This window comes from Chenopodium quinoa, unplaced genomic scaffold, assembly GCF_001683475.1.
Source record: "Chenopodium quinoa cultivar QQ74 unplaced genomic scaffold, ASM168347v1, whole genome shotgun sequence".
Lineage (NCBI taxonomy): Eukaryota > Viridiplantae > Streptophyta > Magnoliopsida > Caryophyllales > Amaranthaceae > Chenopodium > Chenopodium quinoa.
The window spans coordinates 8,346,330-8,418,418 of record NW_018745448.1 but is presented as its reverse complement, the minus strand read 5'-3'; the positions used below and the strand labels follow the sequence as shown (position 1 = coordinate 8,418,418).

Here is a 72,089-nt window from a genome sequence, read left to right as displayed (position 1 = left end):
ATCTCCAAGAGAAGTATTCGAAGCATTTAAAATATCAACACAATCTGAATACTTTCAAGGCCGTTTATGACATCGGAATTGAAATCAAAGATGACCTCGCAAATAAAAAAGCTACTAACAATAGTAACCACGGTGGCTGGAAAGGAAAGAAGAATGACAATCCTTCTTCTTCCGAAAACGCCCACTCTAGTAACAATGTTAGTACCTTCGATCTTAGTGAAGTTTTTAGCCATGGATAACCAAGGATTTAAGAAGCAACTAAGGAAAGACTTCACCCCCATTGGGATGAGTTACGATACAGCCTTCGATCGACTCCATGCCAAAGGACTCATTACTCCCATTGGACCTATTCAAGACCCCGCACCTGAAAAGAGATTGCCTAGTTGGAATCCAGACGAACACTGCAAGTACCATCAAGGTAGGGGTCATGCTACTGAGAGCTATTGGAAGCTAAAGGAGGCTATCCAACATTTGATTGATAATAACAAGCTTCTCATGCCTCCAGTTAACAAGAAGAGCGAGTGATGATAAAGGAAACAACACAAGACAAGAGACGAGCTTCAACGACAAGATTTCGTGACCTCTTTCTTCTAATTCTTTTTTATTTACCCTTTCCCCAATAAGTCTAGCATAGGCACCTTTTATTTTCCCTTAGATTAATTTTGTAGATTCTTTCTTTTCCCTTTTTAATAAAATGAGCATTTATTTCCTTATATATGATCATTTCATTATATTGCATTAAAAAAAAAAATCCGTGTCGAATTAAGCACAAGGTATACCAATGATTTGAGGCACCCCTGGTAGCCACATCATATCTCCTTTCACCTTTCAAATTTACAATCCTTTCTTCATAAACCACTTTGAGCCTCGTCTAACGATAGACCTTTCTTTTTTCAACCTACATCTACCTAACCTTGGGATGGGATGGTGTGTAACTTATGCAATCTGAAAAGCTTGAGTGATTTCAAAAAATCAAAATAAATAAAATAAAAGCAAAAAATAAATAAAAGTGTACAAAAGGGTAAGTGTTCCAATGTCTTTTATATGAACATGTCTTTGATATGAACACGTCTCAGATTGCGTCTCTGTCGAGTGCTCGGTACCGTGCCAAAGAAACATGAATGCCAAGTGAGTGATAGACCGCATGATCGGGATTTCCCACACTTGCAAAAATAAAATAAATGCTAAAGCAAAAAAGAAAAAGCTAAAAAAGAGTAGAAACTCAAGCATAAAAATACAAAGATTCAAAAGCAAGGTTGCACACCTTAGCGGCTTATCGAGGGTCTTGAGCTTTTATCCCCTTCTTCTATAAACTTTAGCCTAACCACGTTACAACCCTTAAAAAGACCTTTTTGAGGTATACATACTTGTGCGAGGTTCGGCTAGAGCTACGTTCGGCCTGATTCCTAACGGATACGTAGGCAACCTCACATTGAGGTGCGATCGTAATAAACATGCATTCATACTCACATTCACACACTCACACCATGATCATATCAAGGGATCCCCTATGCTCATCCTTATCTACTTAGAGCTAGACTTGGGGGCTTGATCCTTACATCATTAGCTTACCTAGCCTAAGAGTCACCACCATTTGACTCTTTTAACAAATAATATCTTTCCACACACTTAGCCCTTGAGGCCTAACTTTAGTGTCACTTTCATACACCGCACAGATACATGACCAAATATATTTCCCTTAGAAACCCTTTGTCATGGAATCTTAACACAACGCTGAAGCATGCCTTGTCATATAAAAATGGCTCATCACTCATAATTGTCATTGCACATTGAAGTATGAAGTGCTTAGCCTCCGTGCCTAAGTTACCCAAATGCTTTCATCATTGAGTCAACAGTTGAGATAGCCTAGGATGGGTTAATCCTTGCACTTTGAGAGATAGTATCAAATGACATTTGGCTAAACTCATTCAACATGCGCCTTCAAAACTTCGATTCTTTTTCGCGTCTTTCGTTTTCGGGAGAAAGTCGGTACCCTCCACAGAAATGACGAAATTTTTTGCTTTTTTGCATTTTCAAGTCGCACGATCATATTACGATGCACACACAAGTCATGTACACATTGAGTCATGTCGCGTCATATCACCTTGATTTGAGTCTAATACATGTGTCAAACAGTTTGAGTCGAGTCAGCCTCGAGTCAATCACATCGAGTCAAGTTTATGCCTTGAGTCGTGTCGAGTCAATAAGTCAAGCGACCTTAAATCTTAGGTCAACCTTAAGATAATTAAAAAGAGATTGGAAAAGTTCTATGGTAAAAAATAAATACAGGTGTTGCAGAATAGGGAAGACCCTACCCCAGCACCAGACGAAAACATCTAGCGTCTGGCAATAGCTTTTAGCGCCTGGCGCTAGATCCCAGCGTCTGGCAACAGAGCCAATTTCTGGCGCCAGAGATATTCCAGCAGCGACAGAACAACAATTTCGGGTTCCTTGGTACGCCAGTTAGCCCTTATAAGCAATTTGACATGATTGAGTAGTCGATTTGATTACAACCGCAAATAAGTGATCGACCTGACGAAAGATCGTCTCACTTAGCTTAAAGCGCCTAAGAATTGGCTCATCACGGACATAATGGTTCAGCGGAAGCAAAGTTCAAGCGAGCTTTAGAGATCGACAAGCGTTGGTCTATGGAAATTTTTCTTCGGAATATTATCGCAACAACTGAGGATGACTTAAAGTAAAGTTATTTTCGACGGCATTCGCTAAGATTGTGGAGGTTGTCACTAAGATTTAAGAAAAGATTTGAGAAGATAGCACGAGATGGGCGGTCTTTGACGGCACTTGCCAACATTGTGGAGGTTGTCACTAAAATTCGAGAAAAGATTTGAGAAGATAGCACGAGATGGGCGGTCTTCGACGGCATTCGCTAAGATTGTGGAGGTTATCACCCAAGATTTGAGAAGATAGCACGAGATGGGCGGTCTTCGACGGAGTTCGCTAAGATTGTGGAGGTTGTCACCAAGATATGAGAAGAGCGGTTCATGATAAGGCGGTCTTCGACAACTTTTGTTATGATTGGAAAGCTTATCACTATGATTCAAGAAAAGGCTCGAGATGTAGCAACATTGATCGATAGCGTTCCCTAGATTGCGGAAGATCGTCAAAACAAGCAGCAAGATGGCGTTCCATAGATTGTGGAAAGTTGTCAAAAAGCAACTGAAGGTGATTTCAGGTGAAGTTATCATCGATAGTATTCCCTTGGACGTGGAGTATTATCATACGGAAGAGGATTGTTTCAAGTGAAGCAATCTTCGATAGTGTTCCCCTGGACGTGGAATATTATCAAAGCGGAGGAGGATCGTTTCAAGCGAATCAGTCTTCTATATTGGAAGCAGTTACAAGCTTCCAATATAGCAGTGATAGTTACAAAGCGCCGACGTACTGACATGGCAGCATTAAGGATTAAAAAGCAGTGATCTTTTCGAAGACTATCACAGCGGAAATTGAACATATCAAAAAGAAGCTCTTTGTTCAGAGATAGTGAACATCGAAACAGCAAGGTAGCGTTCCCTAGATTGTGGAGAGTTGTCACAAACAACTGAGGATTGTTTCAAGAGAAGCAATTTTCGATAGTGTTCCCTTGGACGTGGAATATTATCAATGCGGAGGAGGATCGTTTCAGGTGAAGCAATCTTCCAAATTTGGAAGCAGTTACAGGCGTAGCGGTTTTCAAGCGGGATGGCATTCTCTAGCTTGCAGGAGATCATCAAAACAGTAAAGTGGCAGACAATCGGTTACTTTCAGAGACGTGTGCTCGACGGTGCAAGATACACGTTTCTTAACTCTTTTATCTGTTTAACTAATGCTAGTTTTGCAGGTATCGGCGTTATAAGAGTGATTTAGGATCACAGAACATTCTGAATCATTCTCCGTCCCTATCGATACTTTGACTTTTGTTTTCAAAACCTGCGTTTCTCCAAACTCAATCAAAGTGGGGGCTTCTGTAGACACCCATTTGTGTCTCCCCAAAACCAAACCCAATGATGAGTACCTTTCACGTCGAATCATAATCGAATGAAGTGAAAGTGTGGAAAATCTAGTGTTACGAATAGTTTTAATTTCTTTTCTCTTCTCTCTGTTTTTGAAAACTTATTTTAAGAAAATAGCCAATCCAGTTTGGTTGGTCCATGATATGGGTCCAATAGTAGTGTAGTTGACAAGACCTTTCCAACGATATATTATAAGCCCAATTCCGATGAATATTGAGGAAGTTATGGCCAATTTACCAAACTGGGCCCGGTTTGAGCTTTATATACGGCCCAATGATCTAGGGGAGGGCCTAATATGATTTATCATTCCTAATGCAATTAGGAATGGTTTTAGTCTTCTAGAATCTTCTAGAAGGTTCTTTTCATTCCTAATTCAATTAGCATTGATAAATTGACTTTTGTTGACTTTTCAGAGTTTTAATCAAAATCAAATAGCATTTTCAAGGAAATTATATGATTTTATCTTCCAGTACGGCAAACTTATCAGGTTTTCGAAAACGCGTTGAAAATAGGCTTGGCGCCTGACCCCAAGCTTTGGCGCCTGGAACCAGGCCTGGCGCCTGGCGCTAGTGTTGATGCCTGGCGCCAGCTAGCCAGGGTTTGCGCCAACTTTGTTTTTTGTGCGTCATACTCTGTTTTGTTTATTTTGTATTTTTGGCTGATTTTCTCTATAAATATCGTATTTAAAACTCCGTTTTCAATCATCAATCATCTACATTCACCTACAATCAGTTTTAATTAGCATTCTTAAATCTTTCAATTCTTTCTTTCTTTCTCTAAACTTTGTTTTCACATACAAAATTCCGCATTCACAAGATTTAGAAACACCTAGCCATATTCGAAGTTGCCTTCGCCCTAGACGTGAAAGGTTTAGTTTCTGAGGGTTTGGTCCCAAATCTTTTTTAATTATTTAATTTAATTGTTTTGATTATTATTTTTCTTGAAGTTACTAACGTGTGTATTTTGTTATTAGAAAGAAGTACGAGGCATCAAAGTAAGTGCTTTAATGGCTTAAATTATATTATGATCATGTTTATATTGTTATTATGATATTCCTAGTATCATGTCTAGGGTAATTTTAATATAAAATATGATTGTTACGGTGCTTCCTATGTTCTTCTTAGTATTTATGATTGTTAGTATCATGTTAGGGTTAAAGCTTTGATCTTTATTGCTTAGTGACATGCTAGGGTTTGTTATTAATCTTGTTAGTATCATGCCTAGGATCTCACTATTTTTATTATGCTTTAATATTAACATGATTATGATTATGATTATAATTGTTATAATTCATGATGATTATGAATATTTTATTATTATTATTATTATTATTATTATTATTATTATTGTTATTATTTTGATGATGATTATTTCATTTATGATGATTATTATTATTATTATTATGATTATGATTATTAATTATTATTCAAGATATTGATTATTTATGTTGCTTGATTACTCATTGTTATTGCTTGATCACCTTTTTATGCATGTTTAAAGGGAATTTGTACTTGTACTCACGCTTAATAAGATATTTAATAATCTTGTTTAGGGTTAATTGTGATTATAATTCAAGTGATCGCCAATAATAGATTTATTTGTGCATTAATATTCAACTAACATAGATAAACAGGTTTAGGGTTAAACCTATTGATTGCATGTTAATTAAAAAGCGCACATGAATACGATCAGAATAAAGTAGAGGCCTATTATTAGGGCAGGTTCAAACTCTTTTAGGTTGGATTTGTACCTTCATCCCCGAACCCTTATTTGGTTCTAGACCTTATGGAGTTGACGATCTCTTGGATCGTTAAGGGGTGTAACCTTCATCCTATGACGGTGTACAAGTTCTTAAAACTTGTTGGCGACTCTTTTGCTCTATCTTCTTCCCTTTTGGACGCCACTGTACTTTAGTGTATGATCACAGTGGGGTTCAAGCTAGTGGGATTTAAGGCTTGAAATCTATTCCCCACAGTTTTTGGCGACTCCACTGGGGATGATTTCTATTTTAATTCCTGAATTTGTTTCGGCAATGATTTAGAATGAGTGGATTAGACTCGAAACGTTCTAAGTATTTCATGTGTGTACTTTTGATTAACATTATTGTCATATGCATAAAAAAGATCTCATTGGAAAGACCATCCGTAATGAGCTAAAAACATAGGATTTTACACGTAGGAAATTTGAGAAATATCTTTCACAACTAGGACTGAAATAACACCCGGGCGCGAAACTGGAAAATTTTATCGAGCACAGAAAGCTGCTGAGGCATGTGGGAAGTAGCGTCGGGGACCAGAGCTTGGCGCCAGCATTTTAGTCGTAGCGCCAGACGCCAATATTGGCGCCAGGCGCTACAGTTAAAAGCTGGCGCCAGTCTCTATTTGCTGGCGCCAATTTCCCCCAATACCAAGCCAGAAATATGCGTTCTAATTTCGACCGGTTTTTCGTATTGTTTGCTCGATCCTACTTCCTGATTGAATTTTTTCTCACTTTTCTGAAACCCATATGTGTTCTATATATGGACATAACCCTCTGGGAATTCATGCTCCATCTACCTGATTGAACGCTCCGTGCAACAAAGGGTACATCCGAGATGTTGAATTCACCAAACCATGGAAGCGAGTTTTTTCTAAACTCGCGGTGTCCCATCCACTCGCGCCAACCCTTCACGGTTAGGCTTCCGCGTGGTGCATCCGGACAATTAACCATGGACCCTCTATTGACTAAACCATATCACGAACTTTAGAGAACTAGAGCCATGGTTAGGTTGCAAAGTCATTGCATCATATTGTGCCTACTTGACTAATTGTGCATTATTTGTTGTGCATATACTCTATGTGATTTTTTTCTAACCGTTTGTTTGACTTGTGTTAAGACTAAATAAACCAATTAATGACTAAAGGACTATGTTTAATTAATTAATTAATTAAATTGAGATAATAAATAAACATAAAATCGAGTCATAGTTCCTTTAAATCAACCCAGATTTTTATTTCCGTATACTGCACAAACGTCAATTTGTTTTGGTCATAACCGGAGTTCTAGGAAGAACTACGAGTCTTACAACCTTTGGATCTGTAGCCCCAAGTTTTATCTTTAATTTGGCGTTGGTTTTATCCAAATCAGAGTCACAGATAAAAAGTTATGACTAAAATACCACAGTCTGTCCAGTTTAATGCATATACGTGAAGTCTCAACTTAGTCTTTGCTAGAGTTTAGTCACATAGTCTATCCACATGGTCATGAAACGAGTCTTAACATGTCACCTAAACTCACTAGTCTTAGCACACACTTTGAGTATACATCACCATGGCCATGTCTTAGGTTCATGCATGAGTCGGTCTTTTCCGTCGTTTAAGTTGGGGGTACATTTTATTCCTAATTCTTCATATCCCTCCATCTAGATCACTTTTCTTCACATTCTATTCCGATCTTTCTTCACTTCTTCCATCCATTGCATGTTAAATAAAGTTTGAGTCAAATAATTAACAATAAATATCCCCAAATTCCTTTTCCACAGTACTTGGTCGAGGAGAGAAGGGCGATTAATCAAGGACAACACCTTTGTTCAAGTCTCACTTTTTGATAAACCGATTCGTCAAAAGAGGAAGGCTAAGAAGATAATGGCAAATCAAGAGGAAGTTAATGAACTTAGGAGTCAATTGACTAACGTGACTGAGACACTGAAGCTACTCACACTCAAGATCGATGATCCCGTGAAGCAACAACAAATGAACCTCATGCAAGAAAGCTTGAGCAAGCTATCTAGTGACTATAAATTTTAGGGCATGAGTTCACAAGGGGTCTCGCTAGACAAGGAACTTCTTCCGCACAAGTTCAACGCCACTGACATCCCTAAATTCAAGGCAACGGATAACCCTTATTTCCATCTAAGAGCTTTTGAAACTATAATGAGCATTAAGGGTATCGATAAGAAGGTTTTCCCCTCTTTGTTCCCACTATCTCTCGACACCGTTTGCCAACAATGGTTCTTCTCCCTTGACAAAGAGAAAACCTCTACCTGGGAATCGATAGTAAACGCTTTCGTTGATAGGTACAAGTGCAATATCCAAGTTGAAGTCGACCATAGACAACTTGAGATGCTAAGACAAAAAGAGAATGAAGGCTTTACTTCTTTCTTTAATAAATGGAGGGAAACTTCCGCCAAGATGATTGAGGTCCCCACCGAAAAGGAGTCTGTGAGGATGTTTATCAAGAATCTCCAAGAAAATTATTCATAGCACTTAAAATATCAACACAACTTGAATACTTTCAGAGCCGTCTATGACATAGGTATCGAGATCGAAGACGACCTCGCAAAGCAAAAAGCTACTAACAATAGTAACCACGGTGGCTGGAAAGGAAAGAAGAACGACAATCCTTCTTCTTCTGAAAACGCTTACTCTAGTAATAATGTTAGTACCTTTGACCATAATGGTGTCTTAGCCATGGACAATCGAGGATCTAAAAGGAAACCCAGGTGAGAGTTCACACCCATTGGAATGACCTACGATGCTGCTTTTGATCGTCTCTATGATCGAGGATTAATCAAACCTATTGGCCCTACCGAGGATCCAACACCAGAAAATCGATCTTCGAGATGGAATCCAAACTCCTATTGCAAGTACCATCGAGGGCGCGGTCATACTACTGATGAATGCTACAGGTTTCAAAACCTCATTCAAGATCTCATAGAGGCAAATAAAGTCCCATCGCCTCTAGCTAGCGAGAAGACTGGATGATGTCGGATCAAACAACACAAGACAAGAGGCGAGCTTCAACGACAAGATTTCGCGACCTCTCTTTTCTACTTCTTTTTTATTTACCCTTTTCCCTAATAAGTCTAGCATAGGCACCTTTTCTTTTCCTTTAGATTAATTTTGTAGATTCTTTTCCCTTTTTTAATAAAATGAGAATTTATTTCCTTATATATGATCATCATATTGCATTGCATTAAAAAAAAAAATCCATGTCAAATTAAGCACAAGGTAGACCAATGATTTGAGGCACCCCTTGTAGCCACGTCATATCTCCTTTCACCTTTCAAATATGCAATTCTTTCTTCATAAACCACTTTGAGCCTTGTCTAACGATAGACCCTTCTTTTTTCAACCTACATCTACCTAACCTTGGGATGGGATTGTGTGTAACTTATGCAACCTCAAAAGCTTGAGTGATTTCAAAAAAATAAAATAAAGCAATAATAATAACAATAAAAGTGTACAAAAGGGCAAGTGTTCCAATGACTTTGATATGAACACGTCTCAGATTACGTCTCTTATCGAGTGCTCGGCACCGTGCCTGAGAAACATGAATGCCAAGTGAGTGATAGACCGCATGATCGGGATTGCCTACGCTTATAAAAATAAAATAGATGCTAAAGCAAAAGATAAAAGAGAGATAAAAAAGAGTAGAAACTCAAGCATAAAAATATAAAGATTCAAAAACGAGGTTTCACACCTTGAGGGCTTATTTAGGGTCTTGAGCCTTTATCCCCTTCTTCTTCAAACCTTTAGCCTAACCATGTTACAACCCTTAAAAGACCTTTTTGAGGTACACACACTTGTGCGAGGTTCGGCTAGAGCTACGTTTGGCCTGATTCCTAACGGATACGTAGGCAACCTCACATTGAGGTGCGGCCGTAATAAAAATGCATTCATATTCACATTCACACACTTACACCATGATCATATCAAGGGATTTCCTATGCTCATCCCTTTTCATTTAGAGCTAGACTTGGGGACTTGATCCCTATATCATTAGCTTACCTAGCCTAGGAGTCACCATCATTTGACTCTTCTTGAAATAATATTCTTTCCACACACTTAGCTCTTGCGGCCTAACTTTAGTGTCACTTTCACACACTGGACAAATACATGAACAAATATATTTCCCTTAGGAACCCTTTGTCATAAAATCACAACGTTGAAACATGCCTTGTCATATCAACATCGCTCATCAGTCATAATTGTCATTGCATCACGAAGTATGAAGTGCTTAGCCTCCGTGCCTAAGTTACCCAAATACTTTCATCACTGAGTCAACCATTGAGATAGCCTAGGATGGATTAATCCTTGCACCTTGAGAGATAGTATCAAATGACATTTGACTAAGCTCATTCAACATGCATCTTCAAATCTTCGATTCTTTCTTTTTCGCGTCTTTCTTTTTCGGGAGAAAGTCGGTACCCTCCACAAAAAATGACGGAATTTTTGCATTTTTGCTTTTTTGCATTTTCGAGTCGCACAGTCAATACAATGCACACACGGGTCACGAGTCACACGTGTCATTTCACTTTGAGTCGAGTCAACCTCGAGTCAATCACAACGATTCAAGTTTATACCTTAAGTCGTGTCAAGTCAATGAGTCAAGCAATGCTAAACCTTAGGTCAACCCTAAGATGATTAAAGAAATTGGCAAAGTTCTATAGTCAAAAATAAATACAGGTGCAGCAGAATAGGGAAGACCCTATCACAGCGTTCGGCGACAGAGTCAATTCTTGGCGCCAGAGATATTTCAGCAGCGACAGAGCTGGAAGCCTCTCAGAAAGGTGATTTCGACCTCATGCAGCAATTTCGGGTTCCTTGGTACGCTAATTAGCCCCTATAAGCAATTTGACATGATTAAGTAGTCAGTTTGATTACAATTGCAATAAGTGATCGACCTGACGAAAGATCGTCTCACTTAGCTTAAGCGCCTAAAACACTGGCTTATTACAATCGGTTCAAAAGCAAGCACTTAAACGACAATTTTTCCAAAAATTGGATTGTCATCCCCAACTGACAATATTTCCAAAAATGGATTGTCGTGCATCTTCTTCAACGACAATTTTTCCAAGATTGGATTGTCATCTCTGGCAAAGTTTTCAAGCGTGGATTGTCGTGCTCCTTCTTTATTGGCAAGTTTTTCCAAGTTTGGATTGTCATACATTCATCTGCTCGTTGGCAAGTTTTCTGAGATTGGATTGTCATGCACCCAGTTCCCTATAGCAAAATTTCCTAAAGGATTGTTGTAGGACTCTATTTTGGGCATGGTTCCCCAATGTGGATTGTCAATCATTTCAGTAAGTGGCAAATTTTCCCGAAGTGGATTGTCAGTCAACTCTTTTTTGCAAATGTTCCAAGACGCGGATTGTCAATAGTGGCAATATTTTCCCAAAAGGATTGTCGCATAGCGTTGGCAAATTTCCAAGGTGGATTGCTTTTAAGAGTTATATTCCAAGATGTGGATTGTCAATCGTAGCAAAGTTCTTATGAAAGATTGTTACGAAGCATTGAAAACTTTTCCAAAAATTGGATTTTGGCAAATTTTCCGAGATACGGATTGTCGCTTCATCGTGGCAACATTTCCAAATATGGATTGTTACGTGGCATTGACAAATTTCCCTAAATCGGATTGTCATACATCACACAAGAGTTGTGTTGGCAACTATTCCCAAATAAAAGAGGATTGTCGACATACTGGTTCACAAGCAACAAAGCGCCGACGTACTGACATGGCAGCATTAAGGATTAAAAAGCAGTGATCTTTTCGAAGACTATCACAGCGGAAATTGAACATATCAAAAAGAAGCTCTTTGTTCAGAGATAGTGAACATCGAAACAGCAAGGTAGCGTTCCCTAGATTGTGGAGAGTTGTCACAAACAACTGAGGATTGTTTCAAGAGAAGCAATCTTCGATAGTGTTCCCTTGGACGTGGAATATTATCAATGCGGAGGAGGATCGTTTCAGGTGAAGCAATCTTCCAAATTTGGAAGCAGTTACAGGCGTAGCGGTTTTCAAGCGGGATGGCATTCTCTAGCTTGCAGGAGATCATCAAAACAGTAAAGTGGCAGACAATCGGTTACTTTCAGAGACGTGTGCTCGACGGTGCAAGATACACGTTTCTTAACTCTTTTATCTGTTTAACTAATGCTAGTTTTGCAGGTATCGGCGTTATAAGAGTGATTTAGGATCACAGAACATTCTGAATCATTCTCCGTCCCTATCGATACTTTGACTTTTGTTTTCAAAACCTGCGTTTCTCCAAACTCAATCAAAGTGGGGGCTTCTGTAGACACCCATTTGTGTCTCCCCAAAACCAAACCCAATGATGAGTACCTTTCACGTCGAATCATAATCGAATGAAGTGAAAGTGTGGAAAATCTAGTGTTACGGATAGTTTTAATTTCTTTTCTCTTCTCTCTGTTTTTGAAAACTTATTTTAAGAAAATAGCCAATCCAGTTTGGTTGGTCCATGATATGGGTCCAATAGTAGTGTAGTTGACAAGACCTTTCCAACGATATATTATAAGCCCAATTCCGATGAATATTGAGGAAGTTATGGCCAATTTACCAAACTGGGCCCGGTTTGAGCTTTATATACGGCCCAATGATCTAGGGGAGGGCCTAATATGATTTATCATTCCTAATGCAATTAGGAATGGTTTTAGTCTTCTAGAATCTTCTAGAAGGTTCTTTTCATTCCTAATTCAATTAGCATTGATAAATTGACTTTTGTTGACTTTTCAGAGTTTTAATCAAAATCAAATAGCATTTTCAAGGAAATTATATGATTTTATCTTCCAGTACGGCAAACTTATCTGGTTTTCGAAAACGCGTTGAAAATAGGCTTGGCGCCTGACCCCAAGCTTTGGCGCCTGGAACCAGGCCTGGCGCCTGGCGCTAGTGTTGATGCCTGGCGCCAGCTAGCCAGGGTTTGCGCCAACTTTGTTTTTTGTGCGTCAGACTCTGTTTTGTTTATTTTATATTTTTGGCTGATTTTCTCTATAAATATCGTATTTAAAACTCCGTTTTCAATCATCAATCATCTACATTCACCTACAATCAGTTTTAATTAGCATTCTTAAATCTTTCAATTCTTTCTTTCTTTCTCTAAACTTTGTTTTCACATACAAAATTCCGCATTCACAAGATTTAGAAACACCTAGCCATATTCGAAGTTGCCTTCGCCCTAGACGTGAAAGGTTTAGTTTCTGAGGGTTTGGTCCCAAATCTTTTTTAATTATTTAATTTAATTGTTTTGATTATTATTTTTCTTGAAGTTACTAACGTGTGTATTTTGTTATTAGAAAGAAGTACGAGGCATCAAAGTAAGTGCTTTAATGGCTTAATTGATATTATGATCATGTTTATATTGTTATTATGATATTCCTAGTATCATGTCTAGGGTAATTTTAATATAAAATATGATTGTTACGGTGCTTCCTATGTTCTTCTTAGTATTTATGATTGTTAGTATCATGTTAGGGTTAAAGCTTTGATCTTTATTGCTTAGTGACATGCTAGGGTTTGTTATTAATCTTGTTAGTATCATGCCTAGGATCTCACTATTTTTATTATGCTTTAATATTAACATGATTATGATTATGATTATAATTGTTATAATTCATGATGATTATGAATATTTTATTATTATTATTATTATTATTATTATTATTATTATTATTATTATTATTTTGATGATGATTATTTCATTTATGATGATTATTATTATTATGATGATGATTATGATTATTAATTATTATTCAAGATATTGATTATTTATGTTGCTTGATTATTCATTGTTATTGCTTGATCACCTTTTTATGCATGTTTAAAGGGAATTTGTACTTGTACTCACGCTTAATAAGATATTTAATAATCTTGTTTAGGGTTAATTGTGATTATAATTCAAGTGATCGCCAATAAAAGATTTATTTGTGCATTAATATTCAACCAGCATAGATAAACAGGTTTAGGGTTAAACCTATTGATTTCATGTTAATTAAAAAGCGCACATGAATATGATCAGAATAAAGTAGAGGCCTATTATTAGGGCAGGTTCAATCTCTTTTAGGTTGGATTTGTATCTTCATCCCCGAACCCTTATTTGGTTCTAGACCTTATGGAGTTGACGATCTCTTGGATCGTTAAGGGGTGTAACCTTCATCCTATGAACGGTTTACAAGTTCCTAAAACTTGTTGGCAACTCTTTTGCTCTATCTTCTTCCCTTTTGGATGCCACTGTACTTTAGTGTATGATCACAGTGAGGTTCAAGCTAGTGGGATTTAAGGCTTGAAATCTATTCCCCACACAAGCGTAGCGGTTTTCAAGCAGGATGGCATTCTCTTGGCAGGAGGTCATCAAAACAATCAGTTACTTTCAGAGACGTGTGCTCGATGGTGCAAGATACGCGTTTCTTAAATCTTTTATCTGTTTAACTAACGCTAGTTTTGCAGGTAACGGCGTTACAAGAGTGATTTAGAATCGCAGAACGTTCTGAATCATTCTCCGTCCCTATCGCTACTTTGACTTTTGTTTTCGAAACTTGCGTTTCTCCAAACTCAGTCAAAGTGGGGGCTTCTGTAGACACCCATTTGTGTCTCCCCAAAACCAAACCCAGTGATGAGTACCTTTCGCGTCGAATTATAATCGAATGAAGTGAAAGTGTGGAAAGTTTAGTGTTGCGGATAGTTTTAATTTCTTTTCTTTTCTCTCTGTTTTTGAAAACTTATTTTAAGAAAACAGCCAATCCAGTTTTGTTGGTCCATGATATGGGTCCAATAGTAATGTATTTGGATGGGACTTGACAAGAGCTTTCCAACGATATATTATAAGCTCAATTCCGATGAATATTGAGGAAGTTATGACCAATTTACTAAACTGGGCCCGGTTTGAGCCTTATATGCGGCCCAATGAACTAGGGGAGGGCCTAATATGATTTATCATTCTTAATGCAATTAGGAATGGTTTTAGTCTTCTAAATTCTTCTAGAAGGTTCTTTTCATTCCTAATTCAATTAGCATTGATATATTGACTTTTGTTGACTTTTCAGAGTTTTAATTAAAATCAAAGAACATTTTTGAGGAAAATACGATTTTATCCTCCTGTACGGTAATTTTTATGTGATTTTAAGAAAACGCGTGATTTTCTAAATCAGCGCCAAACGCCAGCTGTAGCGCCTGGCGCTACGCTTGGCGCCTGGCGCTGATGTTGGCGCCTGGCGCCAATTGCCAGCGTTGGCACTGGTTCAGTTTTTTGTGCGCCAGACTCTGTTTTGATATTTTATCTTTTTGGCTGATTTTCTCTATAAATAACATGCTATAAACTCCGTTTTCGATAACCAGTTTTCACCAATTCTCACCAACTCACGTCAAGATTTTCTTGATTACTCTCTCTCTCTCTCTCTCTCTCTCTCTCTTCTAAACTAGCTTTTACATACAAAATTCTGCATTCATTAAATATAGATACAGCTAGCCATATTCGAAGTTGCCTTCGCCCTAGACGTGAAAGGTTTAATTTCTGAGGGTTTGGTCCCAAATCTCTATTTCAATTATTTGATTTAATTGTTTGTTTTTTATTTTCCTTGAAGTTACTAACGTGTGTATTTTGTTATTAGAAAGAGGTACGAGGCATCAAAGTAAGTACTTTAATGGTTTTTATTGATATTATGATATAGATTTCATGCTTAGGTTGTTATTTTGATTCCTAGTATCATGTCTAGGGTTATTTTAATATCAAGTATGATTAAAAGTACGATGCCTTTTATGTTCTTCCTAATATTTATGATTGTTAGTATCATGTTAGGGTTAAAGCTTTGATCTTTATTGCTTAGTGACATGCTAGGGTTTGTTATTAATCTTGTTAGTATCATGCCTAGAATCTTGCTATTATTATGCTTTAACATGATTTATGATTATTTTTATGATTATAATTTTATTATGATTATTATTATGTTGCTTGTTATTTATTTTTATTGCTTGATCACGCCTTCTATGCATGTTTAAAGGGAATTTTGGTACTTGTAATCACGCTTAATAAGATAATTAATAATCTTGTTAGGGTTAATATGATTATAATTCAAGTGATTGCCAATAATAGCTTTATTTGTGCATTTAAATTCAACCAACATAGATAAACAGGTTTAGGGTTAATCCTATTGATTACATGTTAGTCAGAAGCGCACATGAATACGATCAGAATAAAGTAGAGGCCTATTATTAGGACAGGTTCAATCTCTTTTAGGTTGGATTTGTACCGTCATCCCCGAACCCTTATTTGGTTCAAGACCTTATGGAGTTGACGATCTCTTGGATCGTTAAGGGGTGTAACCTTCACCCTGTGAACGGTTTACAAGTTCCTAAAACTTGTTGGTGACTCTTTTGCTCTATCTTCTTCCCTTTTGGACGCCACCGTACTTTAGTGTATGATCACAGTGGGGTTCAAGCTGGGGGATTAACGCTTGAAATTATTCCCTACAAAGAGTTTTTTCAATTGTTGGTAACAAAGTTAATAAATCGGGATTCTACTTTGAATCGGAAAGGGTTCTTAGAATTGAATCGTAAATCAAATCGTAAGATTTTACCGACAAGCATAATCAAGACATCATATCTAAATTTAATTAAATATATTTAAATTGTGTGTTTGAAACTTAATTATTAATAAGAAATAATAATTGTTTACCTATTAATCAACCAATAATTGACAATATATATATATATATATATATATATATATATATATATAGGCATGTTTTAAACATGTAAGAATTTCATTAATTAAGAGATTTGTGTAAATTGGGTAGGTTCGTAACTCGAATTGTACTGTGTGAATTACAATGAATCGTAAAATCGTATGATTCTAAGATTTAAATCGGGATTTTAATGGTTGGTAACATAGTAAAGGAAAATATGTAAGCAAATACTTTTGGGGGTATAAATGTCTACATAATATTCTTTAGATTTTGAAAAAAGAAAAAAGAAAAAAGACAATAAACGTTAATGAGGGCAAATGAGTAAATAGATATTTTAGAGGATATAATTGTCCAAATATTATTCATAAGATTTAAATCATTGAATTACACAAAGAAAAGTTCAGAGGCAATTAACATCATTTTAGTAGGGGCGTGTAGGTAAACAAACTTTTTAAGGATATAATAATTGCCCTCACTATATTCATAAGTGTTTTCTCATACTTTTCAAAGGTCTTATACTCTTCGATTATTCCTTTTCCAACTTTCTTCATTCCATTACATACATATATTTTTTCAAAAATTAATTATGCACTAATATATCTTAATTTATACATCTAAAATATTAATTAATACATAATTGCCGTGTAAATTTAATTTGTACGATACATTACATATAACATGTGCATAAATTTATTTTAAAATACAATTACTATTGTTTCCGCAAAAGAAATCCGAGATTTGTGACTGGGGTAGCCTACTCATCTCATCAAACCGTGTCTTGCAAAATAAAGAAAGTCAGCTACCCCAGGGGTTGTTCTCAAGAAAGCTCCTCCGACGGTCAAGTTGGTCAATTGGTTAGAAAGAGAAAACTTGTCGAGAGAGGGTGGAGAAAATTAAGTATCTGACTTATAGTTTCTAGCCGTATGTGGTCGTATTAGACACTGTTGGGATGGATTAGGCTTTCTTAAGATGCGGGTTGTGCATGATTTTAGAATATTCTTGTCCTACGGCTTATTCCAAGGGAATTTTGGTAACTTCAGTACTTTTACCGAGTTAGACCCACGGAAAGGGCCTAAACAAATACCAAATTGCATGATTTTTTCAGTCACCCAATTCTATGAGCTATTTATACTAACAAAATGTTGGCTTATTTTGGTGGGTTTTTTTACCTCATATTCTAGAAGTTTGGGGTATGAATCTTATCAAGTGAAAGTGCTTTGGGGGTAGGAATTATCTTATTCATCCCTCTACTCTCAGGTGCTTGACCTGCAAATACTAACTGGTTTAAAAACTTAAGATCTAATTAAGGTTTTCTTTACCAAAGAAAAAAAAATAAAATTGTATTGAGTTATACCTTATGGTGTTGTCAGCCTTGTTACATAAAATGGTTGTAATTTGATGTCACATTTGTTGTACATTGGGTTGCACGTATTCCCCACTATTACCATAAGCAACAACTTTGTTGTGCAACAAACTTTGTCCGTACAATTTTGACGTGCATACTTGTGGTGCTTTTTTTTTTCTTTTTTTTTTTTTTTTTGGTCTTATCATACCCTTATTCACTCTAATAACCAATGATAATTTTATTTTTATGGCTAGATATAAAATAATAGAGTTACATGTAGTTTTTGGAATTATAATAATGGCGGCTCGAGTTGATCAACATATATTCTGTGTGCTTTTGAGTATCCTTTTAAAAATATTATTTTTTTAGGATTCTTTAGGAACATTCCTAAGCATTGCAATCCATTTACTTGTTCAAATGGAAAAGATGTGTCGTTTGGCTTTAAGATGTTCCACTAAGTAGATGATAATGCCAAATAATTTAGTAATAGGTACTTCTTGTTCTTATATTGTTTGCCACGCTTCTCATTTTCCATGGTTCGTTTTAGAATTATACTGAGCGAAATGGTATTTTTCATCAGGGGTATGTATCAGTGTTAAAGGACCATCTTAGCAAAAAAATTAAGCCCATTAGGATTGAAGTATAGATATAGTATGAGCCCCATCATACCTAGCGTTATTTCACTTTGAAATGAGGGGTAGATGAGATTTGAACCCATGACCTTTGTGCCACGCTGACTCTTGATACCATGTTGAAGGACCATCTCAACTATAAACTTAAGTTAATGATTGAAGCCTAAAATCGATTTATATACTCTATCATATAGATGAAGCGAAAATTACATTGAGATTACTTGTACAAAAATGAAACACAAATTGTTTTTTAAGCGAGTTTTCTAGTCCATTCTCAAAGTATTTTTATACGAGTTAATAGTACAACAATGGATTTTATTTGTATATGATATAAATATTTTATGCTTAGAAAGGCCGAAAGAGTCTCTTATCTGATGGATTACTATTTCTCGAGGTGCTTCTTCGATCTCTCACTTGTTCTTTGCAGATGATTCCTTATTATTTCTACAGGTTTCTCCTGAAATATGTGAAAATTTAACAGCACTTTTATCGGAATTTTGCAAACTGTCAAGTCAGGTTATAAACTTATAAAAGTCATTTGTTAAGTTCAGCCCGAATACTCCGGATGACTATTGAGATTACCTTTCTTATAGTCTGAAGCTGCAGTGTAAGCCGTCTCTTGGCTTGTACTTAGGTTTACCAGTGGAATTAAGTCGTAGTAAAGTTTCTGACTTTCGGTTTCTTATTGATAAGGTAGTTAAGCGTCTTTCGGATTTTGCTTCCATGGGCGGCAAAGTTAGATATTATAAACTCGGTTTTAGTTGCGTTGTTCAATTATATTCTCTCTGTGTTTAAGGTTCCATCCTCATTTTGTTCGAAGATTGATGATACGTTGGCTCAATTTTGGTGGAAATATGAATCTCAGTCTCGAGGAATAGCTTTACGCTCGAAATCCCTCTTGCATTTGCCTAAAGGTTTTGGGGTTTAGGTATTCGTAAGCTAAATAGCTTCAATTTTGCTCTTTTAGCTCGTTTGTGGTGGCGTATTCACCATAACCCTCAGTTTTGGTCTCTAAATTACTTACGGCCAATTATCCTTCCCTGCGCTCTTCTAAGACTCGAACAATTCCGCGTTCGGGTTATCATGGTTTGCTGACAGGATTGTCGACTCTAGCAATGGGATTGCTTGGAAGGTCGATTCAGTTTCTCAGGTTTAGATTCTTGAGGATAATTAGGTTCTATGGGAAGTGGGAACCATGGTTTTTCGATCAACTTCTAGTGAGACGGTTTTTCTGACTCATGTTTCTTCTATCATCAATTCGCGTTCTTAAGCGTGGGATTTGACTTTGGTTCATTGGTTGTTTGATACCCCTACGACGCTTCGTATTCTTGCTTTAGAGCGTCCGACACAGCTGATGGATGATTTTGTATACTGGAAGTTTTCTAGGGACGACTCTTTTTCTACTAAGTTAGCTTATGCTATGTTGCTCAATCAGTCGGTTAGCTCTAAAGTTGCTTCTACAATCCCAGTCACCTAGTGGAAGTACTTTTGGGGATTGCCCCTTCTGCCGAATTTACAGTGTTTTTGTTGGAAGCTTATCAATTATGCTTTACCTCTTACTGGAATCTTGCAACTACGGGGTATTCCGGTGGACTCGACTTGTGTGTTTTTCCACAGGGATCAAGAAACACTTGATCACCTATTCCGGAATTGCTCATTTACTTCTTATTTCTGGGATTTTGCTCCGACTGCCTATTTGGTTCAACTTTTGCATGACAAGCCATTTATTGATTGGTTTATCGACATGGTCTCAGACTTTCGTTGCGCCAAAAATTGGGATGGTTTGGTCTCTTTTTTTCCTTCTGTTGGGTTGGCACATACCGTAATCATAAAATCTTTCGCCAAGTTGTGTTGTCTCCAGTTGTGAACTTTCACATGATGCAGGATCGGATTGGATTTTTAGGAGTTCTTTGACTCGGGAATTTAATTCGCTTGTTCACTCTTTTGAGAGACCTCCTAATGGAGCCTTGGTAAACTCTATGACTTTTTGTCTACAAGGTTCTCCTGCGCCTACTTTCGACGCCTGCTTAATTTTTTATGGGGCCTGGAATGTTCAAGACGGCAGTGATGGGGTAGGTTGCATTTTTCGAGATGTTTGTTCGGACTTTATGATAGGCAGTGGTTCGCGGGCTTTAATTTGCTCTTCAGCTCTCCATTCTGAGTTACAAGCTTGTTTATGGGCCCTTCGAGCTGCAAATCGTCAGGTTTTCAGGCATTTGCTAATTTACACTGACTGCTCAATTTTATTTAATCTTCTTCGGGATAGAAGTGATTGAGGTATTTTTTGCATGTGGCTCCTTCAAGATATTAGGACTACGCTTTCGCGATTTTCTGCTTGTGAGCTTCGCAAGGTCCCTCATCAATGGATTACTTTGGCCCACTGGTTGGCGGTTCATGCTCATCATCGTCGTGTGCTTTTATGGTCTTTTTAGTCTTTAGTTCTTGTTTGTTTGTTCTTGCTTTGTTAGAACTTCTTGTAAAAAAGAAGATATAAATATTTTAACTTTTTATCACATATTTTGGATAACAAAAAGGAAAAAAAATAAATAAAATTTTTTTAAAAAAAAACCGCTGAGCTCAATAATTGTCAGGATTTTGTTAGACCCGCCTTAATCTCTCACACGTATAAAGTAAATATTGTCTCAATTTTCTTTTTAGTTACTCTCTTTGAATTTGTATTGTATCACAGAGTAAATTTTGGCAACTTTTCTCCAAGATTTACCACAATTTTACAAAGAAATGGACGGAGTATACATGTGGGTGTTTCACGCCTATCAATCAAAACAAAAGTGTCAATATCATCATCATCCATAATATAATCTTATAAAGCTAACACTGTAATAATTTCGTAATGGGAAGAGCAAAATGCGAAATACAAGTATATATGTGTCGATATATCTAATAATTGAGACAAACAATAATCATACCAAAATAATCATGTGATTCACGACACCAATCATAGCAAAATGAGAACAATTATTTGCAGAAGGATCAGTTTTGAAAATGACCAAAAATGATAAAAGGGCCAAGTTCCTAGCTTAGGGGTAATAATGTAATATCATTAAGATGTACGGAGTAGATAAGAAACACATCTTATCTTTTTTCCTATCTTTTATTCATTAGTGAGCATCTTTTTTACGGCAAACGGTTGATATAGCCATGCATGAAATGATGCATTGATGCATTATAATTAAGTTAGAAAATTCCAAGAATTGATAAAAACTACTTGCAGAGTTTGCAGGTAATTGCAGCATGTCTTCTACATACGGTAGCTCATTTAGTTGGGGGTTACATAATACATTTGGTGTTCGTAGCCTCGAGATTGAATCCTCAAATAAATTATTTAGTGTAAAATTTATGTTGGATTGAAAAAGGCTATTAAAAAACTACAATAAGTAATTGTTACTTATTGTGCTTTTTAAATTTGATAAACACGATCTATCATTGGTAGGTAGATATAAATGATGTATGATAATAGGAATTAAATCCTTAAAATTTGTACTGTATGTAAATTTATAAGAAAAATCAAAGTTCATTCATATGGTAGCTCATCCCAAACAATGGACTACCATTAAAAGTTTTCGTTCCCATCTAATACCTACTCTCGAATGGTATAAAGAAAACACATGCATGATGATAAAATTGCATTACCATGGAGATTATAATGTTAATTATTTCCTTTCTAATTTATACGTTAAATTAATTTTCGTTACACCAAACCAATTTTTTATTGGCTACCAAACAGGTTGTAGGGAGTATTACGATAATATACCATTGGAAGATCCTTTATGCAAGTTGTTTCTCCGTAATTACTTGGATCTGTTCAATTAGCGGTGTTTGTGGTCCAAATTAATGTAGTCAAAATTTAGGGACAGGTTTGAATAATTTTTCTCTTAGGGCGTGTTCGACATTAGCTTTTGAGTAGCTTTTAGTAGTTTGATCATGTCAAACCACTACTTCACAAAAATATGAGTGTTTGATAATGTAGTGGTTGGGGTAGATTTATTTCAGTGGTGGAGATAGCTTTTATAATAATAATAATAATAATAATAATAATAATAATAATAATAATAAAATTAGATTTAAAATATTGATTTTTATATGTAAATAACTAGTCAACCACTACTTTATCGAATACTCATACTTAAATCATCTATATTCACAACTAAGAGCTTGTTAACAACCACCTACACAACTAACATCTACTACTACAGTTCACAACTATATTTTGTCGAACATGCCCTTAGTCACACCATTATACCAAAATTAATTTTACAATTTTTTTTAAAGTACGAAGTAGTGGTAAAATGATCAAAATTTACCATGAAATAAATAAAAGTTTCCCTAATATAAATAAAAGTTACGCCAATATATATATATATATATATATATCAAAGTAATTTATGCTTTATTGATAATATTACCCTCTTTAAATGAGTAAATTCAAATCTTAGTCTGTAAAAGTAACTATATTGTTACCTTTAAAATCATCCCATTGTCTAGCTATATACATTTAAAAAAAAAAAAAGCATATCAAAGTTACCTCAATTAAGATTAACCAAATTGGTATCCTTAAATTGTTCCATATAGCTTTCATTTCATTTCTTAAAATGAGTAAAACTCTGCGCATTAGAGAAATGAAGGAAGTAAAAAAAAACACGGAGGGAGTAGTAAATTTATGTACTTTTTTTTTCCGCGAATATTATTGTAAATTGGGTGCACACAAATGTAACACCCTCAAATCTCCCTCTACGGAAATACTAGTATAATACGTATAATTATAACATAGAGATAGATTTAGGCTCCGTTCTTTAGAGCTGCTCTGCTTTGCTCTGCTCAAATCATAGCCACTCTGCTCAAAAGAAATTTTCTCTGCTCTATTTTTAAATAATAATTAATAATAATAGTTAATATTTAATAATAATAATTAATATTGTATTGCTGATAATAATTTATTATTTTGAATAATTATAATAATTATTAATTTAAAATAATCATAATGATTATTAATATTAATAGTAATTAATATTTATTAATAATTATCAATAATAATATTTAATAATTCAAACTATTAAGAATTAATATTTAATAATATTATTAATTAATAAATTATAATAATTATAAAAATTCTTTCAAAAAAAAAGTAAATAATAATAATTTTTCAGTTCAGCTTCAATAAGTTTAGTTCAATTCAGTTCTTAATTTTTTTCTCTTATAAAACTATTCAGTTCAGCTCAACTCAGTTTAGTAAATCTAAACATGCTCTTAGACTTTTAGTGATGAATCGCCGATTCACCATATGTACTAATGGTTAATTTGTTCACTAATTGTGTAAAAAAAAAATTGTTCAAATTAATGTATGTTTCGTTTCCTTTGCCTCCAAAAAAAAGAGTCCTTGTTACCGATCCAACAAAGATGAATCTAAACCTAATCCGCAATCCCAAAAAATGTTTTCTAATTTAAAAAGTTGTACTCATCTTTAAATGATGAAATCCTATTACATGATACTTCTACGTACTTTCACTTTTTAAAGGTCAAAAACTTACATTCTAGAGACTTTTATATGATAAGAAATTTGTGCTTCTAACAAGTGTTAATTACAACTAAGCTAAAGAATTCTAGAGCATTTTTAAGCCTTCTTACATAAACTATAGCCGACATATACTGAAGTATAAAGTAGTATATATATATAATCGAGTTAGAAACATAAGAGAAGTCCCCAAGCCATCATCTGGAAAGTAGGGGTGAAAGTTCGGTTTTTGGTTTGGTTTTTTGCCCAAATCGAAATTGAACTACTCTAATTCGGTTTTTGGATTTTAGAAACCACACCGCATCACTTTACTTTCAAAACCGAACCAAATCAAACCATTATTATTTCGGTTTCATAAAAAAAAAAACCGAACCTAACCGAATTTTCATATCAAGTACCATAAACATCAAATTTTGCAAAAAAAAAAAACCAAATCAAACCAATCCAATCAAAACCGAACCAAACAAAACCAACTCATACAAACATAATTAAACAAGTTTTCTAACATGATAAGAAAAAATTGAATAAAAAGTGCCGAAATATCAGAAAAAAATTTGGACATAAATTAGAAGTTTAGCATAAATTAGTAGAAAAAAAAACTCAAACCAAATTAAAAGAAAGAAAAAAAGGGCATACCTCACATTCCATCGAAAAAACATCGAATTTGGCTTTTAAAGGTCAAATTCGACCATGAAAACTCTAGATCTAGAGTTTTCATGGTCGAATTTGACATGAAAAACCTTTAGTTGATGGTGTTAAATCAAAACAGTTGATGGTTTTCGTAGATAGTGAAGCGGGCGAATTTGAAAGCAAATTCGTGATGTGTTCGTTAATGGTGGCGAGGAGAAAGACAAGAAAAAGGTTGATGGTGTTCGTAGATAGTGAAGGCGAGAAGCGAAGAAGAGGAGAGGAGAGAGAATGGACGGAATCCTCAAGAGGATAAGAGGAAAGGAGAGAGAAAGGGTGGGGGAGAGAAGGAGAGGCTGAGAGTGTTAGGGTTTTTTTTTTGCATTAAATACCTAGGGTAATTTAGAGTTGGGCTAGGGTTTAATTGGATTGGGCCTATATTTCGGTGTGGTTCGGTTTTGTTCGGTTTTTCATTTTCGCAAACCGAAACCGAACCACACACCGAAATTTATTTTTTTAAAAACCGAAACCGAACCACTTCCGAAAAAAACCGAACCAAATTTCTTATTCGGTTCGGTTTTTGGTTTGGTTCGGTTTTAAACCGAGTTTGTTTCACCCCTACTGGAAAGTAAATCAATTGGATCATACTAGGCTAGCTTAGTACAACTTGTCTACTACTTAAGGCTTTTAAGTTGGTTGATTGTTTGAAATATGGCCTTACAAGGGAATCAGCAAGGCGGCCCAAGCCAAGAGCCCAAAGAAGTCGACGAGGAAGCGAAAAAGCCCATTAGTTTAGAAGATGGAGCGTCAGCAGAAAACTCTACTACAACGGTAAGTGAAAAAGGAGGAAAAGGAACAAGGTGATAGCAAAGAGGGTGTTAAGGGTGGAAATAATACTAGTTTTGTGACTGTTGTCAACCAAGAAGTTGAAGCTGAGGTGTTTCCTTATTCTACTAGTACCTTTTAAAACAAGTAAAGGGAGCTATGCATGGGATGCGCACTTGTGTAAACTCCGATGTTAAGATAATTATTGTTATTTTATTTTACTTGTAATTATTATTGTAATATCATGTATTAAGTGTATGAAAAAAAAAAAAAAAACAAACAAAAAAAAGTGTATGTGAGATTATAAAAAAACAAAAGGTGCATGTAAGAGGTACAACTGTAAAATCCATATGTTTTTTTTTTTTTTTTTTACTTTATAGTTTGCTTACATTACACCGAATGAAGTTTGAATCGGGTAGGGCTGTTGGAGTCAAATCCTTTGTCATATTTAAAAAGAAAACATTAATTCCATACACATTATCTTGGCCTAAATACTAACCTTAGACTTGTACTCTGCACATTACTTGTAAATTGAAAGGAATATTAGTAGTTACGGGGCGTTTGGTTGCAGGGATGAGAATAAGAGAGATAAGAAGGGAGGATAAAGATAGGGGATTAATAGGTGGGACAAGTATAAATAATTTTTATCCCATGTTTGGTAAGTATAGGGAACAAATTAGGGATAAGTATTGAATTTATAAAAATACCCTTAGTAACTTCTACCCTTTCTCCTTACCCTTTCAATTTCATTAAGGGTAATTTGGTCTTTTAAAACTCATTTCTTATCCCTTCCCTTTATACTAGAATACCACCCCCCTTAGTTATAGAAATGGAGGGATAAGTGGGTGTTTTAATCCCTAACCCTCTTCTAATCCCTATCCCTCCAAACAAATACGAGATTTCTTTCTATTCCTATTTTTTATTCTTGTCCCACCCTTTCTATTCCCCTAAACAGATAGTATTTTTTTTTTTTGAAACCAACACCCTCTTGGAACTTCGTAAGTTCGTAGTAGTATTTTCGTTGGCAGAACCTGAAAAAACAGAACACTAGCAATTTACTCCGTAGCAAGCGTAGCAACTTCAACAAATTATAACAATGGAAGCGGGAACTCTCCACCTCCATATCCATTCTATTTATTGCACACCTAAACGACCTTTCCGATACCACCGTTCATCTTCCCCGACTTTCCCGCGCTTCTCCATTTCCTGCTCTTTTCAGGTACTACTCCCTTTCTCTCTCCTCTCTTTCTCTCTCTTCCGCCATTTTTGGACCTCAAGCTTTTCTTCAAGCTAACATCAATGGAGCTTATTGTATAGTCCGAAGGCTTCAAAGGTCCGAAACCTAGCAGAAATTTGGTCGCTGATTGGGTCTCAAACAACGACAATGTCGCTCGTAGCTTGCCTATTTATGTCGGTGGTTTCTCTCTCCTCGCTGTTCTCTTTAATCGTACTGTTTCCGGCATTGCTCCTGTTGCCGACGCTAGTAGGTCAGTTTTCAGAATTGGCGGATTTTTTTAATTTCTTGTTTAATTCAATTGTTTTGCCTGATAGTTTCGACGTTTTTTTGGTTGATTGTGGCTTTAATTTTCGAATTGAGATGATCAATTTTTAACTGGATGTTGAATTTTGTTGTTTTTGCTACTACAAATTCCAGCTGAGATGAATTAGGGTAAATGTGGCCTGGAATTTGCTGTAGATGATGTCGAATTTTCGTTGTTGTTTGATTACTTCATCTGATAGTTGCATGAATGAATTGATAGGATTACTAGATGTTGGTATTAAAGTTGATAATTGAAAGTATTTTAATGGAAAGCAGTAAAGGTTATGAAATGGTGGTAGCTAGGGTTAGAAATGCGGTCGAAAATCGTTTCCAGGCGTCCTAATTGGAACTGAAAGCGAGAGTTTTGAATTTTTGGTGGTTTGATATATGAAGAGTCGTGAGTTAGAAAGAATATATGCTGTGACAGTATACTGGTAGAGTTGGGAAAATTTTGTAAATATATATGTGAATTAGGTCATTGATTAAGTAAGTAGTTATTTGGAAGGATTCCCATATGATGGATGGCACATTGGCATAAGGAATTGACAACCCAGTGCTCTTAAGAATAAGAAACTTCCATCAACCGTGTTTGCTAACTGTCAATTTATTCTTCCTGATACGGTAAAATTGATGCGTAGTTTGCGTGTATTTTGTTTTGAATGCGTATCAGATTAGACATTTGAATCCAAATTGATCAAAGTTTAGAAGAAGCCTTATTTTTACCCGCTGCCATGACTTTATATCTGAATTTCTTTTTTCCTTTTGTACAACTCATAAAATTTTGTCACGAAACAGCCTTCCTTCTTCCTTGACCATTTCATAATACATCACTTCCTTTAATGAGAGAGGTATGTAGAGTCAGGAAGGGGGCATCATTCTGAGTGCAGCAAGCTTGTTATCTATGATGTCTCATGTAAAGCAAGAACCATGAATTTTGCATTGTAACTTAAATGGTTTGATTTATTTTCTTGAGCTTGTTGTATACTTAATTGTGTTTTGCAGCTCACAGTCAAGGGCAGATCTGTTGGCTCTTGGATTGGCTGTTACGAATATCTTAACTGGTCTTGTTTGGCTATCAATTAGGCCCAAGGCTATCTCTAAGGTTAGGGATTCCATTTCATGTATAAATTCTTAATCATTCCTAGCATACCCTGTTCATGGACCAAAAGATTCATATCTACTACCTGGATTTTGTATGGCGATGTGTTCATCGATCTCCTTCCATTTCAGGTGGATCCTGAAGGTGTGGAGTGTCGCTGGATATCTTCCAGCCTCCCTGATTCTGCTATTTCTGAATTGGAATGGTGCTTTATCTAATGCATGATTTGTGCTCATTTCCGTGTTTGCTTCTCTTTGTGATTGCTTTTGGTTTTCTTGTGTAATCAAATAAATGGTTCCAAACCTTCCAATGTACTCACCAAAAAAAAAAAAAAACAAAAAAAAAAAACCTTCTCACAGTATCTAGTTATCTACTATCCCAGAGAGATGTTATTATAAAGAATTTTCACACATTTCTCTCTGCTAACACATTGAGTAAGACTAAGATGATGTGTATAAACTACATTACTCTATTAATCTATTATGGCGGATGAAAGTTCTGATGATGTAGGTGGCCTTGGGATTGGTGTCCAGTCATGATTCTCTTCCTTTTTGCAGGTTTTGGCAATCTCTTTCAGCTGCCACATGCTGCAGATCCTTGGTCGTTATCTATGAGGAGAGTTGTATCTGTCAAATTGGTGTGGCAGCTGAATCATTGATTAGTGGTGAAGCAGAGAATGTAGACGCAAAAAAATTGATTCAGGGCACACTTTACAGAGGCATCATGAAATCTGGAGCTCGTATGATGTTTAATTTGATTATTAATGTTGTTGCTTCTTTTAGTTTTGAATATTTATCAAGGAAAAAACCATTATTTTATGCTTGCCTTGACGAAAAATGTTCTTGCTTGTGTCTGCAGAGAGCTACTTGGCAAATCTCTCTCTGTATCCCGGCAGGTCTGAACTTCCATTTTTGCCATCAAATACACAGGTATGTTCCATATTATTGTCTAATGATAATGTACCTTAGGGCGATTATGTGGATGCAATCAATAGGTGTATGTCAGTAGTTATCATGGTCAGGGAGGAGCCCTTTCTTGTATAGGTTTGCTGGAACGTTTAATTTACGTGTAGCAAAAATTTTCCATGTAATTTTTGTATCTACAATTATTAATACTCCCTCCGTCCCTAAACATAGTTCCCGTTTGACTAATTTCGAAAGGGAAGAGGAAGTACTAAAAAGACATGGGAAGCCCAAATACTCCCCAATCATTTGTAAAAAAGAAGAGAGAGAAAAGGTATTTTTTTTTTACTATTTTCAATGACAAAAAAGAATAAAGTACAAAAAAAGAGTAATGATGCACAAAGAATAAGAAAAATTAGATTGTACTTTTGGTAATTCACATAATAAAGGCACAAAAATAAAAATAAAAATAAAAAAGAGGATTCATTGGTTATTTCCAAGGAACCATAAATGTTAAAAAAGCAAATGGGAACAATATTTAGGATCACCAAATATGGCAAATGAGAACTATATTTAGTGACAGAGGGAGTAGTGTCTAGTTGTCTACCAAATTAACTAACAAGCAAGTATAAGTTTAAAACTCCAATTTATTAACTGTTAGGAAACAAAAGACAAATGGAGAATAAATGTGATATAGTCTATGTTACATTGACACGGGTATGGGTATCCGATATTGGTACGGATCCGAATGTCCAATACGTCATTTTTTAAAATTTAGGACATGGGGACACCGTCTTAACTTTGGACTCGGGTATGGATACGACAATAAACTATTTAAGAAAAAAAAACCTTAATAAGAAAAACGTTTTTATTTATTTTTTATTTGGAACAGATAAAAAATATTTGTGGCTTTTGAGTCAATATTTATTCAATATAAATTTTGATACACACAAAGTGCTATCTTTTAAATAAGTAAGAAAGATTTGTTATTAAAAAAATGAGTACCACAGCTTTTCTGTACCAATTTCTTTTCTGTACCAATTTCTTGGGAAACCCAAAGCCTTTTTTTTTAAATAAATGTACAGTACATCTCTTTCTTGGGAAATCAGATGCCTTTTTGTTAAATTGTATAAACCTCAAAACTTGATTCTCATTGATGGCTCTAATGGCTAATTTATAATACATGATTACCCACATAGGATAGAATTAGGAAACTAATCAAATATACCCCAAAAGATATTCTAGCCAAAAATATAGTCACCAAATATATCTTAATATTTCCTAAATATATCCTCAATACCCCCCCTCAAGTTGGAGCATGGGGATAAAAAATGCCCAACTTGGAAAGAAGAGTATCAAATTGTGTCTTCCCAAGCGCCTTAGTAAAAATATCTGCCAATTGCTCCTTAGTGGAAACATAGGATGGAGCAATTAAGCCCTCTATAATAGCATCACGAACAATGTGACAATCAATCTCAATGTGCTTCGTACGTTCATGAAAAACTGGATTTCTAGCAATATGTGGAGCAGATTGACTATCACAAAACAACTTAATCGCCTTAGGGTGTTGAATCCCCATACTCAAAAGTAAGGCTTTCAACCATTTCAACTCATGGGTGGTTGAAGCCATGCACCGATACCAGCCTCAGAAGAGAAAGATATCGTGGGTTGCTTCTTGGTTTTCCACGAAATAGGAGATTTACCAAGAAAAACAAGCCAACCCAACCACTGAACGAACAACGAGTTAGAGGACACGTCACTCAATCTGAATCACACCAACCCTGTAAAGTCAGGTCACTATCTGCACTCAACAAAATACCTTGTCCTGGAGTACCCTTTAAATAACGAACCACCCTGAGAGCTGCTTCCCAATGCTCAATCCGAGGTTTGTGCATAAACTAAAAAAGAATATGAACCGAATATGCCAAATTTGGTCTAGTCACCGAGAGATAAATCAACCGCCCTACTAGTCTACGATAAGACTCAGGATCCTCAAGTAACTCACCACTAGCAAGACTAAGCTTGTGGTTTTGCTCAATTGGAAAACCACTTGGTTTCGCACCCAATAGCCCTGCTTCAGAAACAATATCCAAGGTGTACTTTCGTTGACACAAAAACAAACCTGATTTACTACGAGCAACTTCAATGCCCAAAAAATATTTCAAAGGACCAAGATCCTTCATCTTGAAATAATCACCAAGATAAGCTTTGAACACAGTTAATGCAGCGGAATCATTCCCAGAAATAATAAGATCATCAACATAAACTAAGACATTAATCTGAACATTGCCTTTAGTATGTGAAAAGAGAATAATCAGAGTAAGATTGAATAAAACCGTACCCTTTCAAAGCTGTAGTGAGTTTTGCAAACCAACATCTCGGAGCTTGTTTCAACCCATACAAAGACTTTCTCAAACGAGACACCAAACTCGAATCCGAGCTCTCAAAACCTGGAGGTAATTTCATGTACACCTCTTCTTCAAGATCACCATGTAAGAAAGCATTATGAACATCCATTTGTTGAATCTCCCAGTTTTTTGAAACTGCTATAGCAAGAAAAGCGCGAACAGTAGTCATTTTTGCAACCGGAGCAAAGGTCTCACCATAATCAATACCTTCTCTTTGATGATTACCAAAAACAACCAAACGAGACTTGAGACGTTCAATATCACCATTAGACAAAAATTTCGTTTTATACACCCATTGACAACCTAGAGCTTTCTTGCCGGGAGGAAGATGCTCCAATGTCCAAGTTCCATTATCTTCCAATGCCCTTATTTCTTCTTGCATAGATCGTCTCCAACCTTCATGTTTCATAGCCTCTTTAAAGGACTTTGGGTCCTTTCCCTGAACAACTGTTGTGCGATAATTCACAGAAAACATGTCACAATTTATATAGTGTGCTAAAGGATAAGGCGTACATGAAGGAGAATTGGAAGACGGAGTGGAGGGAGACGGATTTTTAGCAAATATTGAATGAGTCACATAATCCCGTAGCTTAACGGATGGAAACCTGTCACGATAGCCACGACCCATGGGAGAGTGGACCGTGGGTTGCTGCTGAACCGAGCTGCTGCCTTCGGAAGTTGCTGTTTGCTGCTGCTTTGCTTCGGCAGCTGCTGTGGCACCAGCACCAGCTAGTTTCCCAGCGTGCTGAGCAGAAACTTCGTGAGGCTGATGGGTGCCTCGACTAGCGCCCGTAGGGTGATCTGTGGTGTGGTGGGATCGACCCTGGGGCCTGCTGCTGTTCTTCTTCGCCAGCAGATGCAAGAATATCAAGGGATTGGGCACCCTCTACTTCACCATTTTCTCCCATATTGTTAAATTTTGAAACAATATGAAATGGGCCTAGGCGACCCGAATAAGGAGGAGGAGAGTTTGGTCCACAAACAAGGCTTTGGAGCTTTCATACTAAAACCAATTAGCAATAGTAGGAGGTACTCCTCTACCTTATAAAGTGAAACCATCTCTCCTATTTCTCCAATGTGGGACACTCATAAGTAGGGTACAATGGGTTTCAACACTCCCCCTCACTTATGAGTGTCCTTAGGACTTCAGAGCTAACTGGATAAGGCAAGATCTATGTTACATGGACTCGGGTACGTGTGTCGGACACGGACACGTGTCCAAGTGTCCGATTCGCCAATTTCCAAAATTTTAGGACACGGGGACTCTGTCCTATATTTGGACACGGGTGCGGGGACACGGCACTTTCATTTTTTTTGTAAAAAATATATATTACATAGTATCTAAGTATTTCATTAATATTCTTTGTCTAATACTTAAGAAATTAGAATATAGTATTAATTATTGGTACAATTCCTCTAAAGGAAATTGTAACTACGGGTAAATATTAACAAACAGTAACACATAAAGAATAAAGAAAATTTTGGTTAAAGTAAGTAGTCAAAAGGTCAAAAGCAAAACAAGTGTGGTGTTGAAAATGACACCTGCCCTTTATCCCTACCCCACCTTTCTGGCAGCCCCACTCAAATAGCAATGATATAGCATTATAGCACCCATTTCCTCTTCCTGGCTCTCTTTCTCTTCCCCCTCTTCCCTTTTCACTCTCTGGTTTTCAATGGAGTCAAGAAAATTTTGCGAAATCAAAGCAATTTTTCGGGCGATTCATTTCTCTGAAGTGTCCGAGTGCAAATAGCCGAATCTGACACGAATTCCGTGTCCGTGTCCGCGTCGTGTCGACACGGACACTTTGGGATTTCAGCCGAGTCCGGTGAACATAGGGCAAGATCAATAATCCTCTTAGGGGTTGGACATCCTGTCGAGGTAAACCCTTATCCAGTAGCGATTAAATACCCAGTTTAGAAGAGACCCACAACTTGGGCTCTGATACCATGTTAAATTGTATAAACCTCAAAACTTGATTCTCATTGATGGCTCTAATGGCTAATTTATAATACAAGATTACCCACATAGGATAGAATTAGGAAACTAATCAAATATACCCCAAAAGATATTCTAGCCAAAAATATGGTCACCAAATATATCTTAATATTTCCTAAATATATCCTCAATACTTTTCAAATAAAGTTATTCCTCAAAAATATAAAATAAAGGTAAAGAAATACTTAACAGAGGATCCAGTAATGGAAAAATTGCTCGGAGTAATCCGACCATTGCCTCATCTACCTAAAAGAATCCACATTTCAATTATTTTTTAATAATCCGACCTTTATACCCAATCTGCTCCTAAGGGTTCCAAGTGACTTGAAACCGGCTAAACAGGTTACCAGACTTGGGGTTGTGTTGCGCACGTGTCACCACGTGATTAGCCAAAAATGAATGAATAAAAAATGATTGAATTTTTTTTTTTAAAAAAACCCCACGATCACCCTCTCTAGAAGACCCACCACCGAAACCACCTGCCCTACCTGGCCACCTACTGAAACCACCACATCTACCTAATTTTAGCCCACCGAAACTGTTCCTCTTCCCTATGCTGCTATTGTAGGTTTGCGACTTTGAAGCTAATTTGTGGGCGTTTGAAGCGGGTGCTTTGTGGTGTCAGCCGGCGGTTGTTGGTGCAACAGTGGTGGGTGGCGTGACTGATTGTGATGGTGGTTCTTTTGGTGTTTGCTGCGGTGAGAATGCTTGTGATGTTGTTGCGGGTTAGTGGGTGGTGCACTTGCGAAGCGGGTTAGCGCTGCTTTTTTTGGTGGTTTTGCGGGCTGCTGCTTTGGTCGAGTCGGGCGGAAACGGGGAAGGGGAGGTAGGGTTTGGCCTGACTTGGGAAGGGGAAGGGCGTTGGTGGCAAGAATCGGGGTAGGAAAAGGAGATGGTGCCGGGTTTGGGGCTTATTTATTTTTAAATTTTTCTGTTTTTTTTTTTTTTTTTTTTTTTTTTTTTACCAATTAGAGGTTGAGAAGTGTTAACAAATAAGATGACCGGTTGGGACCATTTAAAGCAGATGAGGTATATAGGTCGGATTATTAAAATATAATCGAAATGTGGGGTTATTTTGGGCAGATGAAATAAAGGTCAGATTATTCTGGGCAATTTTTCCTTCGGTAATTGGTTACTTGATTCCAAAAGCTGGAGAGTACTATAAGCAAATTCACAAGTTATTAATTATTCTGAAAACTTTTCTTAAATAACGTTATACTCATGGATTCATCATTTTGTAGTATCTGTAGTTATCAAGTCTAGAGTTATCCAAAGTTACAACCTTTTGTGCTTATCATCAACCAAATTGCATGAAAAGGGGAAAGATTAATGAAAAGTAAAAAAGAAAAGGAAAACAAAAGAGTAATTATTTTTCCATTCGTCCATCCATAATGACTACTCTTGTGAACAAACTATAAGTTGAGATAAAATAAAGTTCACATTTGTTATGGATACTTTTCCATCAAAAAAAGACTTCATTCTATTCATTCCATTATGGATGAAAGAACACTTGTAATCAACTAACCACCCAACAATATAGTATCAACAATGATTAAGTGGTATTTTTTAATAAACACAACACAACACCAATATATATTATATAGTATAATAATATAATACTCCCTTTGTTTTTTTTTTTAAAGTGACACATTAGCTTTCGCGCATAGTTTTATGAGAAGCATATAAGTTGGGTGGTTTGGTGGAGAATTAATTATTAGGACGTGAGATTAGAGAATACTCCCTCCGTCCCACACAGTTACCATTTTCACGTTACTAAATATGGAATGGGACCACTAATAAAATAATATTTTCCTACACTCTTTGGGACTACAAACCCCAAAATCCAATTAAATCCTACATTTTCTCTCTCCTCTATCCCCACCTTCCCCCCCCCCCCTTTTTTCTACAATATAAAAATACAAAAGAGAATCCTTTATATAAATAAATGTTTTAAATGGACTCACTTGTAGCTTTCTTAAACTACGTGTCTACCTCAACGTTCCTAAGTGAAATGATTTTAAATGTAGTGGTGGGGTTCAAAGGAGAGAGACATATGATTAAATATGGTATAATACATCCAAAAATTAAAAGCGTGTTGCTTAAAAAAAAAGTGACACTAACAAAACAAGTCATATGTCTCGATGGTATGGTAAGTAATAAGTTTGGGTAAAATTAATAGCCCAAGGACACGTCAATAGGACCCTAATTGTATGCAACACGATTTCAAAACAAACTTATATGACCCTAAGGCGACAACCATTTGTTCTCTTCAATTTTGTAAACATTTTTTCAAAATTGGTCCGAAAGTGTGGATATACCTTGAGTTTGGACGTACTTTTACTTTTCTAATCTTGGAAAGGAAAAGGGTTAGTATGCTTCCCATGATCCCACGTCTAACCTAGGAGGCTAATTGGGTGACCACTTTGCTTTTTAAGTGTCAATTTACCCGTTTATGTACATGACTCCTTTTGTTAAAACAAGGCTATTACACAATTTTATATGATCGACTAGTGCTTAGTGGTCGTATATGGTTCTGTTGAGGTAAATATTGCTCTTTACCAACAAGTTAAATACTCTATCTTGTTCTAGAGTATTAGGGGCTACCCGTTGAGTTCCCGGTTTTAAATATTGATAACCTTGCTAACGGGAAAAAAACAATATGAAACCTTTTTAAAAAGAAGTAAAACAAGTTAAGATTGCTCAGAGAAACGAGTAGATAAACATATGACGAAAGATACAAATGCATTCCATTAATTAAAAAATAAAGTCGGGTTTACAATTGTATAAGTTGAAGGAGAGGTTACCTCCATGGTCCTACATATAGAAATGACGAACAAACTTCAATACATGCTACTTGCTAAACTATACTATCGCTTGGTTATTAAGCCAAGGGAAACTACGAAAACTAAGAAGAAAGATTAAAAGAATTGAAATGCTTGTTGTTGATTGATTTGTCGATGTCCTCTTTTGACCCTTGCACTTCTATTTATAGGCTAAAAGGAGTGGTTATGACTGACTCCCATAACTGTTGTACAATTATGCTTCTTAGCGCCAACTAGATGTGGGCATCGTGTCGTGTCGGGCCACAGTGGGTTGTGCCTCGCCGTGCCGTGCCCTGCCGAGCCACCATTTCGCACACCCCAGCCCACGACATGGCCGTTCAACGTGCCTGGCGTACCGCGCCGGGCCGGTCTGTTATGGACTGGTTTCCGGCAACCGAATTATATTAATGTAATTGTAATAATTAATAAGTAGGAAGGCTTAAGCTTGGTTAATTAAATAGGAGAATTGGTTACAACAATAGCTTGAGGCTATCACTCTCATTACTACTTAAGAGTTACATGTGACTTAATTACTACTTTTAAGAAAAACCATACATAACATAATTGAAGCTGCTTGTTCTTCTTTCCTTCTTCTTCTCTTAATTACTTTTGTCCTTAGTTCTTTGTTGTGTTTGACCCTTGTTCAACCTTCCCCTGCTTCTGCTTCCTTGCGCTTCTCGGTAAATGCTCCTTGACCACGGTTGTCAACCTTGGCCCTACGGTGGTAGACCCGTATAGGCTGAGCCCTATTTGGGTTCATCAAATTACCCGCCGCGGCGCCGCCTTGAGATTCACCTTGTCCTCAAGGTGGAAAGCGGGAAAACGATCTTTGATGATGGTTGCCTCTTCCCAAGTTGCTTCAAACGTTGGCAATCCCTTCCATTTGACTAGGACTTCCACTTTAGACCCAATACCATGCTGCTCTTTGCGTACTTCCAATATCTCTTCCGATTCCACTACCATCACCAATTCGGGTGTCAATTGTTCCGGAATTGTTGGATTAACCGGGGTTGCTCCAATGGCCTTCTTCAATTGCGAAATATGAAATACAGGATGAATATGACAGTGTGCTGGTAATTCCAGCTTGTACGCCACCTTGCCTACTTTCTTCACAATCGGAAACGTACCATAGAACCTTGCCGCAAGTTTCTCATTGGGTCTTTTGGCCAGAGACTGCTGACGGTACGGTTGTAGCTTCAAATAAACCTGCTGCCCGATCTCAAAGGACTCATCACGCCTCTTTTTATCAGCTTGCTCCTTCATCACCTGTTGAGCCTTTAACAAAGTAATTCGCATTTCATCCAACGACAAATCCCTTTCCTTCCATCCTTCCTCTAGCGTATCCACCGGAGTGCGGTTGTTGCCGATTCGCCACAACTTTGGTGGGTCTCGGCCTTAGACAATTTTGAACGGCGATTCACGATATATCAAACACTTAGAGAGGGATTGAGGGAAGTTTTGTGGGAGCATTTTAATATCATATTATTCATGCTTGTAATCTCATTTTCATTCATCATCAATACTACATAGTGTAAGGTGGAACTTTTCTCCCAATTCTTGGGTTTTCCCACAGTATCATTGTCTCCATTTCTTTTGCTTATTTCTTCATTGTTAGTTTTCTATTAATTGCTTGCTTGCTCATTGTGTTGTTGTGGGTTGATTGCATATTAGCTGGCACTTTAAATCCTATCAAATAATTTCCTTCTAACTGTTTCTGCTGAACAGGCTGTCATTTTGCAGCCACTGGGGGACAAAGGAATTGTAGTTATAGGTGGTGATACAATAAGGGGGTTTTCCACTGCTGACCAGGTGTGTTTTACTATTTTATAAGCTCTCCATATTCACCGTATGTTGAGGTTTTTGTATGTGTTTTACTGTTCAATAAGAATACATGCCAACGTTCATTTCACACAAATTTGCAAATGGCAGAAGCATTACTGATTAGAGGTTGTGGACAGCTTGACACATATAACTAATTCGTTTCTTAGTGATGGATTGATGTCCGTAGATAGCTTGATAAAAATTATGGCTGATACACACATCGGTGAAAGACTTGTATTATTTTTACTTGAGATCTCCTTCTTTGAATTTAGTCACCCATATCTCAACGTATTTAAATGATTATTCCTTGGTCTCCAAGAAAATGAAACTGTGTCAACGTGTTTGCTTCTCCTATATTGTACCAGATTTTTAGCAAGTTTTGTTGCTGACACTTTGTCAACATATATTGGGTAAGGCCTAAGTTCTTGCATGATATTTATAACCATAATGCTTCACGTACTCCAAATGAAGCTGTTTATACTTATATATATTGCTTCACAACTTGATAATGCCACCATTGGCAGTTTTTTAGAAATCCAAGTATTAACCGTTAAACCTAGATAAGGTGAATATCGTGTTGTACTTTTCCTTTAATATTGATCATCGACCCAATCACTATCAGAGTAAACAAACAATTTTGCTTCATCTCCATAAGAATGAAACATTCCAAAATCTAGATTTTATCAAGTGTCGTTATGTATTATTTGGGTCAAAGTCAAACGGTTGACTCATATATATTGACTAAATAATTTATCTGGCTTAAATTAGCCCGTATGATTTATTTTAGTTAGACTCATTTAATTAATAATAGAGTCCAACAAAATGGATTTGATTTAATTAAATGGGTCATTTATGAAATAAGGTGGAAATGGATATGAGGCTCATTTAGTAGTCATCTTAAAACCCTACCTTGGGAGAACTTTATAAATTCTCCTCCTTCATTTTCAGACACACAGAATAGCCTCTCAACAAAAAAAACCTCTCTATATTAAAAAAAAAAACCTCTCTAAAAACATTTCAAACCTAGAAGAACAACAAGCACCGGATCAAGCTTGTCGTTCCATTCTAGAAGACAAACCTTGATTGGGATCAAGCCTTTTTGGCCCTCTATCAAGGAGTTCAAGTTAGAGTTTCGACAATAACAAATCGAGTCATCAAACGACATAGCGTGGAGATCGAATGTGGATTATATTAGAGATTGTACTCAAAAAATTGTTATATTAATAAAATTACATTTGTAGCATTTAGTTTGAATCTTTATTTTTGTAGACTCAAAATTTATGTTTACAAATTTTTGGCACGCCCGGTGGGACTATCTCTACCACTCATCTCCTTTTCCACGTCAAGTCTTCAACAATGGCTTTAAACACCACCACCTCTCAATCCGCCGCCAAGGATCTCACCTTCGTTCAACAAAGGGCTACGTAGTTGGCTGCGCTGTTTAAGGACGACAACATGCGCACTAGAGGAATGAAGAGGGCTGGATTTCAGGAAGCTACCGCGAAACTTCGAACTGCCTTTGTTTCTACTAAGGCAAGCACAAGATTTCGTAGACGTTCTTCTGTCACTTCCACCAAGTCTTTTTTGCACTTCTCATGAGATCCCGGTGCTCGTCTCATCCCCTCCTCCTGAACCTTCCTCTCCTACACATGACTCGGAGAGGACTCCACCTGTTGAGAAGTTGGTTATCCATACCAGCCCGCTTTTCGATGCCTTCGACGAAGAAGATCAAGAAAGTAGTTGTGCCTTGTCTCCCTTAACTCCACGACGAATTTCTAATATGATAGAGTAATCTCAATCATCACCAACAAACATTGCTGCAGTTATGATGATTGAATCCAAGACCGTCGAGGAACAACTTGCTGAATTGAAGGGCCTGCTTCAAAAGTTAATGAAGGATGGAGACAAGCAACAAAATGAAAAGATCTCTTCTTTAAACAAAAAGCTTGAAAAACGTTCAAAGGAAACAAGCGATTCGAGAGAAGAAGAAAACTCTGACGCAGACGGTTCTGAATTTAGTGCTAAAAGCGAGTCTACATTCACCATCAACAAGATCCAGGATATGATAGCAAATGCTATCAAGAACCAACTTGGAGAAAGCTCTCGCGACAAGAAGCTGTATAAGAATCCATATAGCAAGAGGATTAGCAAATTGAAGATGCCCAAAGGTTATGAACACCCAATATTCCAGCAATTTGATGGGAAAGGAAACCCTAAGCAACACATCGCTCATTTATTTATTGAGACATGCAACAACACTAGAACTGCACGAGACTTGCTTGTCAAAAAATTCGTTCGTTCCCTTGGGAATTGCGTTTGATTGGTACACTGATCTCCCTCTCAAGAGTCCATCGATAGCTGGGATGACATGGAGGAGGAGTTCAAGAAGAGATCCTACTATACACGACACATAGTCAGCATGACCGAATTAACCAAGACTCAACAATAGGAAGATGAACCAGTTTTGGACTACATCATTCGATGGAGAGTTTTAAGTCTAGAGTGCAAAGACCATCATATCAGAAACCTCTGTTGTTGAAATGTGTATCCAAGGGATGAAGTGGGATCTGTGGTACATTCTACAAGGCATAAAATCAAGGTCCTTTTAATAACTAGCAACTCGAGCCCACGACATGGAGATAAGCATCTCAAGCCGTGGTACAAGCACTTCGATTCCGTCATGAAAGAAAAGAATAATTTTAAGAAGACCGAAAAGACCAACAAAAAATCTACCAAAGAGTCATTGGTAGTCTCCACCACATCTGCTCCAGTGAATATCTCTGCCAAGCCAAAGAGCGAACAAAAAATGGAGTTATCCTTGAAGGATACAAAGAGAGAAGGGCCCACCATAAAGGAACTGCAGGCAAAAAAGTATCCGTTTCAGATTTGTCAGGTATGTTAGACGACTTGCTCGAGAAAAAGATCATCGAGCTGCCTCTCAACGCCCCGAGCAAATGGGTACAACGTCTGATCTAAACTGTTGTCGATACCATCGATTGGTGAGTCATCTCCTCGAAAAATGCATCACTCTCGAGGAGAAAATAATATGGCTCACATCCAATTCACAACCTTCTAAGAAGCACCTGCAAAAAAGGAAAGGTCCTAAAAAAGCGGAGGAAATGAAAAGGACAAGGAAACGACGCGCCCTGCGTGTCCCTCGTGAAGAAGTAAAGCCCTGGATGCCAATCACGCTAGATGAGTTTTTCCCTCAAAAGTACATCAGTGAAGCTTCTGTTGGTGCGGTGTCTTGTTACACGACGAAAGTAAAGAAAGCCAACCATCTACAAGTTCATTTAAGGGATCCCAAAAGAGATTTGAATATTCTTGCGTTATTAGATACAGTCCCATCTTGTATGAGATGACGCCAAGCTTTGTCTCTTCAAGAAGAAATGTGATTTGCTATGGCACGAGCCATAGAAAATCCTACTCATTACACATCAACGGAAAATATCGAACAGGGCATCTATGTGAACCATCCTTATCGATGTGCAGCATACAGTGCATCTTTGGCGTTCACTGTTGAAGATCTTATGCTTGTGGATACATCCGCAAACAAAAGGTTAATCACATACTCATAGATAGAGGTTCTGCAGTGAATATCATGCCGAAGTTATGAGGAAGTTAGGGATTACCAATAATGAATTGTCTCAAAGCCGCCTCATGATTCAAGGTTTCAACCTGGCAACGAGCCATCGGCATGATAAGAGTTAACCTGACCATTGGAGAGATGACTGCAACAACATTTCATGTCATTGAGTCAAAAACTTCATACAACTTGTTGTTAGGGCGACCATAGATGCACGAAAATGGAGTAGTAGCATGAACTTTGCATCAATGCTTCAAATATTACAAGAATGGTGAAAGGAGGGTAAGCGCAGACGTAAAGCCTTTCTAATCTCATTTCGCCGATGCAAAGTTCTACATCGATGAAGAGGAGCTAGTGGAAGTGATAACATTATTAGAGATCGCCTCCACAGGAAAACAAGCTCCAAAGAAGCAACAAACGAAGGAAGACCCTCCTTCAAAGGAAGACTTGAATAAGAAGGTTCAGGAAATCAATGAAAAGAAAGTTTCAAAACCTCTATCAATGAGTGATGAAGTGAAGTCTAACTTGCATGTTCAAGTGTTACGTTACAGCCCTATGTCACGTCGCAAGGAGGGTCAAACCCCATTCAAAAAATGTGAAGTACAGTCTTTATTAAATGAAAGCATGACCTTGTCGGTCAGCGAGTAAGCAATCAAAAGATATCGAATCCACCATCTGCGAGCCTTGAAAATATATCGGAGTTGCCTAGCGCTAGGAAAGAAGGATTTGACCCGGTTACTTATAAATTGATGAAAAGCTCAAGGTACGACACATGGGAACGATCGATGCTGGCTCCTACGGTCTCAACAAATCTCAACAGCAGCTGCAACAAGGTGAGAATTTTGGGTGAAAAAAGTTGGATTGGGTTTCACGGAACCTCAGGTAATGAAGATCTCGACTCGAAGAAAGTCGGTACAAGCATCCCATTATATTGCGGTGGAAGAGGTCGAGGAGAGTATCAGAGTATAGGTGAAAACACTACACCAAGACAAAAAGGCTCCGTCTTCGATAAATTTCAACCATCATCTACTCAGGGTCGTAGCAATGATTTTGGGGCCCTGTTCCAAATAAAAAAAAGGGGTCCTTTATGATGTGAAATTTATACATTTTTTTAAAAAATTTATAATTTAGGCAATGCACAATTTTCCTATATATACATTGCAAAATGAAAATGCTTTCATATAATAATGATAAATTCAATTACGCAAAATTAAATTCACATTTTATTCATGTTGATAATAGTAACTCAATACAACTCAAAGCTCATATCAACTTAAGCTATATTAACTTCTATTTATTTAAAATTCTTCTTAACGCTATTTGAGGCATAATCATCAATTAAGTCTTCATATTCCACTTTCTCTAGAAGATCATTCTCAATTGCTATCATCGCCAATCCATTAAGTCTTTCTTGTAGCATCGTAGAACGAAGATATGACTAATAGCTTTAACTTTGAAAAACTCCTTTCTGCAATTGCAACTGTCACAGGAATAGTCAACAAAATTCTATATGCAATAGTAGCATTAGGAAAACAACCCACATCATTCAAAAACCTCAAAATATCCAAAGGTCCTTTTATGTCATTGTGCAAAATTTCTTTAACCAACTTCTACTCCACAAATAATTCATTCCCATCAATATCTGATTGTTCATTAGACATAAGTGCATTTTCAAATTTCAAACTAGAGGACTTCATACTTAAATCATCCAATGACTTCATCTTTTGAGGAGTGAATATGAAACCAAAAATACTTTCATATTCCTCAAATTGTTCAATTCTTTTATAAAGAGAACTAATAGCTTGATCAACAATATAAAGAAAGTAATCAACTCTAAATGATTCTTCCGGAGATAGAGGAGCATTTGATGAAGTGCTTGGATTCTCATTAAAATGTTTTTTTCTCTTAATTTCGTGCTTTTGGGGAAATATAGGATCAATATCCATTTCAATAGCAATTTCCTTAGCCCTACTCAAAGCATCATAAAACCAGTTTCTGTATACCCCTCAAAAAAAGAAATCAACCTTCTTATGTTTTTAATAGCCACATCAATAAGCATATCCTTTGATTGTAATAGCTTGCTTACCAAATTAATTGCAAATAGTATTTCATACCAAATTACTATTGCAATTAAAAACTCAAAATCACCGAGCTCATTATTTGCCAAGGATTTAGCTTCACTCTTTATATTTTAATCCTTATCATTGCTATCGGCTACTTGAAGTAAGCTTCTCGTATATCTCACATTTGAAATCTAATAGCCTTAACACTTTCAACACGACTTTCCCAACAAGTAGATGACAAAGATTTAAAGGTTAGTCCTTTTACATTGTCTTTCAAGATTTGCCATCTCTTAGTAGAAGCTGTAAAAATTGAATATATACGTTGGATGACTCTAAAAATAGTCCTTTTACATTGTCTTTCAAGATTTGCCATCTCTTAGTAGAAGCTGTAAAAATTGAATATATACGTTGGATGACTCTAAAAAAGTCTCTAACTTTACTACATGTATTAGCCATATCACATAATGTCAAGTTTAAACTATGACAACCTCAAGGAGTATAAAAAGCATTAGAATTTAAATCTAAAAATTTCTTTTGAACTCCTTGACGTTTTCCTTTCATATTAGATCCATTATCATGGCCTTGTCCTCGCACATCCATTATATTAAGATCAAAGATTTTTCAATTCATTTTGTAAAACATCAAAAAGCCCTTGGCCAGTTGTATCATTTACATTCAAAAATCCTAAGAAGGATTCCTTAATGCAAATATCAAAAGTAGAGACATTCACATATCTTAATATCACTGACATTTGCTCTTGATGGCTAACATCGGGAGTACAATCAAGAATTACCGAGAAATATTTTGCTTGCTTTATCTTTCTAATGATTTCATTTTTTATTGCAGAACCAAGCAAACGTATTAACTCGTTTTGAATTGTATGACCTAAATAACGAAAGTGAATATCATTATTAGTAATATGGTTGACATGTTCTTGAATAATTGGGTCAAACTCGGCCAACATTTTAATCAAGCCCAAAAAATTACCATTACTTTTTTGGTATAGTTTCCCATTTGAACCACGAAAGGCTAGATTATGTTTGACAAGAAATTTGACAATTGAAATAATTCTTTGCATCACTTTCGTCCAATGGTCTTTTTCCTTTTCGATTAGCATTTTTGTCGTCTTATCAATAGTTTGATTTTTTTGAAACCTAAGACGCAACTCATACCAAGTAGTCATATTCTAAACATGATCTATGCTTGTCTCATGCTCTTTAACTCTAAAGCCTACATGCCCCCAATCTGAAAATCCTTCATTTGTCAATTGTCCTCTACCCATCCCTTTTTAAAATATTTTACAGCAAAAACAATAGACTCTATCAAGCTCTTTTGAATAAACAAGTCAATCCCTATCACATTTTTCACCGTTTGATAAAACTCTAGTATACAAGTTAGCCGTAAGTCGTCTTGAAGATTTATCTTTAGGACCTTTCACAATAGAATTATCTCTTTTAGGACCATTTTTCACTAATAAAACAATCATTTTAGAATCAAGACTATCCCAAACTCTAGGATCATATATATTAGGCATATAACTAGTTTCACACTGATCAACATTGTCACAAGGCATATCATCAATATTTTCAGCATTATTATCATTCTCTATAGGCACATCATCAACATTGCAATTAGCACTAGGCACATTATCAAAAATATCATCCACATCATCAACATTCTCCGCAATAGGCATATCACTAACAAGATCAACATTAACATTATTAATATCATCAACATTATTATTCTCAATAGGGACATCATCAACGGGCTCAGCAAGAGGAACGTGAGGTTTTTTTATAACGAATTTATCAAGAGCACCTTTTTGAGAATTAATTAACACTTCTAATTTTCTCTTTTTATTACGCTTTTCAAACCCAAATTCATACTTTCTAGGAGGCATAATCTAAAAATAATAAAAAATAATAATAAAAAAAAAAAAATAAAGTATCATATACATGGATTGAAAAAACCTGGAAAGCATAAGGTTTGTTTCAATCAATTGGACGAATTGGCGAATTACTCAATCTCGTTGATTCTCAATCTTTGTTCAGAAGAATATGATCAATTTCGACCTTCAAAAAATGAAATTGCTTAGATACAGAAGAGTATAAACAAATCAATTTGTGTTAAAATAAAAAATTAATAACTGATTCAATTGACTCAAAACCAGAAATTTTTTTTAAAAAAAATGAATAAAAACGCTTTAATTGAAACTATCAAAACCAGAAATAATTAACAAAAAAAAAATGAAATAAAACGTTTCAATTGAAACTATCAAAACCTGAAATACTTAACAAAAAAATGAAATAAACGCTTCAATTGAAACTATCAAAACCAGAAATAATTAACAAAAAAAAAAAAAAAAAAAAAAAAAAACGCTTCAATTGAAACTATCAAAACCAGAAATAATTAACAAAAAAAAAAAAAAAATTTACCTAAAATCGATTGCTTCAATTTGTTCCCTTCAAAAAGAGAAAAAAATGCTTCAAACCTTCAATTCGTTTTTTATTTTGTATAATTGTATCAATTGGGAATAGATAGATGAAAATGATTGAATTGAAGGTGGCCTATATATATGGGAAAATAATAACCGTTTGATAAAAACCATATTTAGTAGATTGGGTGGTCAATCGAGAGGCATGCAAATGAAGAATTCTAAGGGTGTCTTCAAAAGATTAAGAGTGGCAAACAAACCCATCAACAATCGCCTACAAAATATGCAAGTCTAGAAGCATAGGAGAAATGTCTTCAAGCGGCTAGAGAACACGAGCCATCTCTAAATCACGACACTAGTAGAAAAGGAACATGAAGAAATTTGGGTTAGAGAATGATGTCAGGAGCATTATCCCATCTCACATGAAGCGCCTCCATCTAAATAAACACTGCCAATAATTTGATGTCATTAATGAGTGGGAGGTGACCTGGTATTTATAGAGCTACAAGTTAACTTGTCTCCAAGAAGATGATTTAGAAGCTTAGCCGACTAATTTATCTCTAGCCAATCAAATGGGAGATGTAGTCAGGATAATACACTTCTATTTCATGAGATAAGATTCTATCTTTTCTTTTTATTCAATAAAGCTCAAATATCACGCTTAGCTCGCTTATCATAGTATTTATCTTCAATCGAGGTAAATAAAGTGGGCAAGTTGACTTGATTTACCGTAAAATGATAGATTTTGGTGGTTCACAAAATATATATCTCAATTAAAAGATATATTCGTCTTTCGTATTATTATATCGGCAATGAATGGAGTTGACAATCACAGCAAATCCAAGATATTTTTTAAAGTATTTTTTAAAGTGAATCTCATGTTAATTATCCACAAGAAAGGATAGAATTCAAGAAGATAGACTGTATAGCGTGGATGCATGGGAATATATATATATATATATATAAAAAAAAATAAGAGAGAGAGAGAGAAAAAAGAAAAAGAAAAAAAAAAGGGTCTGTAGACACGGAAATTTTATGAGTGTCAGTTTGGGTTTAAATCATATGAATAATCCATTTTAATTATTTATGGCCCACCCAAATAAATAGTCCGAATTAATCAAATACAATTCGGATTATAAAATAAATTAAATGGACCAGCTTAAAAGACTTTTAAGTCATAAAATGGGCCAGGCCCCAAACCTACTAAGTCCACTCAAGGGGTTCTCATCTCCTATAAATATACTATTCCTCCATCAATTGAGGGATTTAGAAATCATTATTCCAAGAGCTCATAAAACTCAAATGGAATTCTCTCTAAAGTAAGTCAACAAGCACATCAAACTCGTGTCGACTTGTTCAGATACACTCAAACACATTTGAACGGGACTAAGCTTCAAAGCCCTCGTTCAGGTGTATTCAAACAAAACCCTTAAATACAGGTTGACATCATCAAACGTCACCCTGCATTCAAACTCAAGTCTACGTCATCAAACGTTAACCTACAGGTGTCACACACGTGTCATCGTCAAGCTACGGAACAGAATCAGAGGACTTAGTTTATTTTATTATAAACTTTTATACAAAGATTGTACCCAAAAATCACATATTAATATAAATTTATTTGTTACTTTATTTCCCGTCTTTATTTATTTAGACTCGAAAATTGTGTAAACAGGGTCACTCGATAATTATTATCGGGTCAACCAAATTTCGAGCCCGATCACGATCAAACACTTCAAAATTATGTCCGTGACCAATCTCGAGGGGGCAATTTGTAGACACAGAAATTTTATCAAGTGTCGTTATGAATTATTTGGGTCAAAGTCAAACGGTTGACTCATATATATTGACTAAATAATTAACTTGGGTTAAATTAGCCCGTATTATTTATTTTAGTTAGACTCATTTAACTAATAATAGAGTCCAACAAAATGGATTTGATTTAATTAAATGGGTCATTTATGAAATGAGGTGGAAATGGATATGAGGCTCATTTAGTGGTCATCTTGAATCCCTAGTTTGGGAGAACTCTATAAATAGAAAATCCTCTCTACCAAAAAAACCTCTCTATACTAAAACACCCTCTCTAAACCTCTCTAAAAACATTTCAAACCTAGAAAAACAACAAGCACCGGATTAGGCGTGTCGTTCCATTCTAGAAGACAAACCTTGATTGGGATCAAGCCTTTTCGGCCCTCTATCAAGAAGTTCAAGTTAGAGTTTCGACAACAACAAATCGAGTCATCAAACGACATAGCGTGGAGATCGAATCAGTGCATTATGCATTATATGAGAGATTGTACTCAAATAATTGTTATATTAATAAAATTACATCGTTGCATATTAGAGATTGTACTCAAAAAATTGTTATATTAATAAAATTACATTGTTGCATTTATTTTGAATCTTTATTTTTGCACACTCAAAATTTGTGTTTACAATAATCTATTTAAATTTACTTCATTTTTTTTTTTAAAGTGTTATACTTAGACCGGCATATATTTTTAGCAATTTAGTTGACTTAAATATAACAAGAGGTAAGTGGGGTAGTTGGAGTATTAAAAAAATTGTAAATGTAGTTTTTCACCATTAAAGGAGGTGCGACACTTATATGAAAACGGTCGCATTTGATAGTGTAACACTTTAAAAAAAAGAGGGAGTACTTGAGTTAGCAATTTGTAACTTTAACTCCTACAACATGAGCTCCCCTCTATTCACCCCCCCCCCCCCCAAAACACACACACTGCTCACTAGTTTGATTGAATACTATCAAGTAGACAAAAAGATTAAAAAAACATAGAGAGAGCAGGTTTTCAAGAAAGCAATCATGGACTGTAGAAACCTGGAACTATACTTTTAGATATTGAGGGTTTTTTTTTTTTTTTATTTATTAATTTATTTATTTTTTTTACTTTTTGGCCTTTGTATGTGTCATTATGGTGCTTGTATTTTGATTTTGGTGTCTAAGAGGAATTGATAGGGAGGTCTATTAACATCATGATGGGTTATGAGGCGGATGATCAATTTGAGATGGCGATGTGAAGTATGAATTAGGAACTTATGGGGGAAGATGGCTTTTGAATTTCAAGAGGATTGGTGTATTTTGTTTTTACTCTTTATTTTTTCTACCTTTTTCTTCTAGTTTCATACCTAGTGGTAGAAGGATAAATGTACTCCCAAGAAGTTGTGGAGTCAAGTATTGGCAGTATTCCTTTTAACTGCTAAGTTATTGGACACTGAAATTTTCTTTCAAATACCTTTGAAATGGAACCATATATTAATAATATAAGGAAAACCTTTTAGGATCACTCCTGATGTGCATTTCATGGGAATGACTTCTGCAGATTCATTATTTTTATTATTTTATTTATTTATTTTTTGAAAGCTTAACTTGAATGTTCTGGTTTCTTCATTTTTCTGAGTTATTGCAAATTTTGGAGGCTATATTAATTGATAAGATGTGTCATTTAGCTTACATATTGTTGTGATCATTAAGATTCCTCAACTCCATGTCATCATCCAACTCACATACAAGTATACAATTTGCTCAAGGGATTATTTAGTAATAATGTTTTATTTGTCCCTTTTAGCAGTTGTTGATAATTTGACATTGATTATTAATATTATTTTTTTAATATTCTTTCCAGCTAATGTTTCAGTGATCTTATAATTTCCTAAGTCAACATCTCTGCTATTGGTTATAGGCATGGATATCATTAATCGGTGACAAATTGGATGCTACATTGACGAAGTCTGTGACTGGGGATGCACTAATGACTCCAGATAAAGGTCGATAATGATAATGTGTATTCTCATTGTGGCGCAGTAATTTGCACGGATGCTAGTTACTGAAGCCTATAGGCAAGGTATTTTTTCTTTTTTCCACTGCTCAAATAAGCAGGCCACTGGAATAGATAGCCCGCAAACATTGAGATGATATTGAGCAGACAATGCTGTGAACCTTCCCTTTTTTTTTTTTTTTTTTTTCCTTTTTTGTCTTTTTTTGCCGACTATTAATGTGCAATAAGAAAAAATAACAGAAAGGAAAATGTCATTGTTATGTAGCTTCTGATTTGAGTAAGATGAATTTTAGGATGTTGTAGAGTTTTTTATATGGTCTGGATTGGTTTTTGACAAGCAGGGAAGTGATTACTGTCTGCCTTTTCAGTGGATTAAGTTTAATTACCTTATCTGAGTTATTTAACAAATCGTTTAAAAAGCTATACTGAGTGCCCTTAGTCGTTTTTGCTTACTAAGCTCAAAGTTTCTGTTAAAACTTAAAAGTCTAATAATTAATTGACCATGATGGTAACTTTAGCTTCTTCCAGAAATGGAAATACCTCAACTTTATATTTTATAATGTCAAAAATGAGTCAGTAATCAAATAACTTTTTTTGGCAGATTCTGGTCCCAATGTCTCATAAGTGTCGCAGGGAACATCAGTATCCCGTCTCAGATAATACGTCGAAGGAGAAGTATATAGTTCATTCAATTTTCTTTGTACATTACCATCAACTGTGAGTTTCCGAATCTTGTGTCCATGGGCTTCCACACTGGTTGATTTCTCAATTAGTTTAAAATAGATTAACAGAATACACAGCCGCTGATACATTTTCCAAGAAGTGCAAATTATCTATTTTCTGTTTATTCCCTTGATGTTTGCAATGATTTATTCAGTACTTAATGTTAAACTTGATTTTGCCCCCAGATATATTATCAGATAGAAATTACTCTGTAAAATTTGGGGAAGTGAGCTCTCCATGTCTAATATCTGTTTCAGAAAGCAGTTTTCTTCATGCACACTTGTAGTTGCTGTACAAAATTACAATTCACAAAGCACTGTTTGAGCCATTGAATTCAGGACTGCAACTGACATTCAGTAGTTTGAACAAAATGCTCAAACAATGCACTGTTTGTAAAGTTGACTTGGTTCAGAAGATTACTACCAAGTATGTGATTATTCTTTGGATTCAAAAAGCTCTGCACTGTATTACAAATTAATCCAGTAAATCTTCCAGAAGATTACATACATCAGCAGATGAGGAAGAAAAACAGAAAAATATTTTTTTCAAATAAGAGGTACTTAATACCTCTCTAATATGCCTAGGTAAAAATTGTAACTAATCTATGGCTTCTCTACAAAACATGCACAAGAAATAGGTTCAATAAATAAGGGAGAAAAAAGAATTAGTGTGTCGTTTTATGTTTTACAAATGTAGATGAACTGCAGGCATCTCGACCTTGGTCATTGAACAGACTTCTGCCATGGGAGCAACCCTGTATTCCGATCAGCCAGGTTAGACAGAACAAAGTCCCTTAACCTGGTATCCCAAACCTCACAGAACTTCTGGGGCCAATTGGGCGGTTCAATAGCTTCTGTCCCCAATCCAGGTGCCCTATCTCTTGAATTTTCATTCTGATTCTCTTGCCAGTCAACAACATAGGTTGAAACCCTTCTATAAAATTTTGCTTTAAAGTTGTCCCAGACTTGGTACTTGTAGTGGTTTATCACAGCCCGATGAAAATTTAGCTTCTTGAACTCCTTTTTCAGCTTGAAATGATGAACTTGATTCAGAAGACTATCATCAACAGCATCAGGCCTAACAATTGACTTATGCCTCTCAAGGCCCTTAAGCCGGCAAGTATACCCTAACATCAGTCCCTCTGCCGGAGTTTTCTTTAGCCCTGAGGGTCCAAAATTATGACAATCTGTTCTGATTTCACCTACTGTTCGCTGTCGTGCTGAAACATGCTCCACTACTTTTTGAAGAGCGTTTGGTCCCCGGTAAACAATGGTTGAGTTTTGCCTGGGTTTTGGAGGTGGGAAATTGTAAAACTCATCCACATCAAAGAATGCAACCCATTGACACTGATCTCTGGCCCTCAACAAACAGTGTGAAAACCCTGCCTCCTGAGACTTAATCCATGGCCAAGTGTGCCTATTCACATCATAATTTTCAGCATTCAGCTCATCGATCACATCCTTTAAGCCGTCATCGCTATTATTGTCATAAACAAACCACCTCTCAACCCCAAGCCAAGTATGGTACATTACCCACTCCCTAATAAATGCAGCTTGATTCCAAACCATAGTACAAGCACAGAGCTTATATTTAAGTTTAGACCTACCCTTCACATTATTCTTATTACTGCTCTGATGCAATTTTGCTATTGATGGTACTAGTTGTCGTTTCGTACCTGTCAAATGGGACCTTCCAGGCACTTTGGAAGTCACCTCGACTGTAACTCGAACTTCTTCGCCATCCCACGGTTTCACCTTCAATTCTGGAGGCAAGGGACACCTGATTGTCTCCTGTGCTGCAGTGGTAGCCTGTGTGGTAAGCGCATAATCCTCACCCTCCTTCCAAAATTGACATCTAAATGGAGTTGGTTCCGATTCTCTGTCTGGCTTGAGCTGCAAACCCTTAACAAAAACAACAGCCATATCCTCCCCATCGAATACCGCCTCGTAAGCCACCATATCCCACAATTGAACACTCTTCTTACCCCCCCTCCCCATCTCCCACTCAATTCCTTTCCCATTCTTCCATTCCCCCTTCAACCCGACAGCCGCCGTGTAATTCGCAGGCGGTACCGGGCACCGAACCAACCACCTTCCATCCCCATAATCATCCACTGACAACATGGGATGATTGACAGTTTTCTTTCCAACACTAACACCCGATTTCCGGGGGTAAACACAGTCAATTTTCTCAGGAAGTTGCAGATGTAAGGATTTACTCTGACTAGCAGGTAAAATTACCAACACATGATCATTAAACAATACTCTGCTCTCAATGCTCAACCCCATGAACAAACCATCACCTTCACTACTCTTGTTACTATTACTAATAATCTTAATCTTACTAGTATTACTTTTACTCTCACTGCTACCAATCTCAACTTTTCTCTGGGTAGAAAGATCCTGCACTGAGTTACTACTGATTGAAGATGAAGAAATTATGGCTAGTTTCGGGACGATCGGCGCAGGCCGAAACGTCCCGGATCCAAAATTATAACCCCGAGTAATAAAAACAAGAAACAAGAAGCAACAAAAACACACCATTATATACCTTGTTGAGAAATTCTGTGTTAAAGATAATGGTGTTTTAAGTATCCGTTTTCTCTTCCTAACATCCATTTTTTTGGTTAGTTCAATTAGTGTAAAATTCTTTCAAAGAACACACAATTTAAGAAGTGAGACAAAAGAAGAAGATCTGAAGATTAATGGTGAAAGAAAAAAAAAAAAAAAAAAAAAAAAAAAAGGTTTATGTGGATCTGGGTATATTGGACCGACAGTGGGTCGGGTGAGTTTCGTTGTGTTTTGTGTCGGAGAGAGGAGAGAGAAAAACACGCGTTTAAGGCTGCGGGTTTAGCCTAATTATAGGAGGCGACTTCGAAACTGCTACTCAGTAAAAAGACTGAGTTTGTGTTCTGGGTTTTTCTGGTGGCGGAATTGGTACATAAACGGGAATCATTGGTGGTCCAATGTAATATGTTGGCTACTATTCTTTGAGAGTTTGATTAGTGAGTAAAGTTGTTTGATTGAGAGAATTTTATTTGGTTAAGCTTTATGTTTAGCATGGGAAAAACATCGTGGCCTCGTGGTTTTGAGGATTTAAAACCCGATTTTATTTTATTTATATTAAAAAAAAATATTTTAATAAGTGCATTTATTACCAAGTCCTGATAATTTTAATGATATGGTAATGGATTAATATTTAATTTTTTGGGGTTTACTAGTTGGTATTATAAAATTGATGGTGACTTGTAATATTCTTTTAAGGGGTAAGTTGATTTGTTAAGAGAAATGATTAAAATTGGGTTTTGGGTATGAACAAGTTCATGTGATGAGCAAGGTATTAGTTGTGTTGTTTCTTATGCTTATGTCATGTAGATATTATGGTGTGAGTCAAGGGTATTTTTATATAATTTATTGCCTTCTTGCATTTTTCGTGGAAAACTATTTTACAAGTTTTTTCATAGGTGGTTTGGTAATTTGAAAGTTTCTTTGTGGGTTTACTTATACAAGGTTTTACATTTCAAGTCTTAAAGACTTTTTTTTTTACAGGGATTCTTCGTTGTTGTTTTTTTTTTTTTTTTTTTTTTTTTTTTTGTGACGGGAGGGATTCTCTTACTTTGTCGTAATAAAATATTTTGATGCTAGTATGGTACATTAGTGGTGATCTTGTCAATATCTTCTATTCTTCCACCATGATTGATGAACCCAAAAGTTTGTCTATTTTGTTTCATCTTTACTAATTTATGGAGCATATGCTTTCAAGCATTTATTGTATACCTAGGTGCACTACTCGAAATGACACATGGAAAATGTGTTGCTGGAAAGAAAATCAACAATGTATTATTTGCTTGTTAATGAAAGAATATGATTAATTATATCTAGTAGTGTTCTATATATCAATTTGTGAAATGATATATATGTTTAAGTTGCAATTAAACATTTTAATTTTTGCGGAGCAAAAGTAAGAGAGTTCAGCATAACAAATAGAAGTATTCTCAATTAAGCCTAAGATTCCGATGAGCACAAAAGTGTATGTATTTATCAATTTGAATATCTTGTGTACGTAATTAGTTATCCAAGTACGTCAAGGTATAATCTTAGATGAAATAAGTGTAGACTTAAGAAACACAACCAAAAATTTGTTTTGATGGGTTGCATCACTTGCATGCTATGTTGGTTTTAATTTTTTTAGACACAATGTACAACCCAATGGGATTGGTCATAATTTTGATTTCAGCAAGCACAACATGTGCACACTTTTTTTTTTTCCATTGTGCGGTGCCATACCCAAATCACGATGATTCTAATACAATTATGAATTGAAATCGATAATTTTTTTTTAAGTTAATTTTAATCTAAATTATTTTATATAGATATTTCTATTTTAAAAATTAAAAAAAAAATCGCTTCTCCCTCCACGGAAAATTCAATTACTAATAAATGGCGTTAAGAAGTTATTGGCGCTTTTAAGGTTCTTTTCCCCACCTTATGTATACTTGTATAGTGTATTTGGAAGCCAAGTAATTAGCGGATTATACCTTTTTTTTTTTTGAATAGTAGCGGATTATACCTTTATATTAAAAATTATCTAAACATTGATCCAATATAGAATTTTTTTTTTTTAAAAAAAAACTTAATTAAATTCTTTACATATATTAGGGTACAATTTTTTTTAGGGACTTACATAACTTTTCATCCGTATATCTTTCCTTTAAAAATCTAAAATTCAGCTCAACTATGGAAGAATGAATGAAGTGGTAGGGAAAAAAAACAATTTTCGAATAACGAACGAAAGTGGTCATTTTCTCCTAAACTACTAGTCTTACTATAAAATTGTACTAGAGCTTCTGTCGTATTCAACCTATTGGCTTTATTTTATTGGATTATTACGAGTATTTATTTATTTATTTTAAGAAAATAACCTACTGGCTATCATAGCCTTTTAAAAAGTCTAAAATTTACATGTAATTAAAAAAAAAAAAAAAAAAAAAAAGGTATCGTGCTTGTCACTAATCCGTTAAAACATCCCTATCACTTTACCAGGAATCCCCGCAAATTGTACACTTTTATATTAGCAAATTTACACTCTACTAGATATAGATAAAAAGGAAAAAAAAAAAAAAAAAAAAAAAAAAAAATACACTATAACTATTTTGTAATACCATATCAATGTCAAAAATAATCCAGAGAATAATAATACAAATTGCAATAAACAATTAAACGACAATAATTATTGTAGCTTCTCGTCGTTTAGAGATAGGATATGAATCATATGATGTAATATTGGCAACCACTGCCTAATCTTGTCCGATTTAAAAACCAACAATCATTTTCAACCGTTTGATTAGATTAAAATTCAAAATTGACCTCCCCATGAGTTGGAACTTATAGGTGGAATAATAAAATTATTTGTCCCATGTGATTATATTATTAATATTAATATTATTTAGGCCGCCTTAGTTTTGTAGGATTCTGATTAGCTAAAAGGAAAGAGGTGTTATTGTCACCTTTAAACATACAACAATGTTAAAAGTAGAAGCAACGTATATTAGTTGGTCTTACTATTAAAACATTCATGTAGGTAGTTGAGGTACTACGTACTATATATATGCTAATGCATTTGCATGCATGATTTTACAAGTTTGAAGATTGTTCTTTTTATCATTTATGATGACTAAGGACTAAGAACATGTCACTCCCCACCTGGCTGATCGAATTTATTGATTACTTACTCTGTTTCATAATACATGACACGGTTAAATATTGTGCACACATGTCAATGCGCTAGTTTGACTTTATTTTTATATAATTTAATATTAATGAAAATTATTTTAAAAATTATATTATGAAAATTTATATTAAAACCTATCTAACAGCATATTTTGTAATAAGATATATTTATATTATACAAGTAAAAAATTATGGTAAAACCTAATGCATAAATAGTGAAAAAAAGTCTAACGTCACATGAAAGGGGGTATAAAAAAATTATTTTTACTAATCAAGATGATTTATACTGTACTACAAAAACATGAGTTCTAGTTTAATATTAAAATAATTGTTTTAGAAAAAGGTTTTTTTTTTTTTAAGGGTTGTTTTAGAAAAAGTTAAAGCTTGTAGGAATTTTTTTTGGCTAGCTACTTATGACTAATTTTGGTCCAGACTAATTTTTGGTTAGTCGGTAAATTACATTGGTTGATTGTTGGTTGCAAATTTGCGATTTGTTTTGCAATTGTTAATATTGATTTAATTTTGTGGTATGCAATCTAGAGTATATTTTTCAATTATAATGGCTGATCTTATCAAAATTGTTATTTTTTTAATTGGCTCGAAATTGGTTTTTAATGATTAATATTTTTGTAATTAAATGAAATGAGATGAAATAAACACACCTTTAACTCATAAAAAAATAAAAAAAAATTAAAATGCAAAAATACATAGACCAAAAGAGAGTAAAACTCCATCCATTTCATACAGTTCTTTTCTTTGGCTTATATCTTAATGTCAAGTTTCATTGACTTTTGGAATGTCTTTTTAATTCTTATGTTTTACTAAAAGAAATAAATAAATTGACATGGAGTTTATTTTTTATTTTTTTGGAAAGTAATTTTAAATACAAGTATGAGTTTCTTTTTTTTGAGCAAAAGTATGAGTTTCTTGATAATTGGGCATTATACATTGCACGTCTTCTAGCCACCAATATGATTGATTTTTTGATAGTGGGAATAATATAGTAAAAATTTAAAAGAGCAAAACTTAAGGAAAATAATTTGGAATGTATTGTACTCAGTATTATAATACTCCGTAGTATAGACCACTTACATATTTAAATTATAATGATGAAATCATTGGTCAATGATATTGATGTTATAATAAACTCTTTTTTTTTCTTTTTTTTTCCCCTTTCTTGATTTTAAAGTTTTACATTTAGCAATTTTTGTCATCGTTTCACTACACCACATTGTAGAAGACTACCAGCCTAGCAATTTGAGTAAATATTACAAATGCCCAACAAGTATAGTAGGACATGTTATTATGTTAATACATGTAATACTTTGATAAAACTGGCATTGCATGAAAGAGGCATCACGATCCTTGAATAATGACATTGAATTATTAATAAATTCAATAATAATTGAGGCATAAGTCAACATTACCAAAAGGTCCAAAACACATAGATGAAGGAAGTTTCCAACTACACGTGCTTTCATGGGTTTCATCTACCTTTCATACTCTTCTATGTTGAAATTTGGACAAATTGCGTAAAAATTGAGAGTTATATTGATCAAGTTAACCAAAGTTTCATTTATAATTTTCAAAATGATATACACATTTTAAGGGCTTGTTTCATTCAATTATATTGTATAAACTTTTCTAAATACGCGTATATTATCTATGAACTTATATTTTGGCTGAACTAAATAATAGTATTACGTAGTAAAATTTAGGGTGATGCTATATGCAGCCCTTAGGACTGCATATAAACATTTAATATACTTCTTTTATTAGTATTAAGTTGGGAATTTATCGGCAATTCACGAATAAATCGGTGTAATAAATGTTTATTTATTGTTTATTCTTTTCATTTTTAGCTTCTTATATGCAACCCTTAGGGATGCAAATATCTTTTTCCGTTTATTAGAAATAATTTAAGCTTATTTTTTACAATAGTAAAAATTGATTGACATTATTTGATATATATATATATATATATATATATATATAATATATATATATATATATATATATATATATATATATATATATATATATATAGGGTCAAATAAGAAGGGGCTTAAAATGAGAAGGATGAGAAGAAATCTCATACGTTCAATATTACATGTCTGTATACATAACGAATTAAAATAAAATACGGTGTAGAAAATGTTACTCAATACCAAACCAAATAAAATATATATCAATAATTTATGCTAATTTAATTTATGTGTGATTTTGTTGTACACTACTAAATTAAACCAAATTAAATTATGTATTAAATGTTTACCTAAGAGCCATGCGCCTATTAATTATGTGAAGTATTCAATTTGATTATCAACGATGAAGTTGCGATTGTGGGGATTTGATGCACGTAGCAATGTATTGTGATTTGTGGGACTTGACTAATTAGTTACAAATATACTTTTTCAACACCAACCTTGAGAATGAAGTTGAGAGTCACCAACAAGCGTAGCTCAATTCAGAAAACAAATGTTCATTAGGATTAATTATTCATTCTAACGGGATCTCTCGAATACAACGACTAGATAACTAACCAACATTAATTAAAACAAAATTTTCATTCTTAAATAATTTGCCAACTTTGTATTCAATTTGACTTTATTGAGCATACCATCGATTGCCCATAGTATGCTTGGGTGTATGTGTATATATATAGGTGCACAGAGTTGCTCACTACTGCTCATATTTCTAGTCTGTCAATAACTCAATATACAAGAACCATTTTGATCATATATCAATTAAAATGACATTAGCTAATTGAGTTATACTTCAAAAGTCTAGCCAATAATTTCCTCAAAACAAAAAAAAAAGGGTCTAGCCAATAAATAGTAGGAGTCATTTTATAGTTAGGTAGAGTTGTTAATATGTAGATTAGCATAATTAAATACAACACATGCAATGGGACACAAAAAAAAAATAGAAACTAAAAAATTAATCCTACACGACACGAAAAAGAATAATGTGTTTTTTTTTTTTAGCAACAATTCATCTCAAATACTTGACCAATTAAGTATGGGTCTATGCTAATTGTCAACTCGATCTTATGATATGTCTAGTTCACAAGCTACATCCCAATTCCCATTTTCAATGCTACAAATTTATTTTCTAGATTTTAGGGGAATTCACTTACACCTTTCAACAAATACGAAGTATATAATTATAAAAAAATTAGTAACCAAAAAAAAAAAAAAAGTTAAGCATTGCTTTGTATTATATACTCTTATTTATATAATCTGTATTAGGTTTCCAAAAAAAAAAAAAAAAAAAAAAAAGTTCAAAAAATCTTTGTTGAACGACGTTCTAAAAAAGACATGTGCATCATCTTGGCCATCTGACAACCCTAAAAAATTGGAGTTTAATTATTTTATCTATATAAATTGGTGGATAATCAGATATAGCCCTATGGTGTGGAAGAGATCGACGGAAATTGTAGCTATGGTCGTAACTTTGATTTGCGGTACACCGGTACATGATTAGCCTCAAAATGGTTTTTTTTTTTTTTTTTTTTTTTAAAAAAAAAAAAAAAATTATCCGTAACTAGAGTGTATCCGTGCGCGAAAATACATAAGGATATAGCATTTGAGAGTTAAGCTAAAATACGGTCCCTCAACTTTAGTATTTGTAGCATTTTGGTCCCTCATCTTTCAAACGAAGCAAATTGGTCCCTCAACTACCCATAACTTACTTTTCCGGTGGAAAAAAGATGAGTCACCAAAGTTTAAGGACCAAAGTGCCCATGTGGGCGCCCATGTGGCAAAAAAACAATAATATTTTTAAAAAAAGTTTAGGGACCTATCCTAGACTCCTAGTTAGCAAAAGTTTAGGGACCATGATTAATTAAATTTTTTTTTATTTTTTTTTGTCAGTTATTTTTTAAAGGGAATCTTTTAACTAACATTATTTTTTTTCTCCCATCAACAATAATATTTTGGTTATGATTTGCATTAATCAAACTATAGAATTTCCAAAAAAAAAAATTAAAAAAAAAAAACTATAGGATTTTCCACCCTTTCTCACCCCACATCACCAACAACCTGCCACAAACACATAACCCCATTTCCACCCGTCTCCAGCCTCACCACCGTCATTAATCAACCACGCAACCCAAACCTCCGGTTCGGCTGAACTATATTGTGCATGAGCTTGTACATAATTAATTAAATCAGGAGTCCAAGATTAAATCACAAAATAAATCAAAGGCTGGGATTAAAAGATGGTGATTGATGATGATCGTTAATGAGGTGCAAAGTAGGGGATTGTTTCCCCATTAGAGCAGCCAAACCGAAAGAGAAAAAGAGAGGGCCGACCCTTTTTTTTTCTTTTTTTTCTTTTCCTATTTCTTTAATTCAAATTATTTAATTTTTTTTTTGAAAGGAAGTCAAAATATTTAATTTTTTAAGTCATATTTAATTTTCTTCTTTAATTCTCTAAGTCATATTTTTTTAAAAATAGTCAATTTAATTTTTAAAAAAAGCAAAAAATTTGGGTATGTTTTCTTTCATTTTAATCAAAGTTTGTACATAATAAATAATAAATATTAATTAGTAGCTGACAAAAAAAAATGATTTGTAATCCCTAAACAAATGTTAAATAGGATAAGTCTCTTAACTTTTGCTTAGTTGGCAGTACACATCCCCAAACTTTGCTGACTCATAAGTTCCTCCACCTGAGAAATGGTGAGACAAGGGTGGTATAGAGGGACCAATTTGCCTCATTTGAAAGATGAGGGACCAAATATGCAACTAATGCCATAGTTCAGGGACTATATTTTAGCTTATCTCTAGCATTTGAAATGATTATACTATTACTCTGTAAATGATTTTAGAGAGACAACAATGTCAAAAGTTAGTTTGTGTGAGAAAATACTGATTTAAGTATAAATAAATAAATAAATAAAGTGCCTAAAATATGAGGATTGAAAATTTCGGATTTTATGGTGGAAAGTCATAAAAATGACTACTAAATTAATATATTAGATGACTAATATCGATATTGGGCTTTTTTTTTTCTTTGAACCAAGCTGCGAGAATTTCATTAAAGTAGATAACTAATATCGTCATTGGGCTATTTGTTTTTAAAATAATTATATTTGATAATAATAAATTAATTCAGTAAATATAATTTATGTTATACATATACAATTAGCTCAAGTTCCAGCAAAAATAATTACAACTAGTGAAAGTAAAATAGTTTTTATTCAGTAAAATTAAGAAACTTCAAAGAACAAATATATATAATTGAGAATAAGTAAAAATTTAACAAAAATAATTAAAGTTCAAGAATAAAAATTTCAATCATAGTAAGAATATTCTAGTTTAGTAAAAAATTAAGATGAGAAGAACAAGACATTATTGTAAAAAATTATTCTACAAATAATTTCATTCTTAGATAATTTTATTTATTTTTTATTTTTAAAAAGGGATCAGAAGAAGTTTGAAAATTTTCATTTAGAGTTTAGCATTCTCATATGAAGTATTTTCTCCTATTTCATAAGATTTTCCATTTAATTTGGTGGAAAAAAAATATTTATTCTATTACTGAACATGTGCTCATGGACATATTAGACAATAAAATACTCCTACCTATTAAACTAAGGTCTCGTTCACTTCACCTTTGTTACTGATTTTTACTAAAATGAAATTAATTTTAATGAGCTGAAATTAAATTTATTAAACTGAAATTATATTTCTAAAATGAAATTATTTATACCGATTCTCTATTATATTTCTTCTGTAAAGTTGCTGATTTTTATTGAGCTGAAATTATTTTTACTAAATATTACTCCGTACTATTTGAAGGTGAAGTGAAAAGATCCTAAATAAGTAAGTATATCTATTAATTTATACCTAAAATTTTGAAATACAATTACTATTTTTTTTTTTTTTTGGTGCAAATGAAATACAATTATTTAATACACATGTTGTCTACTTGTCTCCTTTGTCTTTATTTACTCCGTATTTCTTTGCTCATTTCCTTATTCACCTTGTCACCATAAAATTTAATCTTTATTCAAATTTAAATAAAAATAATAATTTCAACTCATTAAAACAATTAAATGAAGAAAGTGGATGGAAAAAAACTCTCATTGACCATAAGACAAAAAACAAAATTAAAGAATATCACCACCCAAAAAATTGATTTGTCATTTGATTGCAAATTAAGTTTTGAGAAGAAAATAAGTTACACGTTTTAAACTAAACCACACTCTTTAATCTTTACCCATGTTTAAGTCTTTAACAACTTCTTGCCAAAAAAAAAAGTTTTTAACAACGTCAAACTAAAGCCAATTTACAACATTTAAAGAGATTCTAATGGACTATGCTGATTTTATGTGCTAAAATAAGTATGTTTATGCATCTAATTATTTAGTTATTTTTGTAAACATTATAAAGACTTCCTATTGGTAAACTAGTCCCTCTCATACCTAATTTTTTGGCCAATTTCTTACAATGTAGGCCTGAAATATTAAAGATATGATAAGTGGTCATCTTAAGCTATACAATACATCGAATTAAATTACATTATCACAAAATAATTATTGATGCGTAAAACGGTACGAAACAAACTTGCTTCAATTGCTAGCATAATTGCATTTTGCATGTATATTACAACGCAAAATATCACATGAATTTTATTTTTCTTTAAAAGCGTAACAACACCGTAAAAAATACCTAATATCTTTGTATGGATTGGAATATGAGATTATTATTATATCAATGAAATTACCTTTTATTTTGGCTCTAATTGAGCAGACATACGTGGGATTTGCTTGGAATTATTCTTAACTTAATAATAACATGGAATATTGGTATGTATTACTGTCCACTAAACCTGCTAACATTGACCAAGCAAAATAATACTCCTAATGTAAATAAGTAGGTTAATTATTGACAAATTCTTATGTTATTCTTTCTTCGTTTTTTACATTGCACTATTATGACTGTATTGATGACTATTATAATTCCTTCATATACTAATTAGTTTGATCATTTTTGGTGAATTATACAAAAAAATAAAAAATAAAAAATAATTAAGAATGTACACCGTATAATTTTGTCAAATGCGTTTCAATATACGAAATTTCTACAGCAAACATAAGTACTACTCGAATCTTATTTATGTACTCCGTAATTCCATATTATTCTTTATAGTTATATATTGACAGACATAAAAATAGCATATGTGCTATTGTGCTCCATACAAACTTTTATTCCTTTTAAAAAAAAAAAAAAAAAAAATTGTTATTCCTAAGTACTTGCTAATCTTACCAAAAAATTATGAACAAAATTTTTATGTACGGACAAAAATGTCAAATACTTCTATGTATATGGATAACTTTTTTTTTTCTGGGTGAATTGTGAATAGATAATGTAAATAAATGGGTTAAATTTAAAAACTTTGACTATAAATTCTTTTAATCAATAAAGAGATAATGTAGTCATGTGAGGTCTTAGTTTCGTCCCATTTTATATATTAATAATTTCTAGTATTTATAATTTTTACGCATATGGTTATATACGTTTTAAATCGCATTTTGGAGACCGTAAAAGGTCAAATGAGATTTAAAAAAAAAAAAAAGGACGAATGGAGTACCTTTTAACCCTACATCTCCCCCCCAAAAAACTAATGTTATAACAATGACAAAAATCTAGAAATATATGAAGTATAACTTAGCTGAATAGAGCTGAAATGAATATTTTATAAGAGAAAGAAATTAGGAGATGAATTGAAATAAAGTGCACTGAAATTAAGCTGAACTGAACAGACTCTAATTTAACCTTTCCCGGTTCTCACACTTGCATTGTTCTAGAAACCTTATTTTCTTACTAGAATAATACGATTCCGTACAAACTACAAACTTCCTGATATAATAATACATGATTTTACTATTAAGAAAAAAAATAAACTAAAAAGAAAAAGGAATAAATTTCCTAAAATAAAAATAAAATTATTAGGTTGTGATTACTAGAAGATTAGGACACGTTTGAAATTATTGGTATCTATTGAATGGACAAAATGGAACCCACAATTTAGAGACTAACTTGTAAAGTAGCCTCCTTTGCTTATAATGTGGCGTCCTTTTGTGACAACTTGATTAATAATTGTGCTCTATTCTGTCAATTTTTTATGCAATTACGTCCTTTCTAGTTACATTAATATTCGAGGGGTCGATCATTTTTATTAATTTTTATCGTTTTGTCATTAACGTTCTTGAATGTTCGTCTAATATTTGCTACTATTACTTCAATACCGTGAAGCAAATGAAATTGTTATTGACAAAGGATGAATAGTACCAATCGGACATTGTTGTCGACCTTAATGTGATGGTCACGAAGATAAAGACATTGTTATCGATCTCAATGTGATGGTTACTTTCGACGTAAATACTTCCACTATTTTTTTAAAATAGAAAATGAGTTGAACTATAAAATACATATGTTTAATTATTCTTTGTAATTGATTTGTATTGTATTCTGTTGTCCTTTCCTCCCTCCCTCTTTTGTTTCAAACCTTAGCCTCTCTTTATTTAGTGAATTTTAATAATTTGGTTTTCATTATTGATTGTGATCTATTGAAAGCCACACTTCTTTCATATTTTTGTAAGGTACTTCTGCCTTAAAAGAAAGAGTAATGTGTCCTTCTCTATCTCTTTGTGAGAGACTTGTTTAAAAGAATTTCTAGGATAACAAATCTAATTAATTAGCCTAAAATTCATTTGTTGGTAACATGATCACAACAACCATCAAATTTTCTAATACAATCAAATTGTGGCTCTAAAATGTCCTTGTCTGTCGTTTTGAATAGTCGTACATATGATATATGTGCGTAAAATGTGTCACATAACATGATTCATTTGTTATCTAATGACTTTCATCAACGAATTAATTTTTGTTTAAAAAACTAAGGCAAAATGAATTAGTCTTCGTTTACATCAAACTTATAATTGTTTCCTTGTTGGAGAACCATTTACTCAATTGAATAACATGTCCCACTACATGCACACCAAAACCAAATAAAAACTATAGAAGTCAATACCAAATCATAGTACATAGTTGTATAAAAAAATTACTCATCAATAAATAAATTTGCCAACTATTTAAAATATAAAAGAGAATATTTTATTAGCTTTAGTAGTACTCAAATTGAAGAATTTCGTATATGCTATATAGTTCATGTTATTTGCTGTCACACATGTGATTGATTGCTAATGATGAGCTCCAAACATCGATGCTCCAATATAAATTGAAGCGTATATTATACGGAATTATGTAGTATAAAAATACGACTATTATTTTTTTTTTTACTTCAATTTATTAGTTAAAATTAAAAGATAAAAACAGTTGCCGACAAATAATACCTTTTTTTCGAGGGTCGTCTGAGGTAAATGAGGAGTTGCTTGAAAGGCAAGGGAAGAATGGCTATGTTGTTTTGCTAATGTTTCTTAATTTTCTTCCAAAGTTTTTATGTTTGTTGGAGCTACCATTTATAATGAATAAAGAGATAAAGTGATAAAATAAAAGGTATAAAACTATAAACAACTTTCTTTTTTTCTTTTTTCTTTTTTTTTTTTTTTTTTTTTTTTTTTTTTTTGTTGATAACATGAAGTATAATTATCTAACAAAATGATTATATATTACTAGTAGCTTGATGGCTAGCACATACACAATATTATGACATGGTCAAAACATTGAAAGTTAGAAACACGTGTTTCTTTTACTCTTCACCTCCAATCTTCGCTGGCATCTTCTTCTTCTTTCTTTAATAGTCCTTACACGTGAATTGTGATAGCACTAGGGTAACTAAACTCAAATATGGAGTTGTATCTCTTCTAAGAAAAATAATTTTGACAAGAGTTAAAAATAAAAATCTCATTATATAAATTCAAGAAAAGTAAGGTTTTCTTTTTTTTTTTTTTTTTTAAAAAATATATATAAGTTGGAATAGATGGATGTTTCTACAATGGTCCCTTTTATTTGGACTACCACTATACTTAATTATCATTGGATGATTTTTTATTTTTTTTAAAGATTGGTCAAACCTTAATTTTAGTATTTTTCCTTTTTTAATTCTTTTTTATATTTTCCAAAATTTAATTATTGTATTTCCAAAAAACATTTTATAATTTTCGAAATTTATTTATTATAATCAGCTTTTAATTAAATAAAAAAATAAGATTAAATTAAAAAAACAAAATCAAAAAAATTTTCATAAACGTTCTTGAAGTTCATCATTGTTCATCGTCGACAATCTTCAACGTCCTTCAAATTTGTTCAACAATCGATGGATTTCTCTATAAATTAAGATCTACAGTCGTGCATCGATGAAGTAACCCATAGGGAAGATCTATATTCATGCGTGGATGGAGAAAACGAAATAAGATCTACAGTCCCGATTCATATCAGCGTTAATTGTAGAAAATTATATTTCACTTGTACAATATCAATCAGTGAATGCAAAAACATCGAATTTATGTACTCAATCACATAAAAAAAAATTGATTTATTTCGGTGATCTAGGTTATTCAAGAAAACCAGTTAAGAAACCATATCATTTTTCTTTGAAACGTCGTTTGATCCAAAAAATTTGGAGACCGAATTACAAATCGTGTTTATGAGTAAGGAATTTACCTACTTACGTATAAGACATTACCTATTATATAGGGCTTAAATATTAAACATTTATCCCCTAACGTTATGTTGGACATTACTAATTAATTAAAATTAATGTGCGACCAATACAAAATAATTTTAGTTAAACATGTACAAAAATTAAATTCAATCTAATTTAATTATTAAGTATAAAAAAAATAGAATCAATATCTTTTAAGATATCTTTTAACATTAGATTTGATAAGAAACTGTGTCATTGTTTCTTCAAAACCTTATTTGACCCAAAAAAATAGAAATCGGAATACAGATATTGTTTGTTTTTAAGGAATTTACCAAAATACGGATAAGACATTACCTATTGGAAACATCTTAATTATTAAATGCTTATGAACATACGTTATGTTGGACATTTACTTTAATGCATTGTACAACCATTGCAAAATATTTTATGCTAAATATGTACAAAGATATAAATGAATCTAATTTAACTATATATATACATATATAAAAGTATGGAATCAATATCTTTTAGGATATCTTTTAACTTTAGAAATTAAATATTATTTAAGAAATATTTTAAATTACCAATTATAATAAGGATAGTTTCCTAATTTCTTATCTTATTATTATTGTATAAAAGATTTTTAAATCAGTATATTTTTAAATTTGAAAAGATTATATTCAAATGTTAAAAAAAATTTATGCGTGAACATCTTCCTCTTTGTATTGCTTAAATTTGGGGGTTGTTTGGTTACACAAAGAAAATGGAGGAAGTAAAAAATCATGGGAATTTGAAAATGGGTGAGTTGTTTGGTTGACACTAAAAAGTGAAAATGAGGGAATTGCAAATTCATGGGAATTGTGATTTCCCACAAAACATGGGAAGTTGATTACCCAACCCCCCCTAGGTAAGTCAAAATTCCCATGATTTGCAACTTCCTTCATGTCAACCAAATAATTTTAAGCAATTCCCATGAATTTGATGTAGGAATTTAATTCCCATGAAATACAAATTGCTATGGGAAGTAAATTCCCATAACAACCAAACGACACCTTGATATGAATACACTTAATGTTAGAATATGTTATATTTTGCCTTAAATAATATATTTTGAATATATATTCTATTTTATATTGTATCTTTGTATTTATAGCTAGTATATATTTAGGCTCCTTTTTGTAAGCTTTTAGTTTAGTTTCAATATTTGTGTAACTGATCTACTAATTCCTAGCATTCAGTTGTTACACTCACGCATATGATTAGCAAAATCTTTGGCTGACTATTAGCTTGTATTTTGTTATGATAATAGATAGCAGCAAAGTTTCATGAAAAGACTCGAAAAGTAAATTCCTTCACTTTTACTCATATGTTATGATCATAAGATTATTGATTAGAATATATTTTGAATATATATTTTATTAGAGTGTATATATCATATTTGTTAAGCTATAAATATATATACCAAATAATACACGAGTATAATAAGATAATAGCTTAGGCTCGTGCCATGCACGGTAAGTTAAATAAGGTTTAAATTTCAATCTACGTTTTTTGGGATCAAACAAGGGAGTACAATAAAAAAATAAAATAAAAAATTGTTAGTTAGTCTCTCTAAAAGTATTTAATCTAATATTGAAGTATATGCATACATAAAGTAATCTACAATAGTAAATATATATTAAGGGCTTGTTCATATTTACTTATTTTCAGTTCAGTTCAGTTCAGCTCCAATCAGTTCAGTTCAGTTCAGTTCAGCTCTTAATTTCCCTCTCTCATAAAATATTCATTTCAGCTTAGTTCAGTTCAGTTCAGTTCAGCTCCAATCATTTCAGTTCAGTTTAGCTCCAATCAGTTCAGTTCAGCTCAGTTCAGTAAATATGAACAGACCCTAATTATCATTTATACCAAACCTGGTTAACATGATATCGTGGTTGTCCAGTGAAGACCACATTCATATTTACTACTCCGTACCAATAAAGAACATAACAAAATGTTAGTGAATTATAAATTGGTAATGTCCAAAACAACCTAATGTCATATGTTGTTAATAATTACAATTTTAAAAACAGATAATGTCCTATCCTTTTTTGGGTTAAACATTTACACAAACAAGATTTTAAATTCGTTTTCCGTGTTTTTTTGGATCAAACAAGGTTTCGACCAAAGAATAATGCGGTATTTTTTTTTTCAGATAGTCATGATAAACCCCGATTACCGTAAAACTTAAAAATTATGATTTCGATTACATAAAGTCATCGTTTTGGCAAACTTTGATTGATATTGTACAATCCAAACCTATTATTTAGGGATTTCAATCGCTGCCCAAAATCGCAACGATCCCAAATTTTTTGTAAATTAAAATTTCGGATTTTCCTTTTAGATCGAGCCATATTGTAAATCGCTTTCGATGCGCGAGTGAATGATAATGGACATAGATCATGTGTTCATGTTTAATCTCTCCATGGATGAAAAAAGTTGAAGAACATTCATGAACTATGAAGAACATGATGAACAATTTTTTTATTTTAAATTTTTTTTAGTTTAATCATTTTTTTGATTTGATCTTATTTTTTGATTTAATTAAAATCTGATTTTAATAAATAAATTTCGAAAATATAATAAAATGAATTTTCTAAATTTTGTAATTATATTTTGTAAAATAAAAAATGAATTAAAAAAGGAAAATACCAAATTTAAGTTTGGCCAAGGTAAAAAAATAAATAAATAATCAACCAATGATAATTAAGAATAGTGGTGGTCCAAATAAAAGGGACCATAGTAGAATTTTTGTGGAATAGATATGATATAATAAGAGTTGATTAATACTCCATAAAAAAATAGTCAAATTCAATTTACAATTAAAATAAGGTCTTGTAATTATAAGTTCTCTCAATGTGTCTCTTATGATGAGTAATACAATTTGCATCTACATCATCTTAATAATTTTAGTAGGTTAGAAGTTAATATTAATTTATCTTTGTTTATATTTAAGCTTCAACATACATTGTATTCATTGTATATTTTAAAATCATCCTTCTGTTTATTTAAGAGAATGATGGCATAATTGTAATTATACCTTTGTCATTTTCACACTTGTAAAGTTATAATTAGGCATACGAGTACCTTTGCCATTTTCATACTTTTTAATATACAATTCTGACCATTAATAACTTTTAAGATATTTTTAAATTGTATGTGATAAAGTATCCAACAAAATCGCACATGACTAGATTTTTAATTGTACATGTTGGAATTGTTAGGCAAATCAACCATTTATTCCGTAATACGAATTAGAAATTTGGCTTGTTGGGAGTTGCTAACTAAGGCCTTGTTTGGTTGAATGAAGGAGGCAGAAATTCCATGAAATAATCTCAATTCCTATGAAATTGTAATTGCTAAGAATTTCCAAAAATTATTTGGTCAGATGTAGGAATTTCTACTTCCCATGGGAAATTCCACTTACTTAGGGGGGACTAGGTAAGTTAATTCCTCCATTTTGTGGGAAGTAGAACTTCTTAAGAAATACCAATTTCTACATTATTGTCAATCAAACAAGTATGCATATATTCATTTTCTAAAAAATCGAATTTTCCATGAACTTGTTAGTCAGCCAAACAAGGCCTAAATGGAGTAGGCCCTCTATGGCAAAATGGCCCAATTAAAGACGGGCCTAACTGGTAGTCCTGAGTTTAGGTCCATTCTATTGGATAGCATTAGCCCATTTGGAAATGGGCCCAACTGAGTGTCCTCGCTTAGTCGCTTGAGAGGATGGTGCAATGGGCCCATATGTTGTTACATTGTGCTACGTTGTTTAAAGTCCTTTGGATTTGGAGGCTGTATAAAAACAGTGTTGTGGTGAAACTGATATGCCTTCAGTGAAAACTTACATGATGGCATACCTTAAAAAGATGATTACATTGCTTTTGCGCTGAATCGTAGAGAGTTGTACGCGCCAAATGTTAAAACAGTGTATGCCACGATTGTTAAAACCGTGTGCTAAATTGGAGAGTGTTGTATGCACCAAAGACGGGAAAGAAAGGAGAGGATTCAGGGCAGATGGGAGGGAGAAGATGGGGTATTAGTATTACTATCTCATTGTGCTTACTATTTTTGATGTAATAACAGAAGTTGAATAATTAGTTTTTTAAGGAAAAAAAAAAAGGAGAAAGAAGTTGAATAACTAGTGAAATGCCTTTAACGGCTCTAAATGGGTTAAAGTTCAATGAAAGTATCGGCCCACCAAGCCCAGAATCTTTTACAGTACAAAAGGCCAGCCCAAAAAGTAGATTTCTATGATCCATTTTTTTCAAACGTAAAGGGCTTATTTTAACACCCCATCTGGGCCATCTCGTCATCAATTAGTTGGAACTTGGAAGTTCTCAAGAAAAATTGACATATTAAAATGGGTTAAGATTAAGTCCCAACATTAGATTTGTAAGCCCAAATTTATTGAAAAAACGTAATTGTATTATGAACAGGAAAATTTGGGAATTAGGTGTATACATACATTACAAATCTTAAATAGATCTGGTGCACATTAATTTATTGTGAAATACTATTATTAGGGACACTGGTTATTATGTTAAAATAAAAGTTATATAAATTTAAATAAAGATTACTATGTTAAAATTAAGATCATTATGTTCAATAAAACGTTATTTGCGCGCATATAGGTCCACACAAGTTTTTTCCAACATATATAGCCGCAAAGATATAATGTTGACAGAGTTCGATCCTTCCAATCAAGCTAGATGAAATCCCAAAAAAAAAATAAGATCATTGAGTATCGCCTTTTCATCCCCATCTTCGAAAAGCCCTAGAACAATATTTTGTTTAACATATTTTTAGTTACACAAAAATATACTCCATACACAGGAGTACGGTACATACCACAATATAGTGTTGCCTAAGAAAGGTTAGTCTAAGCCCATATAGTGAATGGAGTGTTACTTTTTTGATAAAGTTTCTAGTCAAAACCTAGCTTACTTAGCTCATCCGTGAAGGAACTTTGTAATTTGCTAGATCACTTAACAGCTATAGGCCATTTCCCAGAAAATAAAAGTATAAACAAGTAAACAACGTTACAAAGAAGTTACTAGGAAACACTAGTTTTGGTGTTCCA

The 72,089-nt window shown here is 34.1% G+C and overlaps 2 protein-coding genes across 3 annotated transcripts; one reads left to right on the top strand and one right to left on the bottom strand.

Annotated features, from left to right (window-relative positions):
• Positions 1–26,239: 26,239 nt before the first annotated feature.
• LOC110713624 (protein COFACTOR ASSEMBLY OF COMPLEX C SUBUNIT B CCB4, chloroplastic-like) lies at positions 26,240–50,835 on the top strand. 2 transcript variants are annotated; one of them, XM_021892077.1, is made up of 9 exons: positions 26,242–26,643; positions 26,742–26,911; positions 27,967–28,066; positions 28,195–28,268; positions 28,621–28,802; positions 28,922–28,992; positions 37,917–38,000; positions 49,800–49,961; positions 50,497–50,835. In XM_021892077.1, the coding sequence occupies exons 1-8, from the start codon at positions 26,521–26,523 to the stop codon at positions 49,890–49,892; spliced, it is 897 nt and encodes a 298-aa protein (XP_021747769.1). In that variant the 5' UTR covers positions 26,242–26,520; the 3' UTR covers positions 49,893–49,961; positions 50,497–50,835. The 2 variants fall into 2 exon arrangements, with proteins under 2 accessions (XP_021747770.1, XP_021747769.1); XM_021892078.1 differs by lacking the exons at positions 27,967–28,066; positions 28,195–28,268 and having other exon boundaries at positions 26,240–26,643.
• A 189-nt stretch (positions 50,836–51,024) lies between these two features.
• Positions 51,025–53,718, bottom strand: LOC110713623 (glycosyltransferase family 92 protein At1g27200-like). The gene has a single exon (XM_021892076.1). It carries the CDS (start codon positions 53,234–53,236, stop codon positions 51,341–51,343), a length of 1,896 nt encoding a protein of 631 aa, XP_021747768.1. The 5' UTR covers positions 53,237–53,718; the 3' UTR covers positions 51,025–51,340.
• Between the last annotated feature and the right edge of the window lie 18,371 nt (positions 53,719–72,089).

Coding starts and splice junctions, on each gene's coding strand:
- LOC110713624 (XM_021892077.1), top strand. CDS start 26,521: ATGGAAGCGGGAACTCTCCACCTCCATATCCATTCTATTTATTGCACA. Junction 26,912..27,966: donor CCTGTTGCCGACGCTAGTAG/GTCAGTTTTCAG, acceptor TGTGTTTTGCAG/CTCACAGTCAAGGGCAGATC. Junction 28,269..28,620: donor GCTATTTCTGAATTGGAATG/GTGCTTTATCTA, acceptor TCCTTTTTGCAG/GTTTTGGCAATCTCTTTCAG.
- LOC110713623 (XM_021892076.1), bottom strand. CDS start 53,236: ATGGATGTTAGGAAGAGAAAACGGATACTTAAAACACCATTATCTTTA.